A 72,089-nucleotide genomic window follows, 5' to 3' on the forward strand; every position below is an offset into this window, starting at 1 on the left:
GCAAACAATTCAGTCTATTGTGAGTAGTTTTTAACTAAAGAAAATCTATTAAAAAAATCATGTTTCAAAGCTTATCATACGTTTCTCATGAACTTCTAGTCTCATTCATTGTTTTAGAGTTTTTGATGACATTTTAAACTAATCCTGCTTATTCCTGTAAGCCAACAAGCAATCTCTGCCTGCAGCTCAGAAAAAAAGATAGGGAAGGGTAATGTAAAAATCTAAATCAATATGCTAGTTCTGAGCAATTATTCTGTAAATCCAGCTGGAAATAAAGAAGGTGCCAATAACCCAGAGGTTTCTTTTATCAGAAAGTAAAATCAAAGGAGCTAACCAAAGCCAAGCCTCATGCACCCAAATCTAAGCAAACATAACTATAGCTACCAGTTATCAGGGTGTGTCAGCAGCCTCAACATTTTTAGGCTTTTCCTACTCCCCTTAATTCATTTCAATGCCTCTCCTCTACTAAACCAGATTGTTTCTTTTTGCCTTAAAAACTATCAAGCTCCAAGTGGTAATGCAAATGGAATGATGCATAAACACATGTTTCTTCTGAGGACAATTAAACCAGCCATGGAAGAAGTCCTAGCTGCTGTTTTCTACACAGCACCCCTTTCCAGTGAGGAATAGCCAAAAATATCAATGCCTCTTCTCCCTAACAGCAGATAGGGTCTCCACTCCTGAGGAGGAACTGAGAGGGATTAGCTAGCTAACCTAAGGTAGACAGCAAGGGAAGGGTCCCTGGAGAGCCCCCAACCCATGAGTCAGTGCATCATAACTACATATCCACCAAGCCCGGCGTAATGGCACACACCTGTAATCCCAGTGACTCAGGAGGCTGAGGCATGAGAATTGCTTGAACCTGGGAGGTGGAGGTTGCAGTGAGATCACACCATTACACTCCAGCCTGGGCAACAGAGCAAGACTCAGTCTTAAGAAAAAAAAACTCATCTTTCACCAATATTTTAATCGTTTGATGTCTGCACATTTAAGCATCTAGGACAGGGCCCTGGATGATGATAAGTGCATATTTCAATTTATAAAGTAAAAAATGACCATCAGAGTCTAGTAAATGATGAATACAGCAACATAATAGTTCATAAAATCATTCCAGGTATGTTTGACAAACAAGAAGGTTGCATAGGACCTTCTTGTGTTACTCATGTGAAGTGCTCTTCTGTCTCACATTAATCTCAACTCCCAACCTTACAAATACCACATACTCACATACACAGAAAAAGAAAAATTAACCTATTTTCATAGGAGGCTGTGATTCACATTTTATTCTATTACATCTTTTCCACATTGCTGTTACAATACTGTTGAAGTGCACCCTCTTTCACCAGAAGAATACTTTTGTGAATGTGAATAGACTGACACTGGAGAAGACCAGCTCAGCACACTCACTTGAATGATCCCTTTGCTTTTCAGGCAATAAAAATCGGAGAGTGAAAATAAAGTGACTACGGATTAAGCAAAGAGTTATACATGGAAAAACATTTGTCAATTGTTTGAAGAGTACATTGCATGGTCTACAACTTTTAAAATATAAAATGCATAGCATAAATGTTGCACAAGAAAATAGAATAAAAATGATGGAGTTGGCCACAAAGGATAGCTAAAGCTGTACTATAGCAATATGGAAAAATACATATTTACTGTCAGAAGAAGGTAACTTGAAGTATTTGAAAGATGTTCTCTAAGAAACTAAAAATATTTTTAGTTTTAGATTCTGTAAAAAATGTTTCTTAAGCATTTTTAATTTTCAAAAACATTTGAGTGCATTTTTGTCAGCTTAGTTTCTCTGAGGAATTTAAATATAATACAGTAAAATAATACATATTAAAAATAACTTTTCTGGCAATAGAGCAGCTTAATTTTTAGGTTAAAAAAGTAAAATTTTACACAATTTTATGCTGACCAATTTAATCAAAAGCTTCTTTCTTACAACTGGGAGAAATGACACAAAGACTCAACTTTTATGTTGAGTGGGAGAGAAAATGATTAGCAGGGGCTAGAAACTTGTTTCACGAATCAATGTTGATTTTTATTGCTATATTGTCTCAAATTATGTTAATAATAAAATAATGGCCTTGATCCAAAAATTTTTTTCAAAACTTATTGCTTCAATCAGCAAAAATATTAACCAAAAGAAGGCATAGAAATAGAGGTATTTAACAGTCATAATTTATAGTATAAAATTAAAATGTTTCTAGAAATAAAAAAGAGATATATAAACAAATAAGAAAAGGAAAAAAAGTGGATTCCTCACAATAGGTAGGGTGTGAAATCAACATAAGGGTCCATCAACAGTTGAATGAATTTTAAAAAGTGGTATATTTACACAATGGAATGCTCTTTATTCCTTAAAAAGAAAGAAGTCTTGCAGGTGTGCTCAGCAGTCTGTGTCTTAGCAAGCCTTGCAGAAATTCTGATGCACACTGAAGTTTGAGCATCACTGGAATGGATAGTGTCCAAATGATTGCTGGGTCACCCCACCTATCCTGAATGTCAGGAACATCCCGAGTGAGACCAGTCAGTACATTGTAGCTCTTTCTCCAGCCACAACCAGAAAGTCTTTGCTTCCCCTTTGCCTTCCACCACGATTGTAAGTTTCCTGAAGCCTCTCCAGCTGTGCGAAACTATAAAAAGATGCACACCCAAAAGCCCCATTTGAAGCTTCTAGACAGAAAGCCAAGCATTTGAAGAGTGTCTTTGGACAGTTTTAAACACAATTGTGGAAAAGAAAGCAACTCTACTCAGTGTGAAGATGATGAGAATGAAGACCTTTATGATGATCTACTTCCACTTAATAAATAGTGACTTCAGAATCTTTAACACAGCACTCAGCTACCAATGCCAATGAATAAAATTTTGCATCACTGTTGAAATCTGTTCACCACTCCTTTTGTAGATGTTCTGAGTTGGGTACCAGAAGTCAATTATCTCATTATTAAGATGGCTTCTAAGGTGATTCATTTTTGTGACACATAATGAGTGTTAGTTGAGGTCTAGCTGTATGCTGAAAAATGCTGATGAAAAATGTTGTCTACAGAGAGAATAGTCAACTTATATTAACTGTGAGTTATACTAGGAGCTATACTTAATTCATTTAGATTTTATTTGGTCAGCTTTTTTTATATTTCATAAAAAGAAGAAAGATTAAAAAAAGAAGTCTTTTTAAATATATATTCTGCTCAAATCACCATTTCCTTCTTTTTCTGATTCAAAGGACTTTTTCAAGATCTTTCAGGGATTATATTTTCTTTCACCTTCTATCTGCATTCTCTTTCTTCAGCCAATTGATTAAAAAAGAGATGCAGAGAAGACTCATTTGCTTCTCATCCACACATCACTTCCACTTGCTATTAGTCATTGTGAGTAGAGCTGAGAATAGCAGTTTTCTAGCATGACAGCAACTTCTCAGAAAGAAAGCAACTCGGAAACAAAACTATAAATCTTTCATCAAAAGCTAATGTATTTTAAGCAAAATAAGCAGATGCATCAATAATAAAATGCTTGTGGTAGAATCGATTTATTTTGTTGATTTCTATTGAGTTCAGATAAGATTTGACCAAAAGCTAGCAAATATAGAGCAGAAAGAAGAATATTATCTGAAATCAGAATATGGTAAATGAAGTTAATTTGTCAATAGAAATAAGATTATGACCTCATGCTAATAGTCTCATCTATGGTTGTAAAACATCAAATGCTACTTTTTATTATAAACTGTAGTTCATATAAGTATTCCATTTATATCATCCTCTTTCACTATTTCAATGTCTTCTCCACTTTGTATCAGTGGAAAACAGGCCAGCTGCTTCCAGGAAAGCAGGCAATGCTCTTCTTACTTTAACAATGATGAAGAGCACTTGTTTCAGTGATGCTCCCGTGCCAAAAACTGTTTTTTTGCCTGAAGTACTCTATATTTGTTAATAAAATAAAATTATTAACCAAGAGGAATTTATCCATTCAAGTTTTATGGAATTTTGGTTACATTTAAGTGTCTCTGACTTTCGTGGAATATTGAAATTTTTATGAATCTAAATTGAGTACTATAAATAACCTTTTACTAAAAGACTTTTTGAAGTGGAGTGATATTTATAAAAACTTTTCATAGCATTGAAGAAATGTTTTAACCATGTTCCCAGTAACTACTCCGAGCACAGAATTTTCCATTTTTAGTATTCGCTCTGAGTCACTCAGGGGAAATTGATATCTTTACAAATGGGCAAAAAAAGGTGCTGAGTGGAGGTGCAACACATTGCACATCAATGCTTTTCACATGCAACTATTAGGGTCTTAATTTGATTGAACTCTCATTTGCATAGCTTGACACTTACTGAATCTAGTCATACTATTTTTGGCAACTAATGCCATATTTGTTACCCATTAGTTTTATACACTTATTTGCTTGGCTGAAAAAACTAAATCTTCTCTTAATTTACTCTAAATCGAGAGACTAGATTTACAGTCTGGGTCTATAATAGTAGTTGAATGTTTTTAATACTATTCTTGGCAAATTATCATATATTCACATTCAAAATGGATATAAATTTTATGAAAAGATAAGGAATTGACAAAAAGTAAAAAATTTCAAATAGGTTAAGTAAGTTTTGAGATCTATTGCACAGCAGGGTAACTATAGTAAACTATAAACTATTCTATATTTCAAAATAACTAAGAGTAAATTCCAAATGTACCACCACAAAAATGATAGGTAAGCAAGTTCATAGATATGTTATTAAATGAAACTTAATTATTCAATATTTTATACATATACTAAAACATCACATTGTATCCCATAACTTTATGCAACTGTAATTTGCCAATCAAAAATACTACTAATACATTTTTTTAATAAGAAAGAGTGAAATAAGCTTTAAAATATTGCACCAGAGAAAAATGTGGCTGTTAATCTTAAAATTTTAGGAAACATATACATATATGTATATTTTATTTCAAATAGCTTGCTAATTTACAGATGTAGGTAAGTAAACTTTTAATATCATGAACAGTCAGAACCCAGCACTCAGAAATAGGCTGTTGATTTTTAATGTTCAAAATAATATAGTACTTTAAAAGACAGACTCTAAAGCAACTGTTTACAGTAAAATTCTAAGTTTTTAAATAAATGATTTCCTTCACTTGTTAGAAAAAAATTTTAATATATATTTTTAAACTATATTGAAATTTATCAAATTAACATAAATTTATTAAACAAGTAAATAAAAAAATATGCTTTCTTGTCTCTAATTATAAAACTGACAGAGACTCTGCATTTAACCAAATACTTTGGTAAATGGATTTTAACAATGATATCTCTCATGACTTAAAACAGCCACTAGTTTTAATTTAGAAGTATATTACATTTTTATATTAAAATCTAGGATTAGTCTATTATTACATAGAAAATTTGTGGTCTGCATGTACGTCATCATCCATTGAATGGTCTACAGTTTCTGAGTTTCAGAAATGTTAATATAAGAATACTTCTTCTGATTGAATAATTTAAGTTTTCTCAGTAACTAAAAAAGATTGGAATTACTGATCACTCACTTACAATGTGGTTTTAAGTGTTATTTAATGGAGATATACAAAGTTTCTTTTAAAATCATTTTAACAACATATTTCTTTTGCTTTTCACTCTTATTTGAAAATAAGTATGAAAATTTATGTTACCACAAGCCTATAAATTTTATTTAAATCTAGACATAATGCTAATCTTAAAAGATCTGTATGTTTAAGATTATGGATAACCTATTTACACTTAAAAGATAAATAACTGCTTTCCAGTAAATCAAATGGGGCAATTTTGACTCTCAATTATAAGCTATTAAAATATTAATACTATCACCTATGTGGAAATTTTAGGTATCTGCATGTTCATGTTTTTAGCATATAATAAATCAGAAACTATAAATTTTTATAAACTATAAATAATAAACTAAAAATTTAAAGTATCACTTTTTGTCAGTTTTGAAATACTGTCATTATTTCTAGGTGATATAACACTCAATTACAGAGGCTGTGGCTGTTGAAATTAGAAATGTCATGGTTGATTCTTCTTTACTTGCTGCCTTTTTATTTCACACAAACACAGCAGCACAAGGAAGGCCAGAAATGCTACACCTTGATTGCAAACACGCCAGTGCCTTTCAAAGGAGAATAAATGTGTGAGCATCTTCTCTTGAAATTCATGGCATCTTTTGCTCAAGTACAGACTTTCATATGGAAAATAATAAAGACAATAATTTCACAGCAATAGCATAAGAAAAGTACTCTAAAAATACCTTCTGACCCATTATTTCTATTTTTCACAAGAATGATTGTGATGGAATGAGCATTTGCAGCACTGTGGTCATAAATAACCCCCACTTTCTGTTGAATTATTTTTGGAATGTGACCATAAGACTTTTGTGCCTTTTTTTTTTTGGAAAAAATGTTTTATATTTCTAATTCAGTGATTTAGCATAATTTTTAGCCTCACACTTTCAAAAATAGTTCATTCTGAAGAAAATAAGATTAAACCACTTACCACCTTTTCCCCCAAAAGAGTAACAAATTAAATCTATAGTCTACTGCACAGTTAATACATAAATGATAAAGGTGTAATTTGTTTTACCTGCACACTTGAAAATAAAACACTTTTTGGGCTATAGACCAAGAACTTTCAGAGAGGTTAGCTTATAAAATGTGAGGAGACCTGGTATAGAAACATTCACCAGTATGCCTTAAGGGGTGAAAATTTGTCTTTCACCCCTAATTTCAACCATTAACCCAGAGCTGGAAAAATAGAACATGTCATTATACCAAAAAGCATTTTATTATTTTTATTTTATATTTAAGGGGTACATGTGCAGATTCGTAAAACAGGTAGACTACATGATATTGAGGTTTGAACACTTAATAATTCCATTGTCTGAGTAGTTTACATCATACCTAAGCCAATTTTCAATGCTTGTCACCGTTCCTTCTCTTATTGTTTTCATCTTTGTTTCCATGTGCGCCCAATTTTTAGCGTCCATGTATGAGTGAGAACATGTGGCATTTGTTTTTCTGATGCATCAGTTTGCTTAGAATAATGGCCTTCTGTTGCATTCATGTTGCGGCAAAAGACATTACTTCATTCTCTTCCATTGCTGCACAGTATTGGAGGTTGTATAAGTACATCATTTTTCTTATCCAATAAAAGATTCATGGGTAACTGGTTTAATTCTGTTTTTGCTATTGTGAATAGTGTTGCAATGAACATGTGAGTGCTTGTGTCTCTTTGGCAAAATTATTTATTCTTTTTTGGGGCAGATACCCACTAATGGGCTAGATTAGTCAAATGGCAATTCTATTTCTAGTTCTTTGAGAAGTCTCCAAACTGCTTTGCACAGGCCCTGAATTAATTTGCATTCCCACCAACAGTGTAGAAAGATTTTCTTTTCTCCACAACTTTAACATCTTATTTATCTTACTTTTAATAACAGTCATTCTTACTTGTGTGAAATGGTATCACACTGTCACTTTGATTTACATCTTTCTGATAATTAGGAATGTTGAGAAATTTTTACATGTTTATTGGCAGTGCTTATGTCTTCCTTTGAGAAGAAGCTGGCTATTCATATCATTTGTTTGCTTTTTTATTAAATGGTTTATAGATTCTGCATATTAATCCTTCATTGTCGGCAGTTTGCAAATATTTTATTTCATACTGTAGGTCATCTGTTTACTTTGTTGATAGTTTCTTTCACTGTGCAGAAGCTCTTTGCCTTAATTAGATGTCATTTTTTATTTTTATTTTTGTTGCACTCATGTTCATGTTAGTCATAAATTCTTTAGAGAGGCCAATATTTTCTAAGTGTTCTAAGAATTTTGTAGCTTGAAGACTCACAGATCAAGTCTTTAATTTATGTTATTTTTTTATATAGAAAAAGGTAGGAATCCAGTTTTCTTCCACATATGACTAACGAGTTTTCCCAGTATTATTTACTGAATAGGGATTTAATTCTGTTGGCTTTGTAAAAATAACCTGGTTGTAAAGTATAGCTTAATTCAGGACTGTCTCTTCCATTTCATTGGTCTATATGTATATTTTTGTACCAGAATCATATTATACTGGTTACTCTGATGCAATCTTGGCTCACTGCAACCTCCACCTCCCAGTTCAAGTGGTTCTCTTGCCTCAGCCTCCCAAGTAGCTAGAATTACAGGCATGTGCCACCACATCTGGCTAATTTTTTGTATTTAGTAGAGACGCAGGTTTCACCATGTTGGCCAGGGTGGTCTCAAACTTCTGACCTCAGGTGATCCATCCGTGTAAGCCTCCCAAAGGGCTGAGATGACAGGCATGAGCCACCATGCTCGGCCCAGATTTATTCTTTTAGTTTGAAGTTGTCTTGGCTATTTGAGCTCTTTAATTCTTTTGTATATATTTTAGAATAGTTTTCTTTTTCTAATTCTATAAAAAAGCATCATGGATAGTCTGATAAAAATAGCAATCTGTAGGTTGCTTTAGTCAGAATGACCAGTTTAATTATATTCTTTGAATCCATCAGCATGCAATATTTTTCCATTTATTTGCATTCTCTCATTTCTTTCAGCAGTTTTCTTCTTTGTACAGATATTTTAGCCCCTTGATTTAATGTATTTCTTGGTTTTTTTTTTTGTTGTGGCTATTGTAAATAGAGCTGTGTTTTTTATTTTGTTCTGTTTGAATATTATTGGTGTATAGAAATGCTATGCATTTGTGTTGATTTTGTATTCTGAGGTTTTTTTGAAGTCTTTTTTCAGGCTTCAGAGTCTTCTGGTGAAATCTTTAAAGTATTCTAGGTAGACAATTCTATCATCAGTAAAGATAACTTGACTTTCTTTGTTTTCTGTTTGGATTCCTTTCATTTCTCTGGCTAGGACTTCGTAACTTCAATAGGACTGTTTAGAATGGATATTCTTGTCTTATTTTTATTCTTAGGGAGAATGCTTCCAGTTTCTGCTTTTTTAGTATGATGTTGGCTAAGGATTTGTCATAGATGACTCTTATTATTTTGGGGTATGTTTCATCAATGTCTAGTGTGTTGACAATATTTTTATGAGTCAATATTGGATTTTCTTGAATGCCTTTTCTGCCCCATTGTGTTAATTAAATATTTTTTATTTTATATTTACATGGTGAATCATACTTATTGACTTGCATATGATGAAACATCTTTGCATTTATGGAATAAAGTTCACATCATTGTAGCAAAATAACTTTCTGATTTGCTTTTGAATTCAGTTTGCTAGTATTTCATGGAGGATTATTGTTCCAATATTCACCCAGAATATTGAACTGTAGTTTCTGTTTTCGTTGTGTCTTCACTAGATTTTAGTTTCATATATTTCACTGATTTCATATAACTAGTTAGGGTGAAGACCCACCTTGATTTTTTGGAATACATTCAGTAGGCTTAGGACCAGCTTATCTTTGTATATGTGGTAAAACTTGTCTGTGATTTCATATGATCCAGGGCTTTTTATGATTAGTAGGTCTATTATTACTTATTAAATGTCATTATACATCTTATACATTTTTGTTGTTAAAGATTGCTGTTATTAGGCCAGGTGCGGTGGCTCAGGCCTGTAATCCCAGCACTTTGGGAGGACAAGGTGGGCAGATCACGAAGTAAGGAGATCGAGACCATCCTGGCTAAAATGGTGAAACCCCGCCTCTACTAAAAATACAAAAAATTAGCCGGGCTTGGTGGCGGGAGCCTATAGCCCAGCTAATTGGGAGTCCGAGGTGGGAGAATGGCATGAACCCATGAGGCAGAGCTTGCAGTGAGCCAAGATCATGCCACTGCATTCCAGCCTGGGTGACCGAGTGAGACTCCATCTCAAAAACAAAACAAAACAAAACAAAAACAAACAACAACAAAACAACAACAAAAAAAAGACTTCTGATTTTCTGGTTCAATCTTGAGAAGTCTTGTGCATCCGGGAGTTTATCTACTTTCTCTAAATCTTCTACTTTGCATGCATGTTCATAGAAGTCTCTGAGAATATTTTTAAATCTATGTAGAATTAGATGTGATTTCACATCTCTAACATCTAAATAAATGCAGAATAAGAGTTAAACAAAATTCAACATTCCTTCATGATAAATTTCTGAAAAAAGTAGGTATAGGACAAACGAACCTCAAGCCAATAAATGCCACATATAACAAACAAACAAACAAAAAGCACAGCTAATAACATACTAAACAGGGAAATCTTGTAAACTTTTACTCTAAGAGCAAGAAGACAAAAATGCCCACTTTCTTCAGTCTTATTAAACATAGTATGAACTATCCAAGACAGAAAAATTAGAAAATAAAATCAAAGCGCTGAGATTAGAAAAATTGTTAAATTATTCCTTTGCAATTTTTTATTTCTATACATAATCTTAAGTAAACAAAAGCCTAAGACATTACTAAAAATTAGTAGGACTAATAAACAAATTTATTGAACTTGCAGAATACAAAAGCAACATCCAAGTGTCAGTAGAATTTCTATATATTGACAACTATCTCTAAATGAAATGACAGAAATTAATACACAATTGGAAAATATTACTCCTTCATAAATTGGCATTACTAATATTGTTAAACATCTGTATTATACAAAATGATGTACAGATATAATGCAACCTCTATCAAAATACCAGTGATATAATTAACAAATTTAAAAAACTACATCTAAAATTTATAGGGTACCACAAGAGAACCTGAACAGCCAAAACAACCAAGCCATAGAAAAAGTGAAGGTATCACTACCTGACTTTGAAATATATTAAAAGTTTTAGTAAAAAAAAAAAAAAAAAAGTACGGTACTTGCATAAAAACAGACACACAGGCCAGTAGAGAAGAAAAAGGAGACTAAAATATACTGATGTATTTACAGCCATCTGCTTTTTAAATAAAGGTGGCAATTTCTTAGGGAAAAGGCAGTATCTTCAATAAATGGTGTTGAGAAAACTTTATATCCATGTGCAGAGGAATATAATAAGACCCTCAACTCACACCATATATAAATAAATTAGATATTTAAATAAAATAAAAACACAAAACAAATTTGATACTTAAATGTAAGGTCTAAAACTCTGAAACTACTACAAAAAATAAAGACTGAAAGCCCTGTAACATTGGTTGGGCAGTGAATTTTAAAATTTGACCTCAAGTCTCAAGGAGCAAAATGAAAAAAATAGATCAATCAGATTATTTAAATTAAAAAACTGCTGCAAAGAACATAATACAATCAACAGGATGAGACAACCAAAAAATGGAAGGAAATATTTGCAAATCATAAATGTGACAAGGGATTAATATCAAAACTATGTAACAAACTCAAATGACTATACAACAAAAAACAAGTAACTATTAAAAATGAGAAAAAGGCTTAAATATTTTTCAGAAAAAGACATACATATGGCCAACAGATATATTTTTAAAATGCTCAATGTCAATTATTATCAGGGAAAGACAAGCAAAAAAAAAAAGAAAAACTATGAGATATCAACTCGCTTCTGTTAGAATGACTCTAATTAAGAAGAAAACGTGTTGGTAGAAATCTGAAGAAAAGAAAATGCTTGCACACTATTTGTTTGAATGTAAGTGAGGACAGCCATTATGAAAAACTTAATAGAGTTTTCTTAAAAAACTTAAAAATCAAACTACCATATAACAATTGCACCACTGTATATCCAAAACAAATGAAATCAGAATGAAGAAACATTTGCACTTCTAGGTTGTTTGCAGCACTCTTCACATGTAAAATATATAAAATCAACAGTTCAACATCTAATGAGTAAATAAAGACAATGTGGTAGATATACACAATGGAATACTATTCATCTTTAAACAACAAAAATTCTGTTATTTTCAATCACAGGGATTAACCTGGAGGACATTATATTAGTTGAAATAAGCAAGGCACAGAAAGATTCATGTCTCATGATTTCACTTACACATGGCTTCTAAAAATGTTCATCTCATTGACGTAGAGAGTAAAATGGTGACCACCAAGTGCCAAGGTATTTAGAAGAAATAGGGGCATTGAAAGATGTCTGTCAAAGAATATATAATTATACTTGGATAAAAGAAATAATTTCCAGAGATTTATTGTACAGCATGGTGACTATAGTTCATAATAATGCATTTGTATTTTTGAAAAATGCTTACAATTTCATGTTGTCTAACCACAAAAATGTTACCAATGAGACAAAGCATTAATCACATAGAACTAAGCATTTGACAATGTATATACACTTCATAATGTTGTTTTATAAAATAAATACATTTTGTCAAGTTAAAAATATATTTTTAGACACTATAGAAGGATAACAATGTTCCAAATACTGTCTCTTTTATAAAACTTAGCAGAATCCTATCGTATAGTTTTTTAGCTGTTTTGCCAGTCATAACCATAGGAACGCTGATGTTCAACAGCATGTTCTGAACCCAGCACAGGGCATGGGAGAAGCCAATGACTTTAGGGCTTTTATTTTAAGCTTGGGGCACCTGGAGTTACTGGTGCTTATGGTAACAGTACAAAAGACAGGAAAAGGGCAGGTTGCTTATGCTCCCATGACTGGCCACTGTGTGATCGCTGTGGTTTGCATGCAAACTCACAGGAAATGTTTTAATCCAAAAGCTGCCATTATCTCCAAAAGTTTTCAGAGAAAATGATCAAGGAGATCACTACACTTAGGTGACCAACAATATAAACTGTAGACTAAACTTCAGCCACTAAAAAATTTATTTAAAAAGTGAGCGATAAATTTCTCCAAATTGTAGTATCAATATGGAAAATAAATATTATTCCAAACTTACAGGTTATTTTATTGTTTTGCAACCTTTAACATTCACACTTTAAAATAGACAATTTTGCGTGGAAATGTAGGTTGTAGGTACATCCTAAATAACTAAATTTAAAATTGCTTACTATTCTCTTAAAAATTGAATCTTTATAATATACATATGGTCTAGCAAATTATGTATTTGCCACACTATGTATAAAAATCTAATATTTTTCTTTTACAAAGAAACACCATGTTGATTTAATCCTCTCTTCGGTAGACAGTGTATGTCTTTTATGTTAATTAACCAATCTTAAAGTTATACTGATAAGCAAACTTTCCAGTTAAAACCAATGTTTCAGTGCATTAAAAAATACTGATGTTCTCCTTAAAACCTACAACATACCATGTGAAATCGCATGGCATGAAAACAACAGTGAGAAAACTGTAGCCATAACACAGAAAAAGGACTGTGATGCATATATGGTTTGAGTGCACATAAAAAGACAAAACTTAGATAATTACGACATGAATGAAGCAGTTCTCTTTAAATTCAGCAAGATTCAGCTTTGCAGCCTGGAAAAAGATGTTCTCCTCACATGAAGAATCAATGTTATTTCTTCACAATTTGTATTTTCCATCTCTGACTTGAAGTTATAAACTAACTTCAGCAGGAATATTTATGACTAATTATAAAGCATCTGTTACACACTGAGCACTGTCATGTTTGTTTGCTACATTTATATATAAAAGCATCCACATGACTTATGAAGCTTCCCTAGTACTTACTGAAACAAATTGACTCAATAAATAAAATTTACTTTTGTTACTTATAAAAAGTTAAGGGAACAATAACTAAAGAAAAGTAAGCTTATATAGGGTTCTCCCATAGAAGCTAATGGAATGTTTTAACTAAATAAAATGTAACAATACACAAATTGTGGAATTATATCCAAAAATAATTTTGTGTGCAAAAATAATTTTGTGTGCATGATGAAATTTTACAAAAATTATTCTTTTAACTACAAATCAGCTCAGATAAATACTTCATAAACTATAAAACAAAAAAATAAGAAACAAAAAGATTATGGGTCTAGCATGAGTATCATGCAAGTAAAAACAAAATTTACATGGAAATATTCTAAATGATAAGCTATAAGATAGGTGTATAAATTGAATACAAAGCAGAGAATATACATTTGCTTTTATTTTATTTTTTTAATTTTTGTATTTTTAGTAGAGACGGGGTTTAGTAGAGGTCAGGGGTCTCGATCTCCTGACCTCGTGATCTGCCCGCCTCGGCCTCCCAAAGTGCTGGGATTACAGGCGTGAGCCACCGCGCCCAGCCTACATTTCCTTTTAGCATTTTTGAGGATTTTTGTTTCCTAGTAAATTAGACATCTTATTAAAATGCTTTGTGGTTACAATATTCCTCTTTTCTCCTGAAAATAGTTACAAACTTACAGTCAAACAAACACACTTACTCCTTAAACCTAAGTTATATCTTTAGACTAATAGATGTGTATATTTAACTCTATGTAAGTCAAAACTAAAACTCGATTATGTGCTTTCAGGCAGAGGCCACATGTGCAAAAAATACATAATAAATTTTTGAAAATTATTCAGGACTCAGAAATATATTGATTTTATTTACACTTATTTACAATTTTTATGATGACCATAAAAATAACCATGTAGTCAATAACAATTGTACAATTTAGAATAACTAAGACTGTTGAATTGGTTTGTAATACAAAACATAAAAGCCAGAGATTATAGGTACCTTATTTATCACAATGTGATTATTATATATTGTATGACTGTATCAAAATATGCCATCTATGGCATAAATGTATACACATATTATGTACACACAAAAACTAAGAAAAATTTAAATGTAAAAAAAATTTAACCTGCAGGAACCATATTCTTTAACTTATTTGCAGTTTAAAAGCCACTGAAAAAGAATACTAGAGATGTTAGTCTATTATGTTACCAAATAGTGTATTGTTATCATCTTTTAAATATACCCTTAAGTAAGGTGGGATAGGTTAAAACTAGTGGCATAATAACACTTTATTGAATGTATAACAGTATTTAACATGTTATAAATGTTGAAATAAAAAATTAACACATAATCTAAAACTTTAAAAATGTAATTTTATCACATAAAAGTACAATTAATAAAATGACATACTAATTTAATTAATGTTAACTATAATTAAGCATGATATTCTCTCATAATACTACATTAGTATATCACTTAGAGCCAGGAGCAGTGGCTCACACCTATTATCACAGCACTTTGGGAGGCCAAGGCAGACAGATCACATGAGGTCAAAAGTTCAAGAACAGCCTGGCCAACATGGCAAAACCTTGTTTTACTAAAATACAAAAATTAGCTGGATGTGGTTGTGGGCACCTGTCATCTCAGCTTCTTGGGAGGCTGAGACAGGAGAATATCTTGAACCTGGGAGGAGGAGCTTATAGTGAGCTGAGATCATACCACTGCACTCCAGCCTGGGAAACAGAGTGAGATTCCCTCTCAAAAAAACAAAACAAAACAAAACAAAACTCTGAATGCCTACCTCATACATCACTCAATTCTATAAGTTAATCACAAATAGCCTTCCTACTTAGATTTTCATCATGCATCTTACATTTTAATGTCCTTAGTCATCCATAAGAAATGTCGTAATGACCACGTAAAAAGTCTCCCAAATCTTTGATGCAGAAAGAATTGATCACATGCTTTTATATGGGAATACAAGAGAAATGAAGAAATAGCATGAAGCAATTTAAGAGTTGAATTCCATCATTATTCAGTTTCCAAATAAGCTTTTTTTTTTCTTTTGAGACAATCTCATTATCACCCGGGCTTCAGTGCAGTGGCAAAATCTCAGCTCAATGAAACCTCTGGCTCCCAGGTTCAAGTGATTCTCATGCCTCAGCCTCCCAAGTAGCTGGGACTACAGGTGTGCACCACCATGCTTGGCTAATTTTTGTATTTATTTTTAGTAGATATGGGGTTCCACCTTGTTGGCCAGGCTGGTCTTGAACTCCTGACCTCAGGTGATCTGCCCATCTTGGCATCACAAAGTATTGGCTTTACAGGTGTAAGCCACTGTGTCTGGCAAAAAAAAAAAAAAAAAAAAAAAAAAAAAATCGGTATTTTTAAGATAAAAGTATACTTTAAATGTAAATGTAACTTTTCAAAGGTCTACTTCTTTCAAAGTCATATACAAATAACTTTTCTTTTTAACAACTTTAGTTTTGGATTTTTTCCTATACTCAGCAGTCTGATTTAGTGTAATGTCTGAAGTTTGAGAGATAGGTATTTCTACTGTGAATTATCTATATTTACATAAACAATTTTGGATTAAATATTTTTATATTTACTGTATCTGCAAAGATATATTTTAGTATAAACTCTTTTGTGTTTTATAATTCTGTAGTTTTTGTAAAAATGTTTTTCCAAATTTATTAAATTTGCACAGTCATTCAATATAAATTCCCTGATGTTGAGCAAAGTTGGAACAACTACCTGAGGTTTTCCTGTAGTACAAAATGTGTACAATAAAATCTGTGATACAAGTAAAGGCACTACAACCCTCTTTATATTTGTAATGTTTTTACTCAAAATAAATATTCTTCTGTATTTTAAGGGCTTTTATTTTCTGAAAGATCTAGTGACAATAATTGCACTTTTAATACTTTATTTAGCATGAACTCTCTGATGTTGAATAAGATGTGAGAAGATATTAGTGGCATTCACAATTTTTTTTTCCCAGACAGTCTCTCTGTTGCCCAGGCTAGTATATAAATGCTTTCCTTTGCAATAAGGCATGAGTATTGGTTAAATGTGTGCCACATTGTTTATTCTAGTAGTTTTCTCCAGTATATTATCTTACCTACAATCAAGTGTGACAGCCATTTAAAGGCTTTGTCACATTCTTCACATTTCTAGGATTTCTCATTCATATGATTTCTTTTATATTCAGAAAAGTCTGAGGTGTTGCCAAAAGCATTGTCACATCTTTCAGGTTTGTAGAGTCTCTCATGTATGAATTAGCTTGTTTCTTAAGAATTGAGGATCTGTTAGAGGCTTTCCCACATTCTTCACACATGCATGGTTTCTCTCCAGTATGAGTTGTCTTATATGTAGTAAGCCTTAAGGACTGGTTAAGGGCTTTGCCACATTCCACACAATTGTAGGAATTCCCTCCAGTATGAATTACATGAATGTTTAGTAAGGATTGAGGAATAGCTAAAAGGCTTGCCACATTCTTCACATTTGTAGGGTTTCCCTCCTGTATAAATTCCTTTATGTTCAGTAAGGGTTGAGAACTAATGAAAAGCTTTGCCACGTTTTTCACATTTGTAGGGCTTTTCCTCCAGTATGAATTCTTTTATGAGTAGTAAGGTGTGAGGACCAGTTGAAGTCTTTATCACATTCTTCGCATTTGTAGGGTTTCTCTCCAGTATGAATTCTCTTATGTTCCACAAGGTTTGAGGACCGGTTGAAGCCTTTGTCACATTCTTCACGTTTGTAGTGTTTCTCTCCAGCATGAATTTTCTTATGTGTAATAAAGGTTGAGGACTGTTTAAAAGCTTTGCCACATTCTTCACCTTTGTAGATTTTCTCTCCAGTATGAATTTTCTTGTTTACTAAAGACTGAGAATCAGCTGAAGGCTTTGCCACATTCTTCACATTTTTAGGGATTCTCTCCAGTATGAATTTTCTTATGATAACTAACAGTTGAGGATGACTTAAAAGCTTTGCCACATTCTTCACATTTGTAGGGTTTCTCTCCAGTATGAATTCTCTTGTGTCTAGTAAGGCTTGAGGATCTGCTGAAGGCTTTGCCACATTCTTCACATTTGTAGGGTTTCTCTCCAGTATGAATTATCTTATGTTCAGTAAGGATTGAGGACCAGCTGAAGGCTTTGCCACATTCTTCACATTTGTAGCGTTTCTCTCCAGTATGAATTATCTTATGTTTAGTAAGGATTGAGAACGTACTAAAGCCTTTGCCACATTCTTCACATTTGTAAGGTTTCTCTGCAGCATGAATTCTCTTGTGTTTAGTAAAGCTTGAGGACCAGGTGAAGGCTTTGCCACATTCTTCACATTTGTAGGGTTTCTCTCCAGCATGAATTCTCTTGTGTTCAGTAAGGCTTGAGGACCAGCTGAAGGCTTTGCCACATTCTTCACACTTGTAGGGTTTCTCTCCAGTATGAATTCTCTTATGTTCCATGAGCTTTGAGGATGAGTTGGAAGCTTTGCCACATTCTTCACATTTGTATGGCTTCTCTTCAGCATGAATTGCCTTATGTGTATTAAGGGTTGAGACCTTACTAAAGACTTTGCCACATCCTTCACATTTGTAGGGTTTCTCTCCAGTATGAATAATCTTATGTTTAGTAAGGATTGAGGATCGATTAAAAGCTTTCCCGCATTCTTCACATTTGTAGGGTTTCTCTCCAGCATGAATTCTCTTGTGTTCAGTAAGGCTTGAGGACCAGCTGAAGGCTTTGCCACATTCTTCACACTTGTAGGGTTTCTCTCCAGTATGAACTCTCTTATGTTCCATGAGCTTTGAGGACGAGTAGGAAGCTTTGCCACATTCTTCACATTTGTAGGGCTTCTCTTCAGCATGAATTGCCTTATGTGTATTAAGGGTTGAGACGCTACTAAAGCCTTTGCCACATTCTTCACATTTGTAGGGTTTCTCTCCAGTATGAATTATCTTATGTTTAGTAAGGATTGAGGATCGATTAAAAGCTTTCCCACATTCTTCACATTTATAGGGTTTCTCTCCAGCATGAATTCTCTTGTGTTCAGTAAGGCTTGAGGACCAGCTGAAGGCTTTGCCACATTCTTCACATTTGTAGGGTTTCTCTCCAGTATGAACTCTCTTATGTTCTGTAAGATTTGAGGACGAGTTGAAAGCTTTGCCACATTCTTCACATTTGTAGGGTTTCTCTCCAGTATGAATTATCTTATGTTTAGTAAGGATTGAGGATCGATTAAAAGCTTTGCCACATTGTTCACATTTGTAGGGTTTCTCTCCAGTATGAATTACCTTATGTTTAGTAAGGATTGAGAACTTACTAAAGGCTTTGCCACATTCTTCACATTTGTAGGGTTTCTCTCCAGTATGAATACTCTTATAATAAGTAAGGGTTGAGGACCAGTTAAAAGCTTTGCCATTTTCTTCACATTTGTAGGAATTCTCTCTGGTATAAATTCTTTCATGTTGAGATAGGTGTGAAAGCATGCAAAATGATCTGACATATTCTTTACATTTCAAACCTTTCTCTCCAGTATGCCTTATCTTATGTCTGTTTGAATTTGAACATTTATGAAAGATGTTTGCATATTTGCCACATTGAAATACTTTGCTCTGTGTAGTTGTTAAACTCTGGTTAAGTTTATTATAACCTTCTTTGTGCACGTTACACTCATCTACATTGGTACAACTAATTTTTAAGTGTAAATTCTCATGTCCACATTTGTCGTATCTTCTCAATATCATTTTTTGGAAAGAATCTTCTATGTCTTGCTCTGGCCAAAACTCTTGAGAAAAATGAGAACATATAACTGAAAAGAAATAAAAATAACAAATTAATCTACATATTAGACTCAGATAAGTACAGTTTCCAAATCTAACCTATAAAATTATTCAAACTACATAAGCAAGATGACATTGCAATATGACACAGGCCCTAATTCTTCATAGACATATAAATGTAATAAAAATATATAGACCAAAATACATATGTGAATAATTTATACATGAGTTAAGTGTGTGCATTTCCTCAATTAAGCCCAATGCAAAGAGCCACATAGAAAACAAGAAAAGTTTGTTAAATTTAACCAATACAACTCTTTCTGCTCCTCAATATTACCTAGTCCCTTCAGAAGCAAATTGTCCATTTCTGATTTTTTTTTTAAGGAAAGTAAAATATTGACACATCCAATTTAATTTTTGTCTTCTACGGCTCTTTCCACACACTGGTTTCTGTCTCTCATGACATAAAGTGCTGAAATACATGGTGGTATACTTTGAAGTGAAAGTTTGAGCCTGCTGAGACCAAAGGTAAATGCACTGCAGCAGAGCACTGCAGTGCCACAGAGAGAGAACAGGTGTACCAAGTGATTACTTTTCAGAAGAAACATAAATAGTCTCTTTTAACTAAAAATAAACACAAAATTTCAGACAAGACAAACCTGAAGATGTTTGAGAGACCCACATAATCTCTAGCCAAGACCATTATTTTCTGACTATGCCAGGACAAAGCTACATTATAAATTTTGTGACAGGTGGCCTTTTTAAATGTCCAAATCTCAAAGATTCCAGTCTATACAAAATAGGGCAATATAATCTTATCAAAAATATTATAAAGTTTTCAGAAAGAAACCATTGAAAATGTATATACTAATTTTAAAAATTGAATAGCACTCAATGAGTGAAGCAGGAACACAAAAGACTATAGAAAATGAGAAAAATGAGGATAAGAACAAAATAACCAGTGAATTGTCAACAAAAGATTTGCAGGATAGAAGAGAACAGTGTGATATAGTCAAAGTTCTAAAAAAAAAAAAAACAAACAAACAAACAAAAAACAAACAAAAAAAAAGAAGCTATAAAGTGAGAATAAATACCATCAGCAAATCTGTCCTGCCTAAAAGAAAAAAAAAAAGAGCTTTCAAAATAACCAAATTCTTAAAAAGTATATTTTGCACTGCATACGTCTTCCATAGGAAAGATGCTGAAAGTAGTTCTTACCAATGAAAATGACATAATGTAAGAAAACAACACCTAGTCATATAAAAATACATTATTTTCTAGGAAAGATATGCACACACACAAAAAACTGAATTTCTAGCATTATTCTAATGGTGCAGAAAACATTTTTAATTATTCTCTAACATTTGAGAGATAAAAGCACAGGAATTATTATAAACATCTGTTAATGAATATACAACATAAATAGATAAATGTAGCAACATCAGTGAAAAATTTAAGAGCAGACATAATAAGCAGGACTTTTTTATGCAACTGAAGTTAATTTTTCACCTGATTAAAATATATTGTTTTATTTTTAGAGGTTTTATGTAATCCCCAAGATACCACACAAAAAATCTGTATACATACACAAAAGAAAAATAAGAAAATGAAAGCATATCAATATGAAAACCAGAAAGAAACAAAGGAAGACAGAAAGAGAAAATGAGGGACAAGATGCAAGAATTAAATAGGTAATAAAATAAAAGTAACTCCTTTACTTTCAGAAAATTATTTAAATATATGGAAAATTAACTTTCAAATCAACAGAATTTTAATAGATTGATTAATATTTTTTCTTTTGAGACAAAGTTTTACTCTTGTTGCCCAGGCTAGAGTGCAATGACACTATCTCAGCTCACCGTAACCTCTGCCACCCAGGTTCAAGCAGTTCTCCTGCCTCACACTCCCGAGTAGCTGGGATTACAAAAGTCTACCAACACTACCAGTTAATTTATGTATTTTTAGTAGAGATGAGGTTTCACAATGTTGGCCAGGCTGGTCTGGAACCCCTCACCTTGGGTGATCCACCTGCCTTGGCCACCTAAAGTGCTAGGATTATAGGCATGAGCTGCCGTGCCCAGGTTATTAAAAAAATTTTAAATATCAAGATCCAACTTGCCTTTCTACAAGAGTCAGTTGAAATCTAATGTTAAAAAGACTCAAAGTGGCAAGATGGAAGTAGACATTTCATGCAAATATTAGTCAAGTGAGAGCAGAAGAGGTCAAAATAATATTACACAAGCTAAAACTTAAGTCAAAGACTCATATTTTATAAAATGCACTTGACAATGAAACTCCAAAGAGACAAAGAAAGATATTAAAAAATAATAGATTAACTGGGAATCTGTGAAAAGTCTGAATGTGTGTGTATGTGTGTGTCTCACATTAGGATTACAAATACATAAAGCAAATATTGACAGAATAGAAGAAACACAAGGAGATCAATATAATTATAGTAGGATATTATTATACCACACTTTCGGTAATAAAAATGAAAATAGAGGAGGCTGGCAAGATGGCCAAATAGGAACAGCTCTGATCTGCAGCTCCCAGCAAGACTGACATAGAAGGTGGGTGGTTTCTGCATTTCCAACTGAGGTACCCGGTTTATCTCAATGGGACTGGTTGAACAGTGGATGCAGCTCATGGAGGGTGAGCCGAAGTGGGGTGCAGTGTTGCCTCATCCAGGAAGTGCAAGGGGTTGGGGAACTCCCTCTCCTAGCCAAAGGAAGGGTTTAGGGACTGTACCATAAAGAACAGTGCTCTCCAGCCCAGATACTGTGCTTTTCCATGGTCTTCACAACCCACAGACCAGAAGATTCACTCTGGTGCCTATGACACCAGGGGCCTGGGTTTCAAGCACAAAACTGGGAGGCCGTTTGGGCAGACACCAAACTAGCTGCAAGAGTTTTTTCTTTTTTTTCCCCCCATACCCCAGTATGGCGCCCAGAAGGCCAGTGAGACAGAACCATTCACTCCCCTGGAAAGAAGGCTGAAGCCAGGGAGTCAAGTGGCCTGGCTCAGTGGGTCCCACACCATGGAGCCCAGCAAACTAGGACCCACTGGCTTAAAATTCTGGCTGCAAGCACAGCAGTCTAAGCTTGACCTGGGAAGCTCGAGCTTGGTGGGGGAAGGGCGTCTGCCATTGCTGAGGCTTGAGTAGGCAGTTTTACCCTCACAGTGTAAACAAAGCCACCCAGAAGATTGAACTGGGTGGAGCCCACCGCAGCTAGCAAGACCAGACTGTATCTCCAGGTTCCTCCTCTTTGGGCAGGGCATCTTTGAAAAAAAAAAAAAAAAAAAAGGCAGCAGCCACAGTCGGGGGCATATAGTAAAAACACCCATCTCCCTGGGACAGAGCACCTGGGGGAAGGGATAGCTGGGAGTACAGCTTCAGCAGACTTAAACATCCCTGCTGGACAACTCTGAAGAGAGCAGTGCATCTACCAGCACAGCGTTCAAGCTCTGCTAAGGGTCATACTGCCACCTCAAGTTGGTCCCTGACACCCGTGTCTCCTGATTAAGAGACACCTCCCAGTAGAAGCTGATAGACACCTCATACAAGAGAGCTCTGGCTGGCATCTGGCAGGTGGCCTCTGGGAAAAAGCTTCCAGAGGAAGGAACAGGCAGCAATCTTTGTTATTCTGCAGCCTCTGCTGGTGATACCCAGGAAAAAGGGTCTGGAGTGGACCTCCAGCAAGGTCTAGCAGATCTGCAGCAGGGGGGCCTGACTGTTAAAAGGAAAACTAACAAACAGAAAGGAATAGAAGCAACATCTACAAAAAGGATGTTTACTCAGAGACACCATCCGAAGGTCATCAACATCAAAGACCAAAAGTCAATAAATCCATAAAGATGAGGAGAAACCAGTGCAAAAAGGCTGAAAATTCCAAAAACCAGAATGCCTATTCTCCCCCAAAGGATCACAACTCATAACCAGCAAAAAAAAAAAACCAAAACTGAATGGAGAATGAGTTTGACGAATTGACAAATTCAAATTTGCAAATTTCAGAGGTGGGTAATAACAAACTCCTCCAAGCTAAAGGAGCGTGTTCTAACCCAATGCCAGGAAGCTAAGAACCTTGAAAAAAGGTTAGAAGGATTGCTAATGAGAATAATCAGTTTAGAGAAGAACATAAATGACCTGATGGAGATGAAAAACACAGCACGAGAACTTCGTGAAGCATGCATAAGTATCAATAGCTGAATCGATAATGCAGAAGAAAGGATATCAGAGATTGAAGATCAACTTAATGAAATAAAGCAAGAATACAAGATTAGAGAAAAAAGAATAAAGAGAAACAAACAAAGCCTCCAAGAAATATGGGACTATGTGAAAGGACCAAATCTTCATTTGATTGGGGTACCTGAAAGTGATGGGGAAAATGGAACCAAGTAGGAAAACACTCTTCAGGATATCATCCAGGAGAATGTCCCCAACATAGCAAGACAGGCCAACATTCAAATTCAGAAAATACAGAGAACACCACAAAGATGCTCCTCGAGAATAGCAACCCCAAGACAGAGAATCGTCAGATTCACCAAGGTTGAAATGAAGAAAAAAATGTTGAGGGCAGCCACACAGAAATGTAGGGTTACCCACAAAGCAAAGCCCATCAGACTAGCAGTGGATCTCTCTGCAGAAACCCTACAAGCCAGAAGACTGGGGGGCCAATATTCAACATTCTTAAAGATAGGAATTTTCAACCCAGAATTTCATATCCAGCCAAACTAAGCTTCATAAGCGAAGGTGAAATAAAATCCTTTACAGACAAGCAAATGCTGAGAGATTTTGTCACCACCAGGCCTGCCTTACAAGAGCTCCTAAAGGAAGCACTAAACATCAAAAGGAACAACTGGTAAACCAGCCACTGCAAAAACATACCAAATTGTAAAGACCATCGACACTATGAAGAAACTGCATCAACTAATGGGCAAAATAACCAGCTAGCATCACAATGACAGGATCAAATTCACACATAACAATATTAACCTTAAATGTAAACAGGCTAAATGCCCCAATTAAAAGACACAGACTGGCAAATTGAATAAAGATTCAAGATCCAAGAAAGTGCTGTATTCAGGAGATCCATCTCACATGCAAAGACACATATAGGCTCAAAATAAATTGATGGAGGAATATTTACCAAGCAAATGGAAAGCAAAAGAAAGCAGAGGCTGCAATTCTATTCTCTGATAAAACAGATGTTCAGCCAACAAAGATCAAAAGAGACAAAGATGGGCATTACATAATGGTAAAAGGATCAATGCAACAAGAAGAGCTAACTATCGTAAATATATATGCGCCCAATACAGGAGCACCCAGAATCATAAAGCAAGTTCTTAAAGACCTACAAAGAAACTTAGATTCCCATACTGTAATAGTGGGAGACTTTAACACCCCACTGTCAATATTAGACAGATAAATGAGACAAAAAACTAACAAGGATGTTCAGGACTTGAACTCAAGCAGACCTAATAGACATCTACAGGGCTCTACCCCAAATCAACAGAATATACATTCTTCTCAGCATCACATCACACTTATTCTAAAATTAACCACATAATTGGAAGTAAAACAATCCTCAGCAAAAGTAAAAAATCAGAAATAATAACAAACAGTCTCTCAGACCACAGTGCAATCAAATTAGAACTCAGGATTGAGAAACTCACTCAAAGCCGTACAATTACATGGAAAATGAACAACCTGCTCCTGAATGACTACAGGGTAAATAATTAAATAAAGGCAGAAATAAAAAAGTTCTTTGAAACCAATGAGAACAAAGACAAAACATACCAGAATCTCTGGGACACAGACAAAGCAGCAGTGTCTACAAAATTTGTAGCACTAAATGCCCACAAGAGAAAGCAGGAAAGATCTAAAATTGACAACTTAAAATCACAATTAAAAGAACTAGAGAAGAACAAACAAATTGAAACCCTAGCAGAATACAAGAAATAACTAAGAACAGAGCAGAACTGAAGGAGATAGACACAAAAAACCCTTCAAAAAAAAAATCAATGAATCCAGGAGCTATTTTTTTTTTCAAAAAGATCAACAAAATAGATAGACTGCTAGCCAGTCTAAAAAGGAAGAAAGGAGAGAAGAATCAAATAGATGCAATCAAAAATAATAAAGGTGACACCGTCACTGATTCCACAGAAATACAAACTACCATGAGAGAATACTATAAACGTCTCTATGCAAATAAACTAGAAAATCTAGAAGAAATGAATAAATCCCAGGACACATACACCCTCCCAAGTCTAAATCAGGAAGAAGTCAAATCCCTGCATAGACCAATAACAAGTTCTGAAATTGAGGCGGTACTTATGGGCCTACCAACCAAAAATGTCCAGAATCTGATGGATTCACAGCCTTCGTACCAGAGGTACAAAGAAGAGCCGATTCTTTCTGAAACTATTCCCAACAATAGAAAAAGAGGGACTCTTCCATAACTCATTTTATGAGGACAGCATCATCCTGATACCAAAGCCTGGCAGAGACACAACAAAAAAAGAAAATTTCAGGCCAATATCCCTGATGAACATTGATGCAAAACTCCTCAATAAAATACTGGTAAACTGAATCCAGCAGCACATCAAAAAGCTTATCCACCAAGATCAAGTCAGCTTCATCCCTGGAATGCAAAGGTTTGTTCAACATACACAAATCAATAAATGTAATCTATCACATAAACAGAACCAATGACAAAAACCACATGATTATCTCAATAGATGCAGGAAAGGCTTTCGACAAAATTCAACACCTTTTGTGCTAAAAACTCTCACTAAACTAGGTAGAGATGGAACATATCTCAAAATAATAAGAGGTATTTATGACAAACCCACAGACAATATCATACTGAATGGGCAAAACTGTAAGCATTCCCTTTGAAAACTGGCACAAGACAAGGATGCCCTCTCTCACCACTCCTATTCAACATAGTATTGGAAGTTCTGGTGAGGGCAATCAGGCAAGAAAAAGAAATAAATGATATTCAAATAGGAAAAGAGGAAGTCAAATAGTCTCTATTTGCAGATGACATGTTTGTATATTTAGAAAACCCCATTGTCTCAGCCCAAAATCTACCTAAGCTGATAAGCAACTTCAGCAAAGTCTCAGGATAGAAAATCAATGTGAAAAAATCACAAGCATTCTTATACACCAATAATAGAGAGACAAATCATGAGTGAACTCCCATTTACAATTGCTACAAAGAGAATAAAATACCTAGGAATACAACTCACAAGGGATGTGAAGGAACTCTTCAAGGAGAACTACAAACCACAGCTCAAGAAAATAAGAGAGGACACAAACAAATGGAAGAACATTCCACGCTCATGCATAGGAACAATCAATATCGTGAAAATGGCCATACTGCCCAAAGTAATTTACAGATTCAATGCCATTCCCATCAAGCTACCATTTACTTTCTTCACAGAATTAGAAAAAACTACTTTAAATTTCATATGGAACCAAAAAAAAAAATCTCACATGGCCAAGACAATCCTAAGCAAAAAGAACAAAGCTGGAGGCATCATGATACCTGACTTCAAATTATACTACAAGGCTACAGTAACCAAAACAGTATGGTACTGGTATCCAAACAGATATATAGACAACTGAAACAGAACAGAACCCTCAGAAATAACCTCACACATCTACAACCATCTGATCTTTGACAAACCTGACAAAAACAAGAAATGGGGAAAGGATTCCCTATTTAATAAATGATGTTGAAAAAACTTGCTAGCCATATGCAGAAAAATGAAACTGGACCCCTTCCTTACACCTTATACAAAAATTAACTCAAATTGATTTAAAGATGTAAAAGATTTAAAGATGATGTAATACCCCAAACCATAAAAATCCTAGAAGAAAACCTAGAGAATATTACTCAGGACACAAGCATGGGCAAAGACTTCATGACTAAAAGAGCAAAAGCAATGGCAATGAAAGCCAAAATTGACAAAAGGGACCTAATTTAACTAAAGAGCTTCTACACAGCAAAACAAACTATCATCAGAGTGAACAGGCAACCTACAGAATGGGAGAAAAATTTTGCAATCTATCCATCTGACAAAGGGCTAATATCCAGGATCTACAAAGAACTTAAACAAATTTACAAGAAAAAAAACAAACAACCCCATCAAAAATTGGGCAAAGGATATGAACAGACACTTCTCAAAAGAAGACATTTATGCAGCGAACAGACACATGAAAAAAAGCACATCATTACTGGTCATTAGAGAAATGTAAGTCAAAACCAAAATGAGATACCATCTCACACCAGTTAGAATGGAGATCATTAAGAAGCCAGGAAACAACAGATGCTGCAAAGATGTGGAGAAGTAGAAAAGCTTTTACACTGCTGACTGGAGTGTAAATTAGTTCAGCCATTGTGGAAGACAATGTGGCGATTCCTCAAGGATCTAGAACTAGAAATACCATTTGACCCAGTAATCCCATTACTGGGTATATAATCAAAAGTTTATAAATCATTCTACTATAAAGACACATGCACATGTATGTTTACTGCAGCACTATTCACAATAGCAAAGATTTGGAACCAAGCCAAATGCCCATCAGTAATATACTGGATAAAGAAAATGTGGTACATATACACCATGGAATACTATGCAGCCATAAAAAAAATGAGTTCACGTCCTTTGCAGGGACACGGATGAAGCTGGAAACCATCATTCTCAGCAAACTAACACAAGAACAGAAAACAAAACACAGCATGTTCTCAAATATACAGGAATTTAACAAAACACTTGAGCATGCTCTTATGCAAAGGTTGTAATAATTAATACTGTAAAGATGTTCATCCTGCTCAATGTAATCTACACAGTTAATGAAATGTTCCTCAAATTTCTCACTGCATTTTTGAAAAAATAGAAACAGCAACCCTAAAAGTATATAGAATCTCAAAAGACAATACCCAACAATCTTAAAAAAATAATAATAAAGCAATGTTGCAGGCATTAAAGTTCCTGATTTCAAAAGACATTCCAAGCTACAGAATTAAAACAATCTGGTTAAGTATAAGGATGAAAAATTAGACTAATAAAATAGAATGCAACTATATATATATAATATATATATATATATATATATATATATATATATACACACACACACACTTTAAGATATATGGTCATATGAGGAGTCATTTACATAGCAATAATTATTACTGTAAACTAATAAGTAAAGGCAATGCAAATTTGTTACCAAATCATTCAGTAAATATAATTTGAAATATAAAAATACTGGAATATCACTCAGTTTTCAAAAGCAGAAATTATAAAGCAATTATAAAGATAAATCTTGATAACATTATGCAAAATGAAATGAGTCAGCCACAAAAAGACAAAGATTCTATGAGATAGATAGATATAAAGCAATTACACTCTTAGAAACAGATAAAAAGAAAAAGGTCCCCTATTTGCTTAACCCCCAACAGCAAGAAAGTCTGTCAGTCATCCACGACAAAAATGTCTTAATGAGAGAACCAGACATCATGGTTAACATCTGTAATGACAGCTACATGGTATAGAAAGGTTGGAGAATTGCTGCAGGCCAAAACTTTAAGACCAACCTGGGTTATGTAGTGAGACCTTATCTCAAAAATAAGTGCCTTTAAGAGAGCTTTGAGATCCAGTGAGGGAATTGTGAAACTTTGCTAAAGCCCAAGATTGAGGAGCACCCTTTTCAGAAGGCAAGCTTTCATTCAGGTGGCAAACTAGAGGACCCCTGCTCTTGACTACAGACCAGAAAATTTCCCACCCTACTTGGTCCCACAGAGAATTTTGAACTTACTCTGTAACCATCCCAAACTCCTCCCAGCCACAGTCTGTGAGAGGTCTTGGTCTTCCAGAGGCTTGGAGACTGATACCCATTTAGAGCCATGCTGGCAGGCCTGCAGAGCTTGGTCCTTACTGTCGTCCCAATAGCAGTTCCATGACTCAGTTCCAGCTTCCTAAGCCACAGTTCATGGCCAGTTCTGCCTACATAGAATCCCACAGTGACCTCAGAAATCCTCTCTGGTACTCAATGAAAGCCATACTAATCCACATCCTAATATAAAGCCCACCATATGCAGACTTGACTGTAGAAACCTGCCCTAGCATCTACCCTACTGAGCAACGTCCTGAAGGATATTTACTCTGTCCAAAAATAAAATGGGAATTACAACTCCCCAAGCCCCTTGTAATAAGCCAACCCTAGTGCAGAGCCAGCAGCCTTGTGACCAAGCTACAACCCCACTCTACTACAAACCCAGAGGGCATTCTATCACCCTGGGGGCCCCAAAAAAGAAGATTTTTACCCTCTGAAACCAGTTTATAAAAATTTTAAGAGGTGTTTACTCCTTCAAATTCAGACACCAACACAAAAGCATATTGTGCCACTGTCAATGCTTCTATCTTAACACAGCACTTGAAGTATGTGGAAGAATAATTAGTCAAAAAAATTTTTAAGTCACTGAAATTGAAGGCAAATAAGTAAAACATTGCTGTTTGTAGATCATGCAATGTTCTCTATAAAAAACCATAAACAGTACATTAAAATCTTTTCAAACTAATAAATACACTCAGCAAATTAGCAAAATATAAAATTAACATACAAGTATAAGTTATGATTCCATACACTTAAACTATCTGATAAAATAGAGAAAGAAAACCATCTTATTTACAATAGCACTAAAATAATAAATATCTGAGAACAAATTTAATTGAGGAGCTGAAAAACTTTTCAAGGATTTATCAGTGAAAAATGAGAGGACACAAATAAATTTAAATATATTTTATGTCTATAGATTCAAATAAATGTTAAAATACCATATTACCCAAAGTGATCTCTAGATTCAGTAAACTCTGTCAATATTCCAGTGTTTTTTTCACAGTAATGAAAAATACAATCATAAAATTTACATGAAGCTACAAGAAACTGTGAATAGCCAAAGCAATCTGGAGGAAAAATAAAAAAGCAGAAGGATATTATACTTTATAATTTCAAACTATATTTCAAGACTATAGTAATAAAAACAGAATGAAATGTGCAGAAAAATGAACCAAAAAAATCCCAATGATACAGAAACCACTACTCTCACACACTTCAGAGATGATGGAAAAAGAGAACTTAAAAGATAGTTTAACATGGAGTACCTTAAAATTACGTGGATATTTATGTGTCCACAAAAACAAACAAAAAAAGTCAGATTGCACTCTCTTGTATGCCATGAACAGTACTTTGGCTATCACTGTAAACTTGAAGGAAAATTACTTAAGGGAGAGAAGAATTCTTAGAAATTTTAAAAGCATAAGATAGAAGATGCCCCTGTGTGAGAGAAAATTAAAAAATAAAAATAAAAATTAGCTTCCCAGAAACAACTACTTTTGGAACACAGCTTCCCAAATGACTTTAAGGACTGGCTTCCTCATTGACTTTGGACTTCTCATTCATGTTGTCTGTATTCACTCTCACCTACCTGGGGGTTCTTCCACCATCTCATGTCTCTTCATATTCCAGGGCTCTTTTCCTTGCTCCAGAAAAATGATCAGGTCTGGCTTAAAGGCAGCAATACCTGTTTTATTAAAAATGAACAACATCCATCTTGCTCATATTCTCCAATTACCAACTTAGTAATGTGCTCAGTAAAGAGGATGTAATAGAATATTCTAATACATTTATCCCAAAATACTAAATTATAACATGTCTGTTGAAGAAAAACGTTATGTGCAGTTGCTTAAAGTTCTGTTGAAACAGTCTGGAGCTCAAGTTAATTCACAAACATTAAGCTTCTTCAGGAGGTTATTGCGCATAACCCATGGTTTCTGCAGGCAGGTACTCTCACTGTGGAAAACTGGAACAGAGTAGGAGATGGATTGAAATGGGTTCGTCAAAAAGGTCTTAAAGTAGACCCTTCTGTTTTTTTCTGCTTGGGGTTTGGTTTGCACGGTCCTACTGCCGCTGTCTCCTTATTCTGTCAGACAACAGGAGTCAGGTTTTGAGTCTCAAGAATTAAAAAGATAATTTCTTCCTCCAACAGTGCCTATTGAAAATAATGAGCAGGAGAAAGGGGAGAATTGTCCATTTGCTAAGCAGGAAAAAGGAGAGGAGAATTGGCCTCTGCTACCCCCTCCAATAACAGAAGTAGAAACTCCCATAAAAAAATTTTGCATGCTGATGCTGCGGCTAGGGAACCTTTAGGAACTTGTGCTTTTCCTATTACTGTGAGGCCTGATCCAAACAATCTGCAACATCTTTTACATGAGCACACTCCTGTACAGTTTAAATTACTGAAAGAATTAAAAGCTAGTGTGGTTAATAATAGAGTGCAAAGCCCATTCACTATAGGGCTGTTAGAATTGGTGTTCAGAGCCATGCACCTCCCACTCTTTGATATAAAACATTTGGGTTGCACTTGCTTATCCGCCAGTGCATACCTGATATGGAGCTTAAACTGGCAAGAAATGTGTGCAGATCAGGCTAGGTAGAATCACACTGCTGGTCAAGGAAACATTAGAGAGAAAATGGTGACAGGCAATGGCCCATTTTCAGATCTGGTACAATAATTAACATTCCCAGATGCTGCTTACCACTGGTCTGCCTTAGCCGCCAAGCATGCTTGGAGCACAATTCCTGAAGAGGGAGTTCCAGTGCAGTCTTTCTACATGTGATGCAGGGATCATGAGAGCCTTATGCACAATATATCACATGGCTGCAAGAGGCAGTGTGGCATCAGATCCCTAATGCCCCTGCTGCAGAAATGCTTACCATAATTCTAACCTATGAAAATGTAAATGCAGATTGCAAGTGTGCAATGGCTCCTGTGAGATCCACTAAAAGCTTGGGGAATTACCTTAAAGCTTGTCAGAATGCAGGAACTGAATTTCATTGTTCTACAATGTTAGCACAAGCAATGGCTAGTTTAGTAGTTGACAGATCTAAAAGGAGCCAAGGGTCAAACCCTAAAGTGGGAAAATGTTACAACTGTGGAAAAACTGGACATTTCAAAAAGGAATGCCACCAGATCTCAGGACAGAAAGGACCTTACAATGCGGTGCTCCCCACCCCGAGCAGAAAAAAACACCAGGATTCTGTCCTCGCTGTAACAAAGGGAATCACTGGGCTGTAACAATGGACATCATTGGGCGAATCAGTGCCGCTCAAAATTTCATCATAATAACACCCCCTCTAGGAAACAAGAAGGGACCCTGGACCCAGTCCCCTCAAACAATGACAGCATTCCCAGTTCAGGCCACAACCCCACTTCAAGGGTTGGTCCCAGGAGAAACATTGATTCCCTCTCCCCAGGAACACCAGGAAGTGCATGATTAGATCTCCCAGTCAGAGAAAGAATTACATTAGTTATAGGAGACAAACCTACCAAAGTACCCACTGTCATTTGGGGACCTATACCAGCAGGATACATGGGACTAATTTTAGGCAAAAGCTGCCTTAACTTGCAAGGCATCACTGTAATCCCAGGAGTAGTTGACTCCGATTATAAAGGAGAAATCCAAGTAGTTTTAATGTCACAAGATCTTTGGGTTTTTGAACTAGGGGAATATATAGTGCAATTATTGCTTATGCCCTGCAAATTACATCCTTTTCCACAAAAGGACAAATGAGGAAATAAAGGGTTTAGGAGCACAACTACATGAGAAATCTATCCATCACAACTCATAGCCTCTAATAGACTCACCTGTGTAGTACAAACTAAAGGAAAGAAATTTTATGGGCTTATGGAAACAGGAGCCGATGTGTCAGTAATACCCAGTAAGGATTAGCCCCCGTCTTGGCACATTTTGGGTTGCATCCCTGGGCTATGGATTTCTAATAATCTGTCCAAGCCTTGGGCTGCCACCCCTGCTTTGCACTTTGTGAAACTTCTTCTAACTCAACTTACTTATCGTGTCCGCAGACCCTTAGGCATGATAACTTTTGCTATTGTTTCCTTGGTCACACTAATAACTTCTATTGTGATGTCCTCTGTAGCTTTGCATAGTTCTATTCAACAGCTCAGTATGTGGAGAACTGGATGCAGATGCATACAACCAACCAAGCATGGCTACTAAAGAATAAAATTAACACTGAGTTATAAACAAGTGGCAATGTTGAAATCCATGGTTCTATGGTTAGGAGAACAATTACAAAACTTACAATTGAAAAAGCAATTGTGCTATCATTTAAATCACACTCATATATGTGTAACCAACGTAGAATATAACCAAAGCGAGTATCCATGGGACCTTGTGAAAGCCCATTTGCAGGGAGCTTTCACACCCAACATCACCTTTGATATTGTGAATTACAAAACAAAATTCTTGATTTAAATAAGCAAACTCAAGAGTTTCAGCCTTCTTTAGAAGACTGGACCGAATTCCAGCAAGGCCTGGAGAGCCTCAATCCTTGGACCTATCTAAAGCACCACACAAACATCTCATATGTAGTTTTTGGAGTAATGCTGTTCTGTCTCTGTTTTCTGTTCATAGTCTGTAAAATCCGACGGACCAATCACAAAATGAGAGCTGCCCAACCTGGCCTTACATTTATTTGATTAATGCATAAACAGGAAGGGGGAAATGTTGGGAGCTGAATGCCTGAGTGTTGTGACCAACTCAGCATTCCACTGGAGGCTATATGATCAAACAGCAAACTGTTTATCATGAGTGCAGAATGTGGGCAAACTTGCTGGTGCCATGCTCCTTGGAGTTATCTACTGGAACATCTGGAGAGTACTGTTCAAAGAATACAGTCATGCAGGCCTGCATTCAGTCAAGCAGCTGACCACAACCTCCCCCTTCTCCCTATCTCCTTTACTCAATAAATACAAAGGGCTATAGAAGCTCAGGACCCTTGTTCACCAGAAGCAAGGAGTCCGCGACCCCTTCTTCCAAATATACTCTTTTGTCTTTGTCTGTATTCTCGCATTCATCCTCCTTTGTTCAGTCCAATAAGGTCTGCAGCAAAATGAAACCTGTAGTATATACTAGGAATTGCGTATTAAAGTTATTCTCACCCAGGAAGACCAGGTTTCTGTAGTTCTCTAACATCACATTCCTATATAAATTCTGCTGTGTAGAGTCCAGGCATTGCCACTCCTCCAGAGAGAATTCTATGGCCACATCCCTAAATGTCAATGCTCCCTGGAAAACACACACAAACACATATATTTACCAATTGGTCATGGGCAGAATTTTTAATTTGACTCAAGGTAAAATGGAGAGAGTAGAGAGAGCTGGTTCTGACTTATATGAATGACTGAAATTATTCAATAAAATAGTTTTCAACACAGAAATGTTCACTAATGTATTCTCTAACTCTGAGAAAAGAAAAGTGGTATAAGATCCATAACATCTGTGTATATGTAATATTTTTCTAGAAAATAAAGTATAAAATTGAGGGCAAAAACTAACATGTACAATTTTGAGTGCTATATTTACATCATACAGAATTGTGTGCCAGGCATGGTGGCTCATGCCTGTAATCCCAGCACTTTGGGAGGCTGAGGTGGGCAGATCACCTGAGGTTGGGAGTTCGAGACCAGCCTGACCAACATGGTGAAACCCCGTCTCTACTAAAAACACAAAATTAGCCATGCATGGTGGCACATGGCTGTAATCCTAGCTACTCGGGAGGCTGAGGCAGGAGAATTGCTTGAACCCAGGAGGCGGAGGCTGCAGTGAGCCAAGATTCATTGCACTCTAGCTTGGGCAACAAGAGTGAAACTCCATCTCAAAAAAAAAAAAAAAAAAAATTCATCGTGTGTATTTTTCAGATGGAAAAGACATAGTTTTGTATATTATTCAGATGGAATAGACATGTTGAGTTAGAAGGTATGACTCAAATTTTAATGTGTGCAATAAGCTAGAGATCCTGTTAATGCAATTTTTTTTTTTTTCAGAAGATCTGGGATAAAGTCTGAGTTGCTGAATTTCTAATAAGCTCATCAGTATGCCAATGTTTTTGGCCCAAAAAGACTATTTTTTAAAACATCCAGTAATAGAATGAGCCTGTGTTTTTCTGTTTTTCTGGTTTGTAAACAAAGATAAGAGCCTTCATTTTCCAAAAGCAGACAAATGCAAAGGAAACCTAAGAAAGAAGGGCAGCTGTCAGATTAAATGTTTTGGTTTATTCACATCAGCTGCATAAAGATACTTAATGATGAAGAGGAAAATGATTAATTCCATAGTAAAAAAATGTGTCAGAGAGCTTATCAACCAAGTGATTTACTAACATCAACTACACTAGAACACATTTTTTTAATGTCCTGAAGGACACAGTATTACTGCTGATATTGCCCCCCCTCCGAAAGGTAAATTATAGTCTGAATTTAACCATAAGGAAACATTAGTTTTATGGAAAGTTCAAGATAGAGATATCTCCCATGTTCTGTAACTTTTAGTAGCGATTTTAAATAGTATTTATTCAGCACTGAGAGAGCAGGTATCTCCTAACAATTTTTTTAGAATTTTCTGGGAAATAAATACCATACTGCTTCAATGAGTGTTTTCTTAATCTTGTACTGCATAGACATAATAAAGAACACAGATGAAACCACAACATTACATGCTCTCTGTCTTCACTAAAAACCCCAGGTTTTCCCCAATATGAATTTTGAGTATCTACACTTTCCCATGTTCAACAGCCACAAAAGGACATTTTTAATATTGCAGCTTATAAATTCATAGTGAGATTTCTGCATGGCATATAAGAAGCCATAATATAGAGAAAGCTCTGGTATACAGAAAAAAATATATTTTTCAGAGACTTTGATTATTGTAAGAATTTTTTAAAGCAGTTAAGACAAACTCATTAGGGAGGAAAAACACAGGTACAGAAGTACAGGTTTGCAAGTACTAAACGTATGTTTCCTGGAGGAAGAATAGTGGACACAGATCTTGATCTCAGACATGTTTAGCTGAAAAAGAAAAGGCCATTTTTTTCTCTTTCTCCTCCTTCCCTAGGATTCTTTCTCAGATAAAATTTTCTAGACAAATTACACCTGCATCTTGAGAATATGCCTTTAAAAGTGTCAGCACCACAGGTCTACCTGCTGTCACCACATCCACAGGCAGAAGAACCAAGACAGAAAAACTCCATCCATTTCTGTCCTTTATAGCAGAAGAGATGAAGAAACAATGAGTAGCCCCACAGAGATAAAAATATGCTTTTCTTTATTTTGTCCTCAGGAGCCATCCCCTGACACAGGCACCAGCAATTTCTGCCACAGTAATGTAAATATGGGCCACGGTGTACTGTCCCTACCAAATCCAAACAGAACAGGTTCTTGGACCACCCTTTAATGCAAAGATGGAACTTAACTCTCATACATGTATTATGAATTCCTCATACTTGATTCTGGCCTCACCTTAGAGTCACATGAGCCACTTAATTAAAACAACATGGATGCTTCCACCAAGAACAATAAACAGAATCCATGGAAAGGGCACCAGTAAAGAGAGTTCTGCAAAATGGCCAGGTGATACTAATTAGAAGCCTGGGCTGATAATCCCTTAACTAAGCATTTCCTCTCAAGCTCTAACGAGCTTATAAATGACTTGGTAATTTTGGCCCCACTCTATGAAATGTAATTCTGCAGGTATGGAAAGGGTCCATAAATGGGTCATTTAAACAAGTGCACTGTCAATAATGATGTTGCTCCCACTGGGCTTATTATTAGCATTAGTTAGAGAAATGAGGCAGAACACAGATACTTCTGGTACAAATGAAAACAATCATTCTTCATCCTAAAGTATTATATTATTTGCTGACTCTTTAAAATTTACAGAGAAAACAGAAAGCAGCAATTTCTGAGTAAGTCAGCATTTGGAAAACAACGTGTGCACATGTACTAATGCAATGTTTATTAAGCAGGTGCTATGTGCTCAATAGTATGTTAGAGTACTGTGATAGCACATTATGTGATTTAATCCTAATAACATCCTTTCAGTTGATACTAAGTGTTCAATAATTCCAAGGCTTTAAAGGACCCAGCATTTTTATTTCTACTTGTTTATCTGTCATTGATTTTTCAAAAAATGCATAGAATAAAAGCTAACTACAGACAGATGAAAGGGATACAGATGGAAAGAGCTTAATAAAATTTAGATAAATTTTTATTCTGTTTATATTTACTTTCTTGTGACTTGTGAATCAACTGCAAAGAATAGAAAATAGAAAAGAAAACAGAAATCAGCTGCAGGAACAGAAAACAAGTTGCTAAATAATGTCTCTGCAAGCACTGGTTTTAATAAAAAATTTGTAAAGTAAGATTCTATAATACATACTTTATATTTCCCATTTATCTGCTTGTAAGTCTCAGAAAATGTTGAGCACCAGCTCTAAAAAGGCAACAGTATTCATGACCCAAAACTGTGATCTCTTCTAATCAGTTCTTTGAGGCAAGACTCCAGGGTAGGGCCAGACATAAATAAGGCCTCCAAAAAGGGTGAATATGAACAGGGCTGGGGCAGAGTGTAGAGCCAATGTACAATTCTGTTCTCTATGGCACTGGGGGGTATTGTAAGTTCTTTTTTTTTTAATCTTACTTAAGTAAACTTAAATCTGAGTTTGTATAATTTTAATCTTTTTTAGCCACTGCCCTGTAAATTTTATATTACATACTAATAAGCAATTTTTTAAAAAATCCCTTAAGGTTTTCTATAATAATTTTTTTAGAAGAAAAATAAGTATTCTTAGCAGGGTAAAAGAACTACAAATAATAATAACAACTCTTCCAATTATAAGTTCAGGTGTAGACATCAGAAACCACAATATAAAGAAAGTGGCTCAAATAAAGCCCAAGTTGTTTTTTGCACATCTATTTATTGTACCCACCATATGATGCATAATTCAACCATTTTTCCAGTTGTTAGTTTAGACTAAAACTTCCAGGATGGTAGGAATCATGACTGCTTCATCAATTTTTTTTTTTTTTTTTTTTTTTGAGACTGAGTCTCACTTTGTTGCGGAGGCTGGAGTGCAATGGTGTGATCTCGGCTCACTGTAGTCTCCACCTAACAGGTTAAAGAGATTCTCCTGCCTCAGCCTCCCAAGTAGCCAGGACTACAGGCATGAGCCAGCACACCTGGCTAAAATATGTTGGTTTATTCAACACATTATTCAATATGGTGAAATCCCTATTTCACCATGTTGGCCAGGCTGGTCTCGAACTCCTGACCTCAGGTGATCCACCGTCTTGGCTTCCCAAAGTACTGGGATTACAGGTATGAGACACTGCACCCAGCCTGCTTCATCTATTTTTTTTTATGGCTATATGAAATTGAAGCAATTAGTTTATCTCTTTGAGCCTCCAGACCTCCAGATTTTTTACTCAAGTACCAGGGATCTGTTCTGGACATTCTCAAATGTCTCAGAGATACGTAGGTGATTGTGAGAGGGTTCCCAGTGAACCTGGGCTGATGGTCCAATGATAAGACAGGCAGAGAAGACTCAGGATGATTCTAAATAAAAAATGGAACTACTTTGGCTGAACTCCAGAATCTGGGTTGCCTGTCCTGATTTGCTAGCTGTTGGGTAAGTAGAAGGACAAGAATACTCTACTCCAGTACCACATTTTACAAGTAGGTATAGTTGTGGTGTGGCTCTGGATACTTTGTGGCCTTAAGATGCTTGTTTACACTTACAGATTCTGCCATCAGATTCTATTTACTCCTGGAGCCTCTCACATAACTGGGGCAGGTTAATGAAGATGTGAAAGGTCAAAAAGCCACACTCTCAAAAAAGGAAATTAAAATGTCTATGTTGATATCTCACAATGCAGAAAATGCCTCCTGTTGGTTTTCTGTAAATTCTCAATCCAAAGTCTGGCTTTGCCTTGTAAATTCCAGGCAGAGGCCAGGTCTTATTTGCAAATTCTAGGTGAAATCAACCTCACTCTGCATTTTTGGGTGTTACAGCAAGTAAAGTGAAATGAAAGGAGAGATCCCCTCATAGAGGCTGCTCTAGAACATTCTAAATAATATTTTACCTGAAAAAAGCTGACACAAGATGAACATAAGCAGACAGTTTATTTGGGTCAAGCTTAAGGATTTTAACTTGAGACAAAATATTCAAGTTGCCTGGAATCTACGCTTTCATTAGCAGCACTTACAAGTGGATTTGCAAAGGCAAAAAAAAAAAAAAAAAAAAAAGAGGTACAGTGAATGAGCTGATACAAAATTGGTTGTGAGAAATTTTACTTATGTAAAGAAATAACTTTAATAATTGATTGCATATACATCAAGGTTAAGGGTATGGAATTTAGTGTCCAGAGTGGAATTATTGGTCTAATTTAAAGCTACTTGTGGCAATCGTGAACAGTTTCAAGAGATAAATACATAGCTGGAGAAAAGGGAGAAAAACATAACTGTGCTCATTTTAATGGCTCTCTGACTTTGATAACTAAAAGGACTTGCATTCCTCAGATAAAAACTTTTTTTTTCTTTTCAATTCTCAAGACCTAGATTTAGAATTTGGAGCTGCAAATTCAGGTCCTGCATGGGTAAAGTAGCAGCAGGTGGTATCTGAATATTTGTGGGCATTATAGCATGAGGAGGGAGGGAGAATTGGATTCTCACGTCTACAGGTCTACTCAATGCACATATTTTACTCTGATTGGGTTTCTGTGCCCCATGGTCACTGAATCAGTTTCAGGTCTGAAGACACAAGTCATTGAAAGAGGTAAAACGGTTAATATCTGACCTATAAAGTTTGTAGAAATCTGTTCTAGCCTCTCTAAAAGTGACTGCAGAGGATGATAGATACCAAGCAGGCAGAGACACAATTCCACCTGCATATTTAGGGTACAGCATGCACTTCGCAGCACAATTGTGAATGGACTGGAAGCCTGAGTGGAAAAGGCCCATCTATAGTAAAGCTTAGTTGGTACCCTATGTGTTTATATTATGTCTGGTAATTCTAAACAAGGTTTGGAAAATACAGTTAGAAGCAAAATTTTCTTCAGCCCCAGAGGAATTAAATAATAACAGAACAGAAAGAAAACTGTTTTACACAATTACATGTGAATGTGACATGCATTACAGTCAATTTGCTCAAGAGATTGCAAAGACAGAAAGACAGTCACCATAATTCATCTACAAGTAGAATTTACAGCACCATGTCATACATAGTTCATCCTGAATTCATTTGGTAGTTGGGAAGGCCATCCCTGTATACTAACTGGTTATAATCAATGACAAAGTAAACTTTTCACATCTTCATGACTAGAGGTAGTTATGCAACTTGAACCCCAGGGCCTGCTGAAGGTAGGCTTTGACTCTTCTACAAAAAGTGTTGATTCGGGTGCTATCTTTTTGGCTATTTACATTTTAAAGCAATAGGTCTCTACTCCCTGAGCACTGGGCTAGAACACTCCTGCTTTCCCTCTCTTGGTGGCTAGTGTACTCTCTTGACCCCACCATCTGCCACTGAGGCACAGCCCACAGCACAGGGCTCACAGCTGGAAACTCACATCTTAGGTGAACCCCAATTGCCACAGCAGCACTCCAGTGCCACATCAGACAGTGAAGCCTGAGCAGCAGGAGGAAAGTCTGCAGGCCTCCTGGGTAGAATTGCACCTTCATAATAATAGAAAAGGGAGCAGTGTTTCAGCCTCAGTTTTTATTTATAATGGTGACATGAAAAAAATACCGCTGGATTTTAGCATGAGTCCAGATAGAGATAGCTCTGAGAGTTCTTACTGTGACAGCCCACGTCTTTCACAGACACCACGGAATACTAATAGAGCTTCTGAAACAGATACACAATGCATTAGAGAGAAAAACAGCTCTTATTCTAAGATTTTATTGAGAGAAAAAAGTTAAAAGTGTCTTAAGAAAAAACTGATTAGATATAAGATTGATCAAGTCAGCCAGAAAATATTTCCCTAAGAAGAATTTCTCTCCAAACACCCAAGTGTATAGCTACTCTCAGCAAGAGAAACATGAGCATTATTGAATAAAGGGGGTATATTCTCAGCACATTTTTTTTTTTTTTGAGATGGAGTTTCATTCTTGTTGCCCAGGGTGGAGTGCAATGGCATGATCTTGGCTCACTGCAACCTCTGCCTCCTGGGCTCAAGTGATTCTCCTGTCTCAGCCTCCCAAATAGCTGGGACTATAGACACGCACCACCACACCTGGCTAATTCTGTATTTTTGGTAGAAACAAGGTTTCACCATGTTGTCCAGGCTGGTCTCAAACTCCTGACCTCAGGTGATCCACCCACCTTGGCCTCCCAAAGTGTTGAGATTACAGGCATGAGCCACAGCGCCCGGCTCTCAGCAGAATTTTAAAAGATTTATCTTCCATCTCTGCTGCTCTCTTATTTCCTAACCATTGAATGTGAGATCTACACTGGAATATATCTGACAACTTCCACCAGCACTTTTTTATAAAAATTTGAAATCTGACTGTGTTAATACAGTAGAATATATTAGAGATTGCAACATACCTAACTGGAGAGCTATTACAGTTTTCGAGTAGCCATATCACCTGTCTTTATTTATCCTGTAATAGCAGCATACAAATTTGGTAAAATATATGACACTAAAATTATGCCTACCTATAATTTTTCCTATTGGATAAATTAATAAGCATGTCAGACTAACATCTACTGTAACAATTTAATGGTAAAATTTTTGGGATAGCAGATATGAATATATAAGTATGAATAATTTTATGTACTAGTCATAATGTATGTAAGATTTTTTAAAATTATCTGAACTATAATTCAGTTGAAACACTATATTTCAAAAGTATGAATAACAATATTAAAATAAGGAATTCAATCAAAGTAAATATTGTCACCTTAAATTTATACTATTGTAGAAAATACTGTTTAATTTACATGAATGCAGGTTGTCTACAAACACTACACATAACTATACTAACTGTACTGAAGCAACCCAAGTACAACAGACTCCACTGTTCAGTTTATACACTGAACTCTTCTGGCTTTCGCAGTGTAAGTATTTCAGCCTGCAAATAATCACCTTGAATAATCGGGTTTCTGCCAAAGAACTTACTCAGGATCTTTTAGTCTTTATTATTCTGTATTGCTAAATTAATCCGATCTTTGTGCTTAACTTTATTAGGCTCTTGAAATAAATTTTACTCTCAACAAATCTGTGTCTACTTTAAAGACTAAAGATAAAAAAAATATAATCTTTTTCAAGAAAAAAGGAAAGCAAGGAATCTCAGGTCCCAGATAAAGACAATTCTGATTCAAAAGAATGACAAAAGGTTTGTTTCATTTCTAATATGATTTACATATATTTCAAAAAGCAGAAGAAATATATACATATAATCTAAACCTTTTTTTAAAAATCAGCAAGTTATCCACCCTTATTTTCACATATGAGAATAAAGCCTCTTATTTCTAATTTATATTTTCTCTTACAAAAGCCAGGTCTCTGGACAAGTTCTTGAACTCTTGGACATCTGAATTTTGCACACTGTGTACACTTAAAAGAATGTTTATGGGGGGAAAAGCAGAAGAGAGAAAATTGTTATAAAAAAAACCATGGGTTCACATGAATAAAGCAAATTCTTAGAGATCTATGAAGAGACTTAGAATCTGACAGTAATAATCGGGGACTACATCTCACAGGCACTAATGGAGAGCTCATTGAAGAAAATTAACAACAATATTAGGACCTGAACTCAACAGCTGACCAAATAAATAGTCCTAATAGACATCTACAGAACTCTTCATCTAAAAAATACCATAACATACATTCTTCTCATCACCACATGGCACATACTCTAAAATTGACCACACAATCAGAAATAAAACAATTCTCAGCAAATTCAAAAATCCCAAAACGATACAAGGCACACACACAGTTTACAGCTTAAGAGAAACACAATTCAATACCAATAAAACAACTGGAAACTATACAATTAAATAAAAATTAAATGGCCTATACTTGAATAACTTTTTGGTAAATAATGAAATTAAGGCAGAAACCAAGAAGTGTTTTGAAACAAATAAGAACAAAAATACAACACACCAGAATCTCTGCAATACAGCTAAGGCAGTGTTAAAAGAAAAATTTATATCATTAAATCCTCAGATCAAAAAGTTAGAAAGATCTCAGTTTAACAATCTGACATCATAAAAAAAGACTGAGAGCAACAAAAGCAAATCAGCCCCTAAGCTAGCAAAAGACAGGAAATAACCAAAATCAGATCTGAACTGAAGGAGATTTAGACATGAAAAACTACAAAATTATCAAGAAATCCAGACATTAAATCTATTTTAAAAAAGTAAATAAACTATGAGCTAGATTAATGAAGATACAAATAAACACAATTAGAAATGACAAAAAGAGACATTACCACTGACCCCACAAAAATATACTGAAGTCTGCTACGCACATAAAAAAAAAAAAACTAGAATAAAAAATTTATTGAACAAATACATCCTCCCAAAACTCAACACACACACACACACAAAATCAAAGCCCTAAATAGATAGATAAGCTCAAAAAATTGAATTAGTAATAAGTAGCCTACCAACTAAATGAAGCTCAGGACCAAACATACTCACAGCTGAATTCTACCAGATGTACAAATAGAAGCTGATATTATTTCTACTAGAACAATTTCAAAAGATTAAAAAGCAGAAACTCCCCCCCAACTCATTATGTAAGAACAGCATCATTCTGATACCAAAACCTAACAGAGATAAAACAGAAAAAGGCAACTTCAGGCCAATATCCTTGAAAATTGATGCCAAAATCAACAAACAGCTGGGCCCGGTGGCTCATGCCTGTAATCGCAGCACTTTGGGAGGCCAAGGTGGGTTGATTCCCTGAGGTCAGGAGTTCAAGGCCAGCCTGCCCAACGTGATGAAACCCCGTCTCTTCTCAAAACACGAAAAAATTAGCTTGGCATGGTAGCACACACCTGTAATCCCAGCTACTTGAGAGGCTGAGGCAGGAGAATCACTTGAACCTGGGAGTCAGAGGTTGCAGTGAACCAAGATTGCACCACTGCACTCCAGCCTGGATGACACAGTGAGACTCCATCTCAAAAAAAAAAAAAAGAAAAAAGAAAAGAAAAGAAATCTTCAACAAACTACTAGCAAACCAAATCCAGCAGCATATCAAAAAGCTAACCCACTATGATCAACTATGGTTTATTGTGGGGATTCAAGGTTTGTTCAACATACACGAATCAATAAATGTGATTCATCACATAAACAGAATTAAAGACAGAAATCACAAGATTATCTCAATAGATGCACAAAAAGCTTTCCATAAAATTGAACATTTTTCATGTTAAAAACCCTCAACAAACTACGCAGTGATGGTATATACGTCAAAATAGTAAGTTATCTATGACAAATCCACAGCCAAAATACTGAATGGACAAAACCTGGAAGCATTCCTTCTTGAAAACTGGCACAAGACAAGGATGCCTTCTCTCAACACTCATATATTCAACATAAAATTGGCAGTCTTAGCCAGAGCAATCAGGCAAAAGATAAAAATAAAAGGCATCCAAACAAAAAGAGAGGAAGTCAAACTACCCCTATTTGCAAACAACATGATTCTACATCTGGAAACCCATATACTCTCAGCAGAAAAGCTCTTTAAACTTACAAACAACTTCAGTAAAGTCTCAGGATATAAAAGAAATGTATAAAAATTAGTAGTAACCCTATATATCAAGAACATCTAGACCAAATCCGAATCAAAAACACAATCCCATTCACAACTGCCACAGAAAAGAATAACATATCTAGAAATACAGATAACCAGAAAGGTAAAAGATCTCTATGACAAGAATTACAAAACAATGCTTAAAGAAGCCAGAGATGACACAAACAAATGGAAAACCACTTTATGCTCATGAATAAAAAAGATCACTATCATAAAAATGGCCATACTGCTTAAATAAATCTACAGATGTAATGCTAATTCAATCAAACCACCAAAATATTTTTTAACAGAACTAAAAATCAACTATTTTAAAATTCACATGGAACCAAAAAAGAGCCTGAATAGCCAAGGCAATCATAAGCAAAAACAAGAAAGCTGGAGGCATTACATTACCTGACTTCAAACTATACAACAGTGCTACAGTAAACAAAGCAACATGGTACTGGTACAAAAACAAACTCATAGGCCAATGCAACAGAATAGGGAGCCCAGAAATAATGCCACACACCTAAAACCATCTGATCTTCAACAAAGGTGACAACAGGAATGTGGGAAGAATTTCCTATTTAATAAATGGTGCCAGAATAACTAGCTAGCACTAGGTAGCAGATTGAAACTGGACCCTTTTAAAACACCATATAAAAAAATCAACTCAAGGTAAATAAAATACTTAAATGTTAATCTTAAAAATTATAAAAAAAAAAAAAACCAAAAACCCTGGAAGATAAGAAGTGCCATTCTAGACATAGAAACTGTCAAAGATTTCATGAAGATATCAAAAGCAATTGCAAAAGTTGACAAATGGGACCTAAATAAACTAATGATCTTTTTTCACAGCAAAGGAAACTAGCAACACAGTAAAGAGACACCCTACAAAATAATAGGAAATATTTGCAAACTATGCTTCTGACAAAGGTTTACTATCCAGAATCCGTAAGGAGCTAAAACAAGTTTACAAGAAAAAAAAAACTAACTTAAAAGAAGACCAAAAAAAAAAACATGAAAAAGATGTTTGTCTTCAAAAGGAGACAAACATGTGGCTAACAAGCATATAAAAAAATGCTCATCACTAATCGTTAGAGAAATGCAAAAGAAAACCACAACAAGAAATCATCTCAAACCAGTGAGAATGGCAATTATTATAATTCAACCATTGTGAAAAGCAGTGTGGTGATTCCTCACTAAACTAAAAACAAAATTACCATTTGACCCAGTAACCTCACAACGGGGTTTATACCTAAAAATATATAAATTATTCTATCATAAAGACACATGCATGATCACATTCATTGCAGTACTATTCACAATAGCAAAGACATGGAATCAACCTAAATGCCTATCAATGGTAGACTGGATAAAGAAAATACGGTATGGTTGGGCATGACGGCACATGTCTGTAATCCAGCACTTTGGGGGCTGAGCCAGGTGGATTGCCTGAGCTCAGGAGTTTGAGACCGGCATGGACAACATGGCAAAATCCCATCTATTAAAAAAAAATACAAAAAGAAAAATTAGCTAGGCATGGTGGCACAAGCCTTTAGTCTTAGCTACTTGAGAAGCTTAGATAGAAGAGGATTGTTTGAGCCTGAGTGGGTGAGTTTCAGCGAGCCAAGATCACACCACTGCACTGCAGCCTGGGAAAAAAAGTGAGACCCTGTCTCCAAAAATAACAAAAAATAAAAAACCTAATAAAAACAAAATATCGGCCGGGTGCAGTGGCTCACACCTGTAATCCCAGCACTTTGGGAGGCCAAGGCGGCAGATCACCTCAAGTCAGGAGTTCAAGACCAGCCTGGCCAACATGGCAAAACCCCATCTATACTAAAAATACAAAAATTAGCTGAGTGTGGTGGCACACGACTGTAATCCCAGCTACTTGGGAGGCTGTGGCAGAAGAATTGCTTGAACCCGGGAGGTGGAGGTTGCAGTGAACTGAGATCATGCCACTGCACTCCAGCCTGTGTGATACAGTGAGATTCCATATCAAAACAAACAAACAAATATGGTACATAAACATGATGACATCATGAAATACTGTGTGGCCGTTAAAAAAAAAAAAAAAAAGAGTATGTCCTTTGCAGCAACATGGATGAAGCTGGAGATCACTATTCTTAGAAAACTGATACAGAAACAGAAAACCAAATGCATGTTATTATTTATAAGTAAGAGATAAATAAGAACACATGAACACAGAGGGGAAAAAAGACACTGAGGCCTAGTTGAGGGTGGGAGGACTAAAAGGGTCAGAAAAAGTACCTTTTTGGTGCTATGATTAGTACTGCAGTGACAAAATAATCTCCAGACCAAACTCCCATGACACAATTTTAGCTGTATAACAAACCTGCACATGTACCCCTGAACCAACCAAAAATAAAAGTTAAAAGAAAAAAATCCCTCGATTGGAGAAAGTGCAATGCAGGTGGAAGGACTGGTTTGTGCTATAGATAGTGGCCCAGGTGGGGCTGTACTGCGATTCATTTCTGGGTCCATGCAGCCAGATAAGATTATGAATCCTAGGCTGGTGGAGAAACCTAGGTCGAGAACCCTAGGCTGGTGGAGAAAACAGGATGCTACTGCACATTCCGTGTCTGAAAATAGGGATATGCCAGGAGACTTGTAGATACTTTTGTAGGTTTTTGGCCAAAAAAACCACTAGGATCAAAAATGCTGTGGTAAAATTCCTCAGGGTGGTGCCTTGTCCGGAGAGGGGTGTGGACACATCAATGTCTAGTGGGTGTTTGTGAGTGGGTGGAAATCCTCTGCTGGCAGCTGTGGCAAAAGGGGGTTTGTCATCAGATCTCCTTTAAGTTTTCAGTCTTCTGTCACCCTGGGAGGAGACCTGGAATCAAAGAACAAGGGGCAGTGTGACAGCCTGTGTAGAGGAGAGCAGAGCTTCCCATTCCCAGACACCCAGAGTTTCATTCCAGGCCAGGAGTCTGTGATATCTTTCTTCTGGCACCAAATCTGCAGAGTTTGATGAACACCAACAATTCTCCAACAGCAACTCATTGTCTAACACTTGAATTCTGACACCACCCAGAGTCAGCACAGACCCTGATTCAGGGCTCAGTCCCACAACATTGTCCTCACTGCAGATGCCAGTCACAAACCCCATGGGCTCATCTATGCTTCTGACCTACTGTTTAAAAACTGGGGACTCCCATAACCTTTTTGAAATTCAATAATCTGATACAGCTACTCACAGAACTCAGCAGAACACTGTAGTTATATTCACTGGATTCAAATAAAATATACAACCCCCAAAAAGTCAAATGGAAGAAAAGCATAGAATTAAGAAACAAGGTGGGAAAAGATGAAGCATATAGATAACAAACAGCCAGGATTAATAAAATTCTCTATCCTCTGTGTTCTCCAGGAACACTTATGAAAAGAAACACCCTTCCCATTGTGACTTAGATGGTGCTCTCTTTTCTTACCTACTACACAGCCAGGAAAACACTCTGCATATTTTCTTTTCTCGTTAAAAAAATCAGCTGTATTTGTCTTCAGTGGTCAACATAAAATACTTCTTAATCAAACTTCACTTATTTTCTTCCCACAGGCTCCTGAACTCTGAGCTACTCTCAGTCTGAGCCACCATACAACCTCATTTTATGCTACTGCAGATTCAGTGTCTGAAGAACACTCCTAAGAACACACTGACTTCAGGGTAAAACATTCTCTGATCTAAAATCTGATTATTTCACCCTTCATTTAAATATTCCCCTCACCTTCTTTCTAATCTTATTTGTTTTCCCTAGGAAAAAAAGCCCTTTTCTACCTAATCTTTGTAATCCTTAAAGATCTTATAGTTGGTACTTCCTCCTGTTGCAATACTCCTTTGGAATTCTTTTTTTTTTTTAATGTACATCTAGCTGGTTATTTTAAAACCTCTCAAAACTGCCTCAAAACAGTAACAATTTTATCTTCAATAAGACACTCCCAAACCCCTTCTATCTTAACCTTAACTGCATCTGCCTGTGGGGCCCCAGCTTTCCAGGGCTCTGTAACTTCTCTCACTATAGAGGCTTCTTCCATGGCTGGGGTAAGCAGGCTGGGACATCTGCAGGAAAGGCTTTCCAGAAGGAACTAAATGGGCCTTTAATAACCTCGGTTTGCCGGCTCAAAATTAACCTTAGCTTGCAGTCATTGGGCTCAAGCTTTAATTACATGTCAGAGTCATTCACTTAGTTTTTGAAACTAAGTGTTTGAAAAATCCAGCAAAATGATTCAAAAACAGTGTTCATATAAGAAAATTTTAAGGTGCTTACCTTTTGTACCTCAGTAAGAGAAGCAAATGTATTTATTTCTTTTGGACAATAAACCATTATTTTATTTTTTGTATTAAAAATCATGAGGTAAACAGTTATATGGGAACACTTCTAGGAGGTACCTAGTTTCATCACATAAAATTTACCATTAAACTCAGAAATTGAAATAACAGGATATAGAACAAAGATACTTACTTTTGCAAATTTACCCTGCAAAAAAAGAAACTGATGTTTTCACGAATCTATGTAACTCACCAATTATCTACCACATTTTCTTGTGGAAATATATTAATTCTCTATAGCCAAAATGGAAGAAAAAATGTTCTTATTTTTTTCCCTGGTAGCTAACATTCCAAAAGCTAGATGGAATTGTTTGAAATCACTCAGCCATAAAAACCACACCTGAGGTCAGGGCGCAGTGGCTCACACCTGTAATCTCAGCACTTTGGGAGGCCAAGGCAGGTGGATCATGAGGTCAGGAAATCAAGACCATCCTGGCTAACATGGTGAAACACCGTCTCTATTAAAAATACAAAAAAAAATAGCTGGGTGTGGTGGCGGGTGCCTGTAGTCCCAGCTACTTGGGAGGCTGAAGCAGGAGAATGGTGTGAACCTGGGAGGCGAAGCTTGCAGTGAGCGGAGATCCTGCCACTGCACTCCAGGCTGGGTGACAGAGCGAGATTCTGTCTCAAAAAAAAAAAAAAAAGAAAGAAAAGAAAAGAAAACCACACCTGAGAAAACTCCTAAATTCACTCTGAGAAAGAAAAAGGTGAATGAGAATTTTCAACAAATGAAATATATAATTAGATATTATTTTTTGATACTCACCTTTTTATGCCCTTTGTAAATATTTTCTTACCTTTCAAGCCCTACTAATAAGATGCAATTTACAGTTAAAAAACTGAGGTCAGCCAGGCACAGTGGCTCACACCTGCAATCCCAGCACTTTGGGAGGCCAAGGCGGGCAGATTACTTGAGGTCAGAATTTTGAGCTCAAACAGCCTGGCCAACATGGTGAACCCCCATCTCTACTAAAAATACAAAAAGTAGCCAGGTGTGGTGGTGGGCACCTGTAGTCCCAGCTACTTGGGAGGCTGAGGCATGAGAATCACTTGAACTTGGGATGCAGAGGTTGCAGTGAGCTGAGATTGCTCCACTGCACTCCAGCCTGGGCAACAGAGGAAAACACTGTCTAAAACAAAAAAGTCCGTGTGCGGTGGCTCACGTCTGTAATCCCAGCACTTTGGGAGGCCAAGGTGGGTGGATCACGAGGTCAAGAGTTCGAGACCAGCCTGGGCAATATGGTGAAATTCCATCTCTACCAAAAATACAAAAATTAGCCAGGCGTGTGGGTGCACGCCTGTAGTCCCAGCTACTTGGGAGGCTGAGACAGAAGAATTGCTTTAATCCGGGAGGCGGAGGTTACAGTGAGCCGAGATCATGCCACTGCACTCCAGCCTGGGTGACAGAGGGAGACTCCATCTCAAAAAAAAAGAAGAAAAAAAAAAACTAAGGTCAAAATAAGTGAACAAATCATTTAATCGTTTCAAGGTAGAGATATGTCTGATTCATGTGTCAAGTCAGGCCATCCAATTACTGAGAGATTCAGCCACCCCATCCTGTTCACTTAAGTGCTCAATAATCATTCTCTCAGGAGACTCTGAACTATGCCCCAGTGAGTGCCCCAGGTACATTTTACTTTGCAAGTTCTTGCACCATCTCACTGGGATCAGTTTCTTTTTCTTTGTCTTTGGAGTGCTATTTTTTTCCACAAACTTTTTACCATTTTTCTTTCACTATTTTTCTGTCCCCTAGGAGAATCCAGGGGCAAAAATTATTTTGGTTTCCCCTTCAATACCGGCATCTGATTGTCTGAACAGCAATGTGTCTCCAAGAAATGGAAGCTGGGTTGGGTAAAGACAATACTAATACCTCAAGGGGTTAGCTTTCCAAAAAAACAGGGCACCAGAAGATGCCTCTAAGCCCCAGGGCATTCACCTGCTCTCCTGAAAGGCTACATTCCATACCTCAGGTTGTCCTACAGGAGATGAGAGGCTACACTCCATACCTCAGGTTGTCTTATGAAAGATAAGAGGCTACACTCCATACCTCACTCAGGTTGTCTTATGGGAGATGAGAGGCTACACTCCATACCTCTGGTTGTCTTATGGGAGATGAGAGGCTACACTCCATATCTCTGGTTGTCTTATGGGAGAAAATGACCCAGGAGCTGATATTCACTAGATACTCTTGCAGACATAGCCATGGCCAGTATCTTGGTTTTTCCCCAGACAGTACTGAATCTCAGGTCCAAGGAAAAAACTGAAGGGTGGCTGAGGACACGTCTCCCTATAACTTTTCCAAAGGGAAACCCTGACCCAAAAAACATTCTGATAAGATATCTGTGTCTAGGGAAACTAGAAGAAAAAAACATTTACAAACAGAAAACAAATCTTTTTAAATGTGCCATCAAATGCTTTGTCAAAAAATGATTACAATAGGTATCAAAATGTACACTAAAGGACAAATAGTTGATCATGTGAATAAGGGAGGGGAAATTGGCGTTTGGGAATGTCAGAAGGAACTGGAAATTAAGTATTTTACTGCAAGTCAGAGTCAGGCTGGAGAAATAGGGGGTGGCAGATAGACTTGAGGCCCTGCTTGGGACACATGTGAAAAATGCAAGGAAACAGCAGTTCCCTGTGGGGTGTGAAAATAATTAAGTGGCTGGCAGTTAGACTGAGGAGGCTCTATTTCCTAATTTCTACTTTTAAAAAATCTAATTCGGCCAGGCGTGGCGGCTTACACCTATAATCCCAGCACTTTGGGAGGCCGAGGCGGGTGGATCACTTGAAATCAGGAGTTCGAGACCAGCCTGACCAAGACGGTGAAACCCCGTCCCTATTAAAAATACAAGTGGCACATGCCTGTAATCCCAGCTACTTGGGAGGCTGAGGCAGGAGAATCGCTTGAACCTGGGAGGCAGAGAGTCCAGTTAGCCTAGATGGCGCCATTGCACTCCAGCCTGGGCGACAAAGTGAAACTTGGTCTCAAAAAAAAAAAAAAAAAAAAAAATCTAATTCAAATGTATTTTTTGTAAATTACTACATTGGGGGAAAAAAAATTCAGGCTTAACACACTATAAACTGTCAATTAACCTCTGATTACATAACCAAGAAATTTCCATCTTCATGTTACAAATTAAGAAACCATGAGGCTGGGCGCCATGACTCACACCTATAATCCCAGCACTTTGGGAGGCTGAGGCGGGTGGATCATGAGGTCAGGAGATCGAAACCATCCTGGCTAACATGGTGAAACCCCGTCTCTACTAAAAAATACCAAAAAATTAGCCGGGGGTGTTGGCGGGCACCTGCAGTCGCAGCTACTCAGGAGGCTGAGGAAGGAGAATGGCGTGAACCTGGGAGGCGGAGCTTGCAGTGAGCTGAGATCGTGCACTGCACTCCAGCCTGGGCGACAGAGCGAAGCCTCCGTCTCAAATAAAAATAAAAATAAAAATAACAGGATGCCAGGCGCGGTGGCTCACGCCTGTAATCCCAGCACTTTGGGAAGCCGAAGCGGGCGGATCACAAGGTCAGGTGATCGAGACCATCCTGGCTAACACGGTGAAACCCCGTCTCTACTAAAAATACAAAAAACAATTAGCTGGGCTTGGTGGCGGGCGCCTGTAGTCCCAGCTACTCGGGAGGCTGAGGCAGGAGAATGGCGTGAACCCGGGAGGCGGAGCTTCCAGTGAGCCAAGATTCCGCTACTGCACTCCAGCCTGGGCGACAGAGCGAGACTCCATCTCAAAAAAAAAAAAAAAAAAAAAAACAGGACACTACATAACTGTACCTAACCAATTTTTGAATGTGGTTTTCTTCATTATGCACCTTATAAAACTCTTTCCATCAAACCCCTTCAATAGACCATAAACTACAATCCATAGCTGGGTGCTCTACAATTTTGGAATCACTCTTAGATTAAATTATTTAATATTTTTTCGGTGACTTCCATAAATTTTTAATAGGAGAAAACAGGAACTGGGAGCCTCACGGACCAAAGCTCTGCCCATTCATGAACCCACACCCCAAGTCAGGATTCTCCTCTGACTACCCTCCCACGGTCCCTGCACAATCTGGGAGAGACTCCGCGCTGAGGGCTAGCTGCCCCAAAAGGGCTCCAGGCCAGGGCACAATCACAGCGCAGAGAAGAGACACGACGCCCGGCGGCCCGCGCAGCCGCCATCTTATGGCTGAAGGGGACTGAGGTCGAGCTAGGCAAGGAGAACTTGTGGAGCTGACTGCGGGTAGGCTTGAGTCCCGCCACAGCCACTTCCCGCCGGTTCCAACCAGCCCAGGCCACTCTCTCAGTATGTCGGACCCGGCACACTCACCATTTCTAGGCTTCCAGGGGGCCCTGGCGACTTAGTTGTGGATCTCCCAATACCTGCAGGTCATAGGGCCACAGAGGCTGGGACTCTAGGAGCAGAGGGCACACAGCAGTAAGGACAAGGCCTTTACCTCCGGCTACAGCGAGAGACAAAGAACCGACCACATCCCGGAAGCCGACCTGTCCCCTCCAGCTGCCTGCCTGATTGGACATTCCCAGTCCAGCATCCCTGATTGGATAATGTTTAAGGCCCCGCCCTTTCAGGCCCTGAGTGACAGAAGATGTGATCAGATGCTGGCCTGAATGAAGAAAGAGAGCCAGCGTAGGCTGCAGCCTTTTCAGGCAGGGCTTCCTCCCTGAGCTGAGCCAGGCCCACCCCAGAGCATGGGAAAATTCTATCTCTTCTTTATTCTCTCTTTTTAAATGTATTTGAAATGTGAACAAATATATTTTACTGTCATGTTAATAATACATAAAACTTTTGTACAAGAGTAAATCAATTTTTACTTTAGTAATAGTGTATTATCAATACTAAAGGCCGGGCGCAGTGGCTTACGCCTTTAATCCCATCAGTTTGGGAGGCCGAGGCGGGTGGATCACCGGAGGTCAGAAGTTCAAGACCAGCCTGGTTGACATGGTGAAACCCCTTCTCTACTAAAAATACGAACATTAGTCAGGCGTGGTGGTGGGCGCCTGTAATCCCAGCTATTCAGGAGGCTGAGGCAGCAGAATCATTTGAACCCGGGAGGTGGAGATTGCAGTGAGCCAGGATCAAGCCATTGCACTGCAGCCTGGGCAACAAGAGTGAAACGCCATCTCAAAAAACATGGGCAACAAGAGTGAAACGCCATCTCAAAAAACAAAACAACAAAAAAGCTAAACCTAATGTTAGTAAAACCTTATAAATAAATTCATCAAATTTGTCATTTTTGAACACTCTAGATTTTCATATATATTTTACAATCTCATATTTAACTTTTTCTATTTTATTTTAATAGCCTTTTTTTTTTTTAACTTGAAACAACCTTAAGCTTTTTTTTTTTTTGAGACGAGTCTTGCCAGGCTAGAGTGCAATGGCATGATCTCAGCTCACTGCAACCTCCCCCTCTGGGTTCAAGCGATTCTCCTGCCTCAGCCTCCCGAGTAGCTGGGATTACAGGCGCCCGCCACCACACCCAGCTAATTTAGCATGGTAGCCTCACCCTGTAGTACCAGCTATTCGGGGGCTAAAGTAGGAGGATTGCCTGAGCCCAGGAGTTTGTGGCTGCAGTGAGCCCTGATCAAGCCACTGCACTCCATTCTGGGTGACAAGAGTGAGACTCTTTCTAAAAAAAAAAAAAAAAAAAAAGCCAAAGCATATAAACTTAAACTTATGGGAGTTTGGGGGTTTTTATTTTTGTCTTAAATTATTACATTTCAATAGTTTTGGGGTACATGTAGTATTTGGTTACATGGATAAGTTCCTAAATCTTTTCTGAGATTTAGGTGCACCAATCTCCCAAGCAGTGTGCACTCTACCCAATGTGTAGTCTTTCATCCCTCACCCCCTCTCCTACCCTTCCCACTGAGTGCCCAGAGTCCACTATATAATTCTCTTTTTAATTTTATTTATTTATTTATTTATTTATTTATTTATTTATTTATTTATTTATTGAGACAGAGTTTCGCTCTTGTTGCCCAGGCTGAAGTACAGTGGTGCGATCTCAGCTCACCGCAACCTCTGCCTCCCAGGTTCAAGCGATGCTCCTGCCTCAGCCTTCCCGAGTATCTGGGATTATAGGCATGTGCCACCATGCCCGGCTAATTTTGTAGTTTTAGTAGAGACAGGGTTTCTCCATGTTGGTGAGGCTTGTCTCGAACTCCCAACCTCAGGTGATCGCCCGCCTCAGCCTCCCAAAGTGCTGGGATTACAGGCGTGAGCCACCGTGCCCATCCCCATTACATAATTGTTATGCCTTTGCATCTTCATAGCTTAGCTCCCATTTGTAAGTGAGGAAATACAATATTTGGGTTTGTATCCCCTAGTTCTTTTTTCTTTTTTTTTTTTGAGATGGAGTTTGCTGTGATTACAGGCATGAGCCACCGTGCCTGGCCTATTTTTTGATGTTTTAATTATGGTCTTTTCTGTTCGTTTGTTTGTTTTTGACATGGAGTCTCGCTCTGTCACACAGACTGGACTGCAGTGGTGCGATCTCGGCTTACTGCAACCTCCACCTCCCAGGTTCAAGCGATTCTCCAGCCTCAGCCTCTGGAGTAGCAGGGATTACAGACACATTCCATCGCGCCCTGCTAATTTTTGTATTTTTAGTAGAGGTGGGGTTTTACCAGGTTGGCCAGGCTGGTCTGGAACTCCTGACCTCAGGTGATCCACCCGTCTTGGTCTCCCAGAGTGCTGGGATTACAGGCATGAGCCACCATGCCCGGCCAATGATGGTCATTCTTGCAAGAGTAAGGTGATATCACATTGTGGTTTTGATTTGCATTTCCCTAATCATTAATCATTAGTGATGTTCAGCATTTTTTTTTTAATGTTCGTTGGCCATTTGTATATCTTCTTTTGAGAATTGTTTAAGTCCCATCTGTCTTTGTTTTTGTTGCATTTGCTTTGAGGTTCTTGGTCATGCACTCTTTGCCTAAGTCAATGCCTAGGAGAGTTTTTTCAATGCTTTAGAATTCGGGTAGTTTCAGGTCTTAGATTAAAGTATTTGTTCCATCTTGAGTTGATTTTTGTATAAGGTGAGAGATGAAGATACTTTTTTTTATTTTTATTTTTTTGAGATGGAGTCTCGCTCTGTTCCCAGGCTGGAGTACAGTGGCATGATCTCGGCTCACTACAACCTCTGCCTCCCGGGTTCAAGCAATTTTCTGCCTCAGCCTCCCGAGTAGCTGGGATTACAGGCACCTGCCACCACACCCAGCTAAATTTTTTTTTTTTTTTTTTTTTTGTATTTTTAGTAGAGACGGGGTTTCACCATCTTGGCCAGGCTGGTTTTGAACTCCTGACCTCGTGATCCACCCACCTTGACCTCCCAAAGTGCTGGGATTACAGGTATAAGTCACTGCACTCAGCCGAAGATCCAGTTTTATTCTTCAATAAGTGGCTTCCCAATTATCCCAGTACCATTCTATTCAATAGAATAGGGTGTTATTTCCCCACTTCATATCTTTGTTTACTTTGTCAAAGAGCAGTTGACTGTAAGTATTTGGGTTTATTTCTGGTTTCACTATTCTGTTTCATTGGTCTTCATGTCTATTTTTATACCTATACAATGCTGTTTTGGTAACTATAGCCTTGTAGTATAGTTTGAAGTCAGATAACGTGATGTCTTCAGATTTTTTTGTGTGTGTTTTTGATTTTGTTGTTTTGTTTTCCTGGTCTTGCTTTGACTATGGAGGCTCTCTTTTTATTTTGTATAAATTTTAGGATTTTTTTGTTTAGTTTTAGGATTTTTTTTTTTTTTTTGGTATCCTGAAATTTTACTGCATTTATGTATCAGATCGAAAAGTTTTTTTTTTTTTTCTTTTTGAGACAAGGTCTTACTCTGTCGCCCAGGCTGGAGTGCAGTGGCATGATCTTGGCTCACTGCACCCTCTGCATCCCAGGTTCAAGTGGTTCTCCTGTCTCAGCCTCCCTCGTAGCTGGGATTACAGCCACTTGCCACTGCAACCGGCTAATTTTTGTATTCTTAGTAGAGACGGGTTTTACCATGTTGGCCAGGCTGGTCTTGAACTCCTGACCTCAAGTGATCCACCTGCCTCCATGTCCCAAAGAGCTGGGATTACAGGCTTGAGCCACTGCACCCAGCCCTAAAAGCTTTTTAGATGAGTTTTAGGGTTTCTCAGGTACACAATTATATCATTGGTAAACAGTGACAATTTGACTTCCTCTTTACCAATTTAGATTCTGTTTATTTTTTGCTTTACTCTGATTGCTTTGGCTAAGACATCCATTACTGTGTTGAATAGAAGTGGTGAGAGTGGGCATTATTGTCTTGTTCCAGTTCTCAGAAAAAATCCTTTCAACTTTTTCCTGTTCAGCGTAATGTTGGCTGTTTATTACAGATAGATTTTTTTTTTTCAGACAGAGTCTCGCTCTGTCACCCAGGCTGTAGTGCAATGTCAGGATCTCTGCTCACTGCAATCTCCACCTCCCAGACTCAAGAGATTCTCCCGCCTCAGCCTCCCCAGTAGCTGGCACCACAGGCACCCACCATCATGCCTGGCTAATTTTTGTATTTTTGAACAGACGAGGTTTCACCATGTTGGCCAAGCTGATCTCAAACTCCTGACCTCAAGTGATCTGCCCACTTCGGCCTCCCAAAGTGCTGGGATTACAGGCATGAACCACCATGCCCAGCCTGTCATAGATGGTTTTTATGACCTTACAATATGTTCCCTCTATCCCGATTTTGCTGAGGATTTTAATCATAAAGTGATGCTGGATTTTGCCAAATGATTTTTCTGCATATATTGAGATAATCATATAATTTTTGGTTTTAATTCTGTTTATTTGGTGTAAAACATGTATTGACTTACCTATGTTAAATCATCTCTGCATCCCTGGCATAAAATGTTCTCGATTATGGTGTACTATCTTATTAATATGCTGCTGTGTTTGGTTAGCTAGTATTTTATGGAAGATTTTTGCATTTATGCTCATCAGGAACATTGGTGTGTAGTTTTCTTTTATTATGTCTTTTCATGATCTTGGTATTAGAGTGATACTGGCTTCATAGAATAATTTTGGAAGGATTCCCTTTTTCTCTATCTTTTGGAATAGTTTCAGTAGGACTGGTACCAATTCTTTGAATTTTGGATAAAATTGAGCTATGAATCCATCTTGTCCTGGACGTTTTTTTTGGCATTTTTTTTTTTTTCTTGAGTCTTGCTCTGTCACCCAGGCTGGAGTGCAGTGGTGTAATCTTGACTCACTGCAACCTCTGCCTCCTGGGTTTAAGTGATTCTCCTGCCTAAGCCTCCCAAGTAGCTGGGATTACAGGCACAAACCACCATGCCTGGCTAATTTTTGTATTTTTAGTAGAGATGGGGTTTTGCCATGTTGATCAGACTGGTCTCAAACACCTGACCTCAAGTGATCCCCCCACCTCGTCCTACCAAAGTGCTAGGATTACAGGCATGAGCCACTGAACCCAGCTGGCAATGTTTTATTACTAGTTTAATCTTGCTACTTGTTATTGGTGTGTTCAGAGTTTTCATTTCTTCCTGATTTAATCTAGGAGGGTTGTATATTTCCAGGAATTTATCAAACTCCTCTAGGTTTTCAAGTTTGAGCATGTAAAGGTATTCATAGCAGCTTTGAATGATCTTTTATTTCTAATTGAGCATATTTGGATCTTCTTTCTGCTTTTCTGGGTTAATCTTACTAATAGTCTATCAATTGGATTTATCTTTTCAAATAACTAGCTTATTGTTTTATCTTTTATATTTTTTAAAATTTCAAATTTATTTAGTTCTTCTCTGATCTTTGTTATTATTTTTTTTTTCTGCTGGGTTTGGGTTTGGTTTGTTCTTGTTTCCCTTGTTCCTTGAGGCTAAACAATCTTAGGTTGTTTATTGTGGTTTTTTGAACTTTTTGATGTATGTATTTAATGCTATGAACTTTCCTCTTAGCACCGCTTTTGCTGTATCCCAGATGTTTTAATATGTTGTGTCACTATTATTCAATTTAAATAATTATTTAATTTCCATCTTGATTTCATTGTGGAACCAATTATGATTCATGAGCAGTTTATTTAATTTTCATATATTTGTATGGTTTTGAGTGTTCCTATTTGAATTGATTTCTAATTTTATTCCACTGTGGCCTAAGACAGTACTTGATATAATTTTGATATTCTTAAATTTATTCAGGGGATGGGCATGGTGGCTCATGCTTTAATCCCAGCACTTTGGGATGCCAAGGCAGGTGGATAACCTGAGGTCAGGAGTTCAAAACCAGCCTGGCCAACATGGTGAAACCCCATCGCTACTAAAAATACAAAAATTAGGCAGGCATGATGGCACGTGGCTGTAATCCCAGCTACTCAGAAGGCTGAGGTAGGAGAATCCCTTGAACTTGGGAGGCAGAGGTTGCTGTGAGCTGAGATTGCACCATTGCACTCCAGCCTTGGTGACAGAGCAAGACTGTCACCAAAAAAAAAAATCAGACTTGTCTTTTGGCCTATTATATGGTCTATCTTGAAGAATGTTTTATGTGCTGATGAAAAGAATGTATATTCTGCAGTTGTTGGGTAGAATATTCTGTAAATCTCTGTTAAGTCCATTTGTTCTAAGGTGTAGTTTAAGACCATTGTTTTTTGTTTGTTTGTTTGTTCATTTGACTTTCTGTCTTGATGATATGTCTAATGCTGTAAGTAAAGTAAAAAAGTCCCCCACTATTTTTATGTTGTTGTCTCTCTCATTGCATTTCTTAAGGGACAACTTAGGTGAAACAAGAAAATTTATATTTCTGAAGCACAGAACTAACATTTTAGGCTAAAATATGTTTTTTTCTTTGAGATGGAGTCTCCCTCTGTCGCCCAAGCTGGAGTGCAGTGGTGTGATCTTGGCTCACTTGCAACCTCCACCTCCTGGCTCAAGTGATTCTCCTGCCTCAGACTCCCAAGTAGCTGGGACTGCAGGCACCTGCCACCACACATGGCTAATTTTTGTGTTTTTAGTAGAAACAAGGTTTCACCATATTGGCCAGGCTGGTTTCAAACTCCTGACCTCAGGTGATCTGCCTGCCTCGGCCTGCCAAAGTGCTGGGATTACAGGTGTGAGCCACTGTGCCTGGCCTTAAATGTGCTGTTTAAGTTTTTTTTAATATATAAGATTATATGATTTGCAAACAGCAACTTTTTATTTATTTGTCTTCAATTTCAATGGCTTTAAACAATTTTTTTGCCTAGTTCTTCTGCTACGTACTTCCAGGGTTGTTAAAGTAGAAGCATTGACAATGGGGACAATATAGTTTTGCATTGCATTGGTTTTTGTAAATTTCGTGGAGCAAAAGCCTGTTCAAGTTTATATAAACTGGTTACAAGGGGTAAAAATCTTCTTTTGTTGGGCCCCCATATTTATAGGATGCCCTCTTTATTTGTAATAGAGAAAGGTGGTAGACGCAGCAAAGCAGCTGCGTCTGCATAGGATTTACCTTTAGTTGGCTTGTTACAAAAGGCTTGGGTAGTTGTAATTCCCACTTTATTATTGAACAGATTGAATATCCTTCAGGACTTTCATCTGTAGAGCAGACACGAGGGGAAGTTGTTGCAGTCAGGTCTGTATATGGTGGGGCTTACATCAGGATGTGGATGAGGATGCCTTTCACCGAGTACTAGAGAGGGTCTTCCCAGGTCACTGTGTGGGATTCTACCAAGGCAGAATTGGCCATGAACTGTGGATTGGAGTTAGAACTAAAACATTAAACTGTATGGCTACAAATGGGTGTCTTCCTCCAGGCCTCTGGAAGGGCAGGAGCTCTCCCAGGCTGTGGCTGGGAGGAGTTTGGAATGGTTATAGGGTAAGTTCAGAATTCTCAGTGGGAGCAAGTTGGGTTGGCTATTTTTTGGTTTGTGGCCAAGAACAGAAATCCTGTAGTTTGCCACCTTAGTGGAAGCCTGTCTCCTGAAAAGAACGTTCCTCAATCTTGGGCTTTAGCAGAGTTTCACAACTCCATCCCTGGATCTCAAAGCTCTTTTGAAGGTACTTGTTTTAGAGATGAAGTCTTTCTACATAACACAGGCTGGTCTTGAAATCTTGGCCTGAAGAAATTCTTCAACCTGAATGTCTTATGTAGCTATCATTACAGATATGAGCCAGGATGCCTGGATCTCTCATAAACACATTTTTGTCAGGGCTGGCTCACAGTTTTCTTGCTGTCGGGGGATAAGAAAATAGGTCACCTTTTTTTTTTTTTTTTTAATTTTACTGATGTCGCTCTCCCTATACATATTTACTTTGTATTTTCTATTTCAAATTTCTCTGTTATTTTAGATTCAGACATTTAGGATAATATGTTAGAATTTACATGTTATGCCTGAAATAAATTAGATTATTAGTAGGCATTCCTTATTTACTAAAATATTTAGTTATAAATTTAAGTTCGCTGCAGGCAGAAAGGAATTATATGATTTCCATTCACTTTCTTCAGCCTATATTTAAATAATAAAATAAGTTCTTCCCTGATAATTGTTTTATATATCAGAGGCTTTAATTATATTTTGCAGACTTTTTTTTAAATTTAACAAAGTAAGACTATTCTTTGCTTCTAAAGTTAAATTACAGCAGTTTCATTTTGTGTAATAACAACACATATTCTTTAAGGATATATGTAGCATATATTGTGTAAGAACAGCATATATAAAGTTGAAATTTACCTCTAGTTTTCTTTAGTGCTTATTTATTAAAAGCTTATCATTAGATTCTTCTATTTATGATTATACTGCAATTTCTCTTAAGTTTTACTGCCATGCAGTGCATGCCGATGACTCAAACTACCTGCCTTCCATGAGTACACAGACACAGTCAAATATTGTAGTTATCTAGACAAATTTTTGTAATGGTACATCAATGTTGCATACTAGATCTGATGAGTAAACATTTGTTATTATTATTTTGCAGTTCTATATGTGTGCTTTTTAGTGTCAGTTTCTTAATATTAGTGAATTTTTTTTGTTTTACTTACGTATTATAATTCTAGACAATTTGCAATTCTGTTTGTACACTTTAAGTCAATGTGGGGTTTAATTGAGAAATAAATTAGCCATATGTCTATCACAATCAGATTATATATTTGTGTGTTTTTATCTATAAATATGACTCCAATTATGGTTATGGCTTATCTTGTATATATTCTTTCTTAGCTGATTTTCAGTGGTTGTTTTATCTTGTCTAAGTGAGTAGTTGTGGAAATAATCTTATTTTTGCCTTGTGTTTAATAATGAATATATATTTTCTTTGTGTGAGAGAAACACTTTTGTGATTTGAAGGTCATTCTAGAAAAGATGTATAATTCATCTAGTTTTTCTTCTAAAATAATTTTTGTAAAAACAGATAACATAAAATTGATTCTCTAAAATCTATTTAAGTGTACATTTTATGGCCAGGCATGGTAGTGGCTCACCTCTGTAATCCCAGAAATTCGAGAGGTCAAAACAGAAGGATCACCTGAGCCCAAATGTTTGAGATCAGCCTGGGAAACATATAAAGACCTGCTGTATCCAAAAAATTTTTAAAATAACAAGCCATGGTGGTGTGCACCTGTGGTTCCAGCAACCTGGGAGATCAAGGGAAAAGGAGTACTTTATCCTGGGAGTTTGGGGCTGAAGTGAGCCATAATTTTGCCACTGCACACCAGTTTGGGTGACAAAGTGAGACCCTCTGTCTAAAAAAAAGCTGTGGATTTCAGGCACATTAAAGTATATTCACCTGGTTATGCAAAAAGCTTCTAGAGGTTTTACATCTTGTAAAACTAATACTCAATACCCACTAAGTAACAACTGCCCATTTTACCCTCTCTCCAGCCCTTGGCAAATATCTTTCAGCTTTCTGTTTTTATGAGTTTGGCTATTTAACTTATCTCAGGTAAATGAAGTAATGTAGTATTCATCATTTTGTTACTGGTTTATTTCATGTGACATAGTATTTTCAAAGTTTATCTTAAAATATGACAAAATTTTCTCTTTTAAGGCCGAATGATATTCCATGAATGTGTATGTTAAATTTTTTGATATATTTATAAATCAAGGGACATATAGATTACTTCAGCCTTTTGGCTTTTGTGAAATCTGGTACAATAAGCATAAATGTTTACATGTCTCCTCCAGGTTCTGTGTTGCATACTTTGGAAATCAATTTATAAATAAGATTGTTGTAATTGATTACAGTTTTATTTTTAACTATCTGAGGAACATTTATAACATTTTAAAATAATGGCTGCATCTTTGTTTTCCACCAACAATCAGCATACGTTTCATTTTCATAGCATCACCAACAGATCTGGTGTTCTTAAAAAATTGATAGTGGCTGTTCCAATGGGTGTGAGGTTATTTTGTATTTCACTGTGATATTTATGCATTCCTCTACAAATTAGTAATTTTGTGAGTCCTGTCAAATGCTCTTCCCATTTATGCTTTTGATAAAAATTTAGTTTAATTAGTTTTCCATTTCTAAATCCTGTTATTCAACTTTATTGTTCAGTTTTAAGAGTTGCTTATATATTCTGAATATTAACTTCTATCACATGTGATTTGCAAATATTTTCATTGATTTCCTAAGTGGCATTGTCACTCTCTTGAAGTTTTTTTTGATGTGCAAAAATTTTGAAGTATATTTCAGTTAAATTTTTCTGTTCTTTTCATTGTTGCTTATGCGTTTAATGTCATCTAAGAAAATGATTCCAAGGCCAATGTCATGTCTTTTCTCCATGTTTTTTAAGACATTTATTAGCTCTTTTTTATATCTAAGTATTTTATATAATTTTTTTTGCCTATGGTTCAAGGAAAGAATCCAGCTTTATCAGTATAGATATTCAGTTTTCAGAATTAATTTTTGAAGATATTATCTTTTCTCTATTGTGTGCTCATGGCAGCTTTGTGTAAGATCATTATTTACAGAAGGGTTCATTTCTGGGCTCTCTATTCTGATTTATCATCTGTTTATCTGTCTTTGTGTCAGTACTATATTGTTTTCATTATAGCTTTTAATATGTTTTGAAATGGGAAAGTTTATTACCTCCTCTTTTTCATGGGTGTTTGGCTAGTTATAGTTAATAATCAAATTTTAAAATGTTAAATAATATTTCCGTTTAAAAATCCTGCGCTATTAGGAATTTTATAGAAATTATGTCAAATTTGTTTACCACTGTAGGTTGTACTGACATCTTAAAAAAATTAAATTTTTTGACTCTTGAGCAAGAATATGTTAAAGAGTGTTTTATTTTTATTTTATTTATTTATTTATTTTATTTAGAGAGAGAGGAGATCTTGCTTTTTTTTTTTTTTTTCTTTGAGACAGAGTCTCACTCTGTCATCCAGGCAGGAGTGCAGTGGCACAATCTCAATTCAACACAACCTCCACCTTCTGGGTTCAAGTGATTCTCCTGCCTCAGCCTCCTGAATATTTGGGATTACAGGCACTCACCACGATGCCTGGCTCATTTTTTTGTATTTTTAGTAGAGACGAGGTTTCACCATGTTGGTCTGGCTGGTCTCAAACTCTTGATGTCAGGCAATCCACCTGCCTCAGCCTCCCAAAGTTCTGGGGTTACAGAGGTGAGCCACTGCACCCAGCTCATGTGTTTAATTTTTATATACTTTTGGATTTTCCTGTTTTACTTTTACCTTAGGTTCAAATAATAGCATCAGCAAATCTGTCCTGCCAAATGAAAAGAGGAAAACCTTTCAAAATAACCAAATTTTGAAAAAGCATACTGACACTGCATATGCCCTATAAAGAATGCTGAAAAGCATCCCACTTATTCTAAAATTGACCACATAATTGGAAGTAAAACACTCATCAGCAAATGCAAAAGAATGGAAATCATAACAAACAGTCTCTCAGACCACAGTACAATCAAATTAAAACTCTGGATAAGTAACTCCCTCAAAACCACTCAACTACATGGATACAGAACAACGTGCTCCAGAATGACTACTGGGGAAATAATGAAATGAAGGCAGAAATAAGTAAGTTCTTTGAAACCAATAAGAATGATGACACAATGTACCGGAATCTCTGGGTCACAGACAAAGCAGTGCTTAGAGGGAAATTTATAGCACTAAATGCTCACAAGAGAAAGCAGGAAAGGTCTAAAATCAATATCCTAAAATCACAATTAACAGAACTAGAGAAGCAAGAGCAAACAAATTCAAATGCTGGCAGAAGACAAGGAATAACTAAGATCAGAGCAGAACTGAAGGAGATAGAGACACAAAAGACCCTTCAAAAAATTAATGAATCCAGGAGCTGGTTTTTTGAAAAGATCAACAAAATAGATAGACCGCTAGCCAGACTAATAAAGAAGAAAAGAGAGAGGAATCAAATAGATGCAATAAAAAATAATCAAGAGGGTATTGGCACTGATCCCACAGAAATACAAACTACCATCAGATAATACTGTAAACACCTCAATGTAAATAAACTAGATAATCTACAAGAAATGGATAAATTCCTGGACACATACACCCTCTCAAGACTAAACCAGGAAGAAGTCAAATCCCTGAATAGACCAATAACAAGTTTTGAAATTGAGGCAGTAATTAATAGCCTACCAACCAAAAAATACCCGGGACCAGACAGATTCACAGCCGTATTCTACCACAGGTACAAAGAGGAGCTGGTACCAATTCTTCTGAAATTATTCCAAACGATAGAGAAAGAGGGACTCCTCCCTAGCTCATTTTGGGCCAGCATCATCCTGATACCAAAGCTGGCAGAGACACAACAAAAAAAGAAAACTTCAGGCCAATATCCCTGATGAACATTGATGTGAAAATCCTCAATAAAATACTGGCAAACCGAATCCAGCAGCACATCAAAAAGCTTATCCACCATGATCCAGTCAGCTTCATCCATGGGATGCATGGCTGGTTCAACATACACAAATCAATAAACGTAATCCATCACATAAACAGAACCAATGACAAAAAACACGTGATTATCTCAATAGATGCAGAAAAGGCCTTCAACAAAATTCAGCACCCCATTCATGCTAAAAACTCTCAATAAACTAAGTATTGATGGAACATATCTCAAAATCATAAAAGCTATTTATGACAGACCACAGTTAATGTCATACTGAATGGACAAAACCTGGAAGCATTCCCTTTGAAAACTGGCACAAGATAAGGATGCCCTCTCTCACCATTCCTATTCAACATAGTATTGGAAGTTCTGGCCAGGACAATCAGGCAAGAGGAAGAAATAATGAATATTCAAATAGGAAAAGAGGAAGTCAAATTGTCTGTTTGCAGATGACATGATTGTATGTTGAGAAAACTCCATCATCTCAGCCCCAAATCTCCTTAAGCTGATAAGCAACTTCAGCAAAGTCTCAGGATACAAAATCAATGTGCAAAAATCACAAGCATTCCTATACACCAATAACAGACCAACAGAGAGCCAAATCATGACTGAGCTCCCATTCACAATTGCTACAAAGAGAATAAAATAACTAGGAATACAACTTCCAAGGGATGTGAAGGACCTTTTCAAGGAGAGCTACAAACCACTGCTCAATGAAATAGAAGAGGACATAAACAAATGGAAGAACATTCCATGCTCATGGATAGGAAGAATCAATATCATGAAAATGGCCATACTGCCTAAGGTAATTTATAGACCCAATGCCATCCCCATGAAGCTACCAATGACTTCACAGCATTGGAAAAAACTACTTTAAAGTTCATATGGAACCAAAAAAGAGTCCACATTGCCAAGACAATCCTAAACAAAAAGAACAAAGCTGGAGACATTACAGTACCTGACTTCAAACTATTGTAAAAGGCTACAGTAACCAAAACAGCATGGTATTGGTATCAAAACAGATATATAGACCAATGGAACAGAACGGAGGCCTCAGAAATAACACCACACATCTACAACCATCTGATCTTTGACAAACCTGACAAAAACAAGAAATAGGGAAAGGATTCCCTATTTAATAAATGGTGTTGGAAAAACTGGCTAGCCATATGCAGAAAACTGAAACTGGACCCCTTCCTTACACCATATACAAAAATTAACTCAAGATGGATTAAAGACTTAAATGTAACACCCCAAACCATAAAAACCCTAGAAGAAAACCTAGGCAATGCCATTCAGGACATAGGCATGGGCAAAGACTTCATGACTAAAACAGCAAAAGCAATGGCAACAGAAGCCAAAATTGACAAATGGGACCTAATTAAACTAAAGAGCTTCTGCACAGCAAAAGAAACTATCATCAGAGTGAACAGGCAACCTATGGAATGGGAGAAAAATTTTGCAATCTATCCATCTGACAAAGGGCTAATATCCAGGCTCTGCAAATAACTTAAACAAATTTACAAGAGAAAAACAACCCCATCAAAAAGTGGGCAAAGGATAAGAGCAGACACTTCTCAAAAGAAGACATTTATGCAGCCAACAAACATATGAAAAAAAGCTCACTGTCACTAGTCATGAGAGAAATGTAAATCAAAACCACAATGAGATACCATCTCACAACAGTTAGAATGTAATCATTAAAAAGTCAGAAAACAACATATGCTGGGGAGGATGAGGAGAAATAGGAACACTTTCACACTGTTGGGGGGGAGTGTAAATCAGTTCAACCATTGTGGAAGACAATGTGACAATTCCTCAAGGATCTAGAATCAGAAATACCATTTGACCCAGCAATCCCATTACTGGGTATACACCCAAAAGATTATAAATCATTCTACTATAAAGACACATGCACACGTATGTTTATTGCAGCACTATTCACAATAGCAAAGACTTGGAACCAACCCAAGTGCCCATCAGTGATAGACTGGATAAAGAAAATGTGGCACATATACACCACGGAATACTATGCAGCCATAAACAAGGATGAGTTCATGTTCTTTGCAGGGACTTGGATGAAGCCGGAAACCATAATTCTCAGCAAACTAACACAAGAACAGAAAACCAAACACTGCATATTCTGACTCATAAGTGGGAGTTGAACAATAAGAATGCATGGACACAAGGAGGGGAACATCACACACTGGGACCTGTCAGGGGGTGGGGGGCTAGGAGATGAATAGTATTAGAAGAAATACCTAATGTAGATGATGGGTTGATGGGTTCAGAAAACTATCATGGCATGTGTATACCTGTGTAACAAACCTGCACATTCTGCACATGTATCTCAGAACTTAAAGTGTAATAATAAAAAAGGAAAAAAAAGAATGCTGAAGAGTTTCTTTTATTGAAAATAAAATGACTCAAGAAAATGACACATAATCATATCTATATATGAATGCATATATATGTGTATATATATATGTCTGTATATTATATATATGTATGTGTACATATATATGTATGTGTGTATATATATATATATATATTGAGCCGGAGTTTTACTCTTGTTGCCCAGGCTGGAGTGCAGTGGCCTGATCTCAGCTCACTGCCACCTCTGCCTTCCAGTTTCATGTGATTCTCCTGCCTCAGCTTCCCAAATAGCTGAGATCACAGGTGTCCGCCACCACACCCGGCTAATTTTTTGTATTTTTAGGAGAGATGGCGTTTCACCATGTTGGCCAGGCTGGTCTCAAACTCCTAACCTCCTGATCTGCCCACCTCAGGTTCCAAAAGTGCTGGGATTACAGGCGTGAGCCACTGTGCCTGGCCAAAAAAAAAAGGGGGGGATTATTTTCTTGGATTGATATGCACATACAAAAAAATGAAATTTCTTAGCATAATCATAATGGTGCAGAAAACTTTTTAAGTATATTCTATAATTTGAAAAAAATTTAGAAAACAATTAAAATTTTGAGAGTAAAATCTTTGTATGCAACTGAAGTTCATCTTCTACCAGGTTAAAATATATTGTTATATCTTTTAGAAGTTTTATGTAATTTCCAAAGTACAACAAGGTATCACAAAAAAAAAAAAATCTGTATAGATATGCAAAACAAAATAAGGAAAAAGTAAAAGCATATCAGTACAAAAATCAAAACGACACAAAGGAAGACACAGAGAGAAAATTAGAGACAAAGATACAACAATCAAATGAAAAAATAAAATAACGTTATTAAGTCTTTCTGTTTCAGAAAGTTATTTAAACATGTATATAAAATGAACTTTCTAATTCAGAGACATACATTTAACAAAGGATTAGGTAATTTTAAAAACCAAGATCCAACTTGCCTTTCTGTAATAGAGTCATCAGAGATCCAATGATAAAAAAGACTGATAGTGGCAAGATGGATGTAGATATTCTATGCAAATATTAATTAAATTAGAGCAGAAGAGGTCAAAATAATGTTTCTTTAGCTGTATATTTATTTATTTATTTTGAGATGGAGTCTTGCTCTGTTGCCAGGCTGGAGTGCAGTGGTGTGATCTTGGTTCACTGCAACCTCTGCCTCCTGGGTTCAAGTGATTCTCCTGCCTCAGCCTCCCAAGTAGCTGGGACTACAGGCACGTGCCACCATGGCCAACGAATTTTTGTATTTTCAGTCGAGACGGGTTTTCGCCATGTGGGCCATATAGTCTCGATCTCTTGAACTTGTGATCCACCCGCCTCAGCCTCCCAAAGTGCTGGGATTACAAGCGTGAGCCACCACGCCCAGCCTTGAGCTCTATCTTAAGTCAAAAACTGTCATATTTTATAAAACTTTTTTTAAGTCAAAACTCTACAGACAAAACAAGCCATTACAAAATAATAGATTTATTTACTGGGAACCTATAACAAATTTGTATATCTGTGTGTGTGTGTGTTTTGTGCAAGTGTGTGTGTGTGTATCTCACATTAGGCTTGCAAAATATATGAATCAAATATTGACAGAATTGAAGAAACACATAGAGAACAATATAGTTACAATAGTATATTTCTTTTCTTTTTTTTTTTAGACGGAGTCTCGCTCTGTCTCCAGGCTGGAGTGCAGTGGTGTGATCTTGGCTCACTGCAACTTCCACCTCCCAGGTTCAAGTGATTCTCCTGCCTCAGCCTCCCGAGTAGCTGGGAGAACAGGCGTTCACTACCACCCCCAGCTAATTTTTGTATTTTTAGTAGAGACGGGGTTTCACCATGTTGGCCAGGATGGTCTTGATCTCTCGACCTTGTGATCTGCCTGCCTTGTCCTCCCAGAGTGCTGGGAATACAGGCATGAGCCACCACATCCAGCCTACAGTAGCATATTTCAATACCCCATTTTGTATAATAAAAATAAAACCAGACAGAATAATAGTAAGAGAACAGAGAACTTGAAGACAAGTATAAAGCAATCATTCCTAACAGAGGTATAGAGAACACTCCTCAACAATATCAGGATACACAGCCTTCCCAACAGCTCATAAAACATTCTGCTTGATAGACCACCTGTTAGGCCAAAATAGAAGTCTTAACATAATTTTTAAAACTAAATTTATATGGATTACTTTCTATGACCAAAATGAAGTGACAGTATGAAACAATAATAGAAAAAAAACCTGAAAAAAGTATAACTATATAGAAATTAACACACTATGAGCATGCTCCTGTTCAAAGGTTGAGATAAATATTTTGAAGACATCCATACTGTTCAATGTAAACTACAGATTCAATGCAATGTTCTTTAAAAGTTCACACTATATTTTGAAGAAATAGACACAGCAACTCTAAAAGTATATGGAATCTAATGAGACAATAAAATACCCAACAATCTTCAAAAAAAGAAATAATGTTAAAGGCATTACAGTTCCTGATTTTAAAACTCATTAAAATTAAATAAATTAAATTAAATTAATTAAAATTAAATAAATCTACAAAATTAAAACAATTTGGTGTGAGTATAAAAGTAAAAATGTAGACTAATAAAAACCAATGCAGCACATATATAAAATTTAACATATATAGTCATATGAAGAGTTATTTTCATGCTCATAATAACTGCAGCATTGTTACAAATTTTTAGTAGAGGCAGGGTTTCACCATGTTGCCCACGCTGGTCTCCTAGGCTCAAGCGATCCACCCATCGCTGCCTTCCGAACTGCTGGGATTATATGTGTGAGCCACCTCAACCGGCCCAATTTATTTTCTTTTTTAAGGTTTTCTTTCTGAAAATTTTATAATATTTTGGATGGGAATGTATTGCCCCGTTTTATATACATTGTAATCTTTGATTGATATTTGGACATTTTTTAAAAAGCTACCTGTCACAATCTTTATCACGTAGCTTTGTCCTGGCATAGTCTGAAAACAATTGTCTTTGCTAGAGATTCTGGGAGTCTTTCAAACATGTTCTTAGGATGTGTCTTGTCTGAAATTTGGTGTTTATCTTTTAGTTAAAGAAGTTTATTAATCTTTCTTCTTAATAGTCTTCACTTGCTACACCTGTTCCCTGTCTGTGGTATTGCAGTCTCTCTGCTGCTGTAACATTTACCTCTGGTCTCAGCAGACCCAAATTGTCACTCCAAAGTATACCACCATTTCATTCAGCACTTTGTCACTTTGTGACCTCTATCTCTGCCACCATGACCACTTTGTTCATGGGCCTATTGGGCAATGACAGGGGTAGCTGGGGAAAGACGCTGAGTGATGTCAACAAAACAGGTCATCCTATCCACTTGATTATCAAAATCCTCCTCTGCTGAGGTCACCCATTGGTTAGCACTCACATGGGATACAAATATCTTCACAGTTTTTGACCACTCA

The 72,089-nt window shown here is 36.7% G+C and overlaps 1 protein-coding gene across 1 annotated transcript; it reads right to left on the reverse strand.

The window, feature by feature from the left end:
- Nucleotides 1-6,584: 6,584 nt before the first annotated feature.
- Nucleotides 6,585-53,902, reverse strand: LOC101146634 (zinc finger protein 676-like). Its single transcript, XM_055372304.2, is given in 8 exon segments — nt 6,585-17,037; nt 17,039-17,191; nt 17,193-17,457; nt 17,459-19,403; nt 30,870-30,965; nt 34,407-34,533; nt 47,316-47,898; nt 53,727-53,902. Coding segments are annotated over 7 exon segments (3,081 nt in total). The 5' UTR covers nt 47,550-47,898; nt 53,727-53,902; the 3' UTR covers nt 6,585-16,776.
- Between the last annotated feature and the right edge of the window lie 18,187 nt (nt 53,903-72,089).

Source organism: Gorilla gorilla, chromosome 20, assembly GCF_029281585.2.
Source record: "Gorilla gorilla gorilla isolate KB3781 chromosome 20, NHGRI_mGorGor1-v2.1_pri, whole genome shotgun sequence".
Taxonomy (NCBI): domain Eukaryota; kingdom Metazoa; phylum Chordata; class Mammalia; order Primates; family Hominidae; genus Gorilla; species Gorilla gorilla.